At 42.2% G+C, this 72089-nt stretch overlaps 1 protein-coding gene across 1 annotated transcript; it reads right to left on the reverse strand.

The window, feature by feature from the left end:
• Nucleotides 1–9054: 9054 nt before the first annotated feature.
• Nucleotides 9055–14574, reverse strand: LOC131217467 (uncharacterized). Its single transcript, XM_058212405.1, has 2 exons — nucleotides 14179–14574; nucleotides 9055–9168 (listed from the first exon to the last, which is right to left on the reverse strand). The coding sequence occupies exons 1-2, from the start codon at nucleotides 14572–14574 to the stop codon at nucleotides 9055–9057; spliced, it is 510 nt and encodes a 169-aa protein (XP_058068388.1).
• Nucleotides 14575–72089: the final 57515 nt, after the last annotated feature.

A 72089-nucleotide genomic window follows, 5' to 3' on the forward strand; every position in this document is an offset into this window, starting at 1 on the left:
ATGATCATGGGTACTGTGAAAATCAAAGGTAGATGTCTCTCCATCTACTATTCTATTGGTGTGTCCTGCCTAAATCAAAAGTTAGCCTGATATTTTGTCTCTAGATGCAGAATAAGATCACACATCTGATGGTCATAGTGGATCTCACATGCACATCAAGACATTATGGTGGGTCTATTAAAAATAAGGTTAGACATTCCACTTCCACCGTTAGAGGTGGGCAACTTGGGCCCGATCTGGTGGATCCGACCCGACCAGACCCGACTCGGTACCATTCCGAGTAAAACCAACCGTCTAATCGGACCTGATCGATTCTGATCGGCCAGATCCGATTTAATTTCTAGTCGGATTCGGATATCACTATACCCGGACAGATCCGGTCCGAATACCCGGACCGAATGGGTCCGAACCGACCCGAACAGACCCGACCCGGAGCAACGTCGGGTATACCTATAAATACCATTTTTTTCACCCAAAACCTAAAACTCTTTTTACCCTACCCATTTTTTCCCCAAAATTCTCCCGCCCGAGAGAGAGAGAGAGAGAGAGAGAGAGAGAGAGAGAGAGAGAGTGGCAACCAAATGCGGAGAAGGAGAAAATGGATTCTTCATTTCTTCTTCTGTCTACTCCCGTTACTTCTTCTTTGGTATTTGCCTTGTGCTGCCTTTTCTGTATTTTCCCAAATGGTTAGCTGTGAGCTGATGATTTTTAACTTGTTTTCTACTTTTTTGTCTATGATGAATCTAATAGAAGAAAGAATCGTGCTACCAGAAGTTGAGTTTTCTCTTCTTTCCTTGGGGTTGCCCTCCTCAAGAGGAGTTAGTTATAACAGATGGACGCTCCAGCTACACCCAAGGAGAGTGAGGCTGCAACTATGCCAAACGACCCAGAAGCCCCAGCGATGCCTGAGGACACTGATGTTGATTCATCTGGAAATATTGGACTTAAGAGGTAAGAGCCCCTTTCATCTTTTTTTCATGGATGCACGGTTACCATTTCACTCTCTTCTTCAAAATGAAAATTCAAATCTAAAGATATGCAATGAAGTAGATTCATCTACTGCTTGGGGGTTTATCTCTCAGGCTTCTTGATTCATCATCATCATAATCAATTAATTGGAATTGTCTACCAATTGCTTTGGATTCATCATCTAAGCCTTATTTCAGGCTTCTTGATTACTTTAAAATTTTCAGAGTGTGGTTGTAGGTTTGTAAACTAATCCCTATTTCAATAATGAAATTACTGGGAGTATTCCAGAAAATGTTATTACTTTCTTCCAAATAAGCGATGAGTTTGTGTACGTTTTCCACCATGAAAGTAGTATGCTCGGTCTGAGTTCGGGTTGGGTCCTGTAAAATCGGGACCTGGTCGAGTTGGGTCAAATCCGAGCCAACTCGGTCCAATGCCCAGCTCTATCCACCGTTAAGCTTCTTTCGGCTTCCTTACCGAAAAAAAGAGCCATGTTAAGAAAAATCTAAAGAGTGGATTAAGTGCAATTCATTGCTTATGCAACACAGTTTGTCCCTGACCATGTCGCCCACCTTCATGTATGTATTGTATATCCATGCAGTCCATTGGTTTTTTCAGCTCATTTTAGAACATTGATCAAAAAACGAACCCATTATAAATCTAGAGTGATCCACACCAAATAGAAAATAGTGAAAGTTGAACTTTTACCATTAAAATTTCCTAGGGCCCACCGTAATTTTTTACTTGCCAACCAACTTATTGATAAGGTCACAAAGACCTTGACGAAGGAAAAAATAAAATAAAAATAAATTTCAGCTTAATCTAGAACTTTTGGCCCACAAAATTTTTTTAATGGCCAATCACCACTATTTCTGTGGTGTGGTCCGCCTGAAATATGTATCTGTTTCGTTTTTTGAATCCTGTCTTATCATAGCTAAAAATATAGATGTAAAGAATGGATATACAATACCTTTATCAAAGTAAGCCCAGGATGAGGGATGCACGGAACTGCATGTGTGCAGGCTGCACCCAATTTACTCCCACTTTTCCAAGAACAGGCACCTTTTCTCTCTGGGAATATGAAGAACTTTAACCGTGAGAGAGAATGCTTACCTCGATTTTTGATATGGCCCACCTTATCATGTACGCAAGATCCACTCTGACCATTAGATGTGCAATCTCATTATATGTCTGGAAAGAAAATATAAGGCATCACCAATGGAATATTTGAAGGAGAGACATCCACCTTTGATTTTTACAGGACCCCCATCATGACTCATGAGCATGTGAAATCCACTCTAACCATTGGATGCGAAAGTAAAGGCTAGGTGCGGGACTTAAAAATCAAATCCATACGTGATTCAAGTGGGCCTCATCAAACAATCATTTTGGAGGGTGAGCTTTTTTAGCATACTGTTTCCAATTGTGTGTTCCATCTGAACTACCAATGGGGCTTATTAACGGCACAAAAGGTCCCACTCAAGCCAATGCTCATTTTGAAAGCTAACGCCAAACAAAGTCTGATTTCTCTTTCCACATTAACTAGCATTAATTAATTAGAACTAGTTGGACCGACGGTCCAACTAGTTGTGTGTGAGCATCTCTCTCTCTCTCTCTCTCTCTCTCTCTCTCTCTATATATATGGGCAAATTAAATTGGTCCAACTAGTTGTGTAGTAAATAGCAAAAAATTATTATTCTACCGAACAAGTAATATAACACATGTGAGTATTCATAATATCAAGTTTTATATAAGTATGATAGAAATTATATGTCAAAGATCTACCCTATCCATCAAATAGGGCATACTAATGATATTCTATCTGCTAAAAACTAATAAATGATCATCATCACTGAAGCCACACATATAAGTTGAATATGTACAGGTAGAATGGATTTCTAATAGCCCTGTTTTCTTGTAAATAAATATCATACCATTAGTCATTTAAAAAAAGGTATGTCCTTCACTTGTTTTAAAAAAAATTCTATCTTAACAGATCATATTTCTTATACATTTAGTGCACCACATAAATACATCACAAGTGTGCAGCTTAACTGATCCAATTTTCTCGTCATCCCATTTTCTCTTGACATCCCTTGCCTAATTTGCATATCAACTAATGTTAATAAATGTTCTCCTGCATAGAGAAGCTGCTCCATGTTACTTGGCAAAATGAGTACCCAGATTGGGTGGGCCTTACTATGGTGTTAAAGTGAAATCCACCCCAACCATGAAGTGAGTCACCTCATGTTTGAGACAGGGCCAAAAAATCTGCCGATGTTTGTTTCAGTTGGGCCACACACTCTGAATGTGACTCACTTGAATCCCATGTGAGCTTGATTTTTTAGCCTTTAAGGATATCTTTTGGTTTCGCATCTAATGGGTGTAATGGATTTTACATACACATTATAGTGGGCCCTGTAAAAATCAAGGGTGGAAGTCTCTCTCCCAATTATTTTCCTTGTTAGGCCTCAATTGAATAACAAATCATCCTGATTTTTTAGTTACTAGCGTACCATGGGTTAACACATATAATGGTCGGAGTTGATCTCACATAAACGTCAAGGTTTGGCCCAGTAAAATATCACTACTAGCGTGCCTCCCGCACTGGTTCCTAGAAAATAGTCTAGTACCAAGAAAAGATGGATTAGTTCCAAGAAAAGATTGATGTCTTCCTTAACAGACTTAGATTGTGTAGCGTACCACACAGCATGGGCGTGTATAGATGGCAAAGATCTGTGGGCCTCACCATGATGTATGTGTTCTATCTCGTGGTCCATCCATTTTATCATACTACTTAAAGGCATAGCCCCAAAACTGAGGCTGATCCAAAGCTCAAGTGAATCTCACCAAAAGAAATAATGGAAACTGTTTGATGCAAAAATCTGGTTCACCCTCTTCCGACTTCCGAGCACTTGCTCAGGAAGAAGACAAAGGAGACCCTGGCTAGAGCAAGGGACCCTCCGATGCCAAAGTCAGGCTAGGAATCTGGGTCTAGTAGTGTAGAAGGATTTTGGGTGAGAGATTTTACGTACCTTTCCCTGTGGTCAAGCCCTACATTTATAGTGTTAGTGAGATGTTGAGGGTCCATCATCTTGGGCACGATCTCAGCCACTTGGCGGGACATGTGCAAATGGTGTTGTCATCGGTTATCCCATGATTGTGGGTAGGGCAGTTATTCCTATCATGCGTTACTAGAGTAGATTCAGCTCCGTTGGTCGGCAGATGATCACCCGGGCCATGCCTACATGGTCGGTCGGTATTCATCTGAACCGAGCTTATACGGTAAGCCAATAACTGCTCGGCTCAACTTTACTCCTCTGGTCAGCCGAGAGTTATCTTAGCTGAGCCCAAATAGGTTGAGCTTGGGCGATTCTGCTAAGGATGACTTGATTTGGACCGAGGCCAGTGTGGATTTCAACTTGGGCGTGATTCCTTGTTCGGTCTGCTCGGTTCTAGTGACCTTGTTGTTCTGACAAGTCATTCGGTCTATGACTGGTGATACCAAGTAGGAGCTTGCAATAGCATGACATTTATGACTATCATTTCAAGGTCGGACGTCGGTCTTATGTTACTTTTGCCGAGCTGTCTAAGAGGGGTCGAACTACATTTCCCATAACAGAAGCCCCCCTCTCCTTGAGTTTGCAGTGCGAACTCAAGAAATAAATGCTCAAATGAGTAGTTCGTCATGCTTCTCATGACAGTGTTGGCGGCAAGATCAGAGAGGATCTCGCAATTATGGCCTGGCACCACCGAGGCGACATACTCTATGGCGGTAACTTTTCGACTGCAGACCTGTGGTGGACGGACACGTGGCAGAGGTCGAGGATACGTATCGTCAGGGTGGATAGGGTGTTGCCATGTGTAAAGCATTGGGCTGGAGGACAGCTCCTCATTCGCCGCATTAAATGTCATTCATCGAAGATGGTGCGTGGTTACTGAAGACGTATCAGTTGGGCTGATAGTATGCCGCCACATATGAGATGGTGCTTGGTAAGGTGGCCCTTCATCTTCAGTAATTAATGTCCGTCATGATTACATCTAGCCAAGCCTCATTATAAAAGACACTCTCCTCTGTTGATTCTATCATTTGCGCAGAGAGTTTAGTTGCAGACAAACTCCCGGGGCAAACGATTTTTGGTGAGTCTTTCCCATTCCCTGGCTTAGTTTTCCGTTCCATTTCCTTTGCTTTCGCACCATTTTTTGTCAAGATTTCGATGTCGAATGACTCGAAAGACGTTCGCGAAATCTATGCTTTCGGTGGCGATTCCAACCCAGAGAGTGTAAGCTCTAGGGTCGAGGCCTCAGTGGAGTCGCTAACCACAGTGCCCTTGTGGCCTGTTGAGACGACTACTCGTCCTCGAGCTAAGAAGTCCAAGGGCCTAAAACTACAACTCGGCCCAAGAGTACAAAGAAGGCTGCCCAGTCTATGGTCATGAGGGTAATTGTTGAACCACAAGCTGGATGACCTGTTGAACTTGTTCCCGGGGGGGGGGTGGGGGGCAGTCATGACTGAGACCGAAATGGCTAAAGTCCGCTCATAGTTCCAGATCCCAGACTCTGTGGTTGTTCGAGCTCTTACTCTGCTCAACGTCCCCGAGGACCCAGCTGAAGGGGATGTTGTTATCTTCATCTACGCCCTCCAGTGCGAGCTTCAGCTTCTGATCCATCCATTCGTGAGGACGATGACCATGCACCTGAAGTTAGCTCCAAGTCAGCTCGCCCCGAACGCCTGGAGGTTGTTGTTTGGGGCCTATATTATCTGATATCAGCTTAAAAATAAAGAGCTGACACCAGATGAATTCATGTATTTGTACCATGCCAAGCATGATCCAGTGGAGCCATGCTGGTACTATTTCTCGACAAGGGCGCACCGTGGTCCAGGCCTCATTGCCAAGCTTCCATCTTCCAATAAGGATTGGAAGAATAAGTGGTTTTAGGCATCGGGAGAATGGGAAGTGCCCGTCGCCGAGTTTGCTAGTCTTTAGGTCAGAGTGCACACCAAATTCTTCCTCCCAGGTCAGATTTCGAGAGAAGTCTATTTTCTCTTCCTATCTTAGTAGAATATTGAACCGACTTGTATTGCTCCACAGTTTATTCAAAGGGACCACCTTAGCTCTCCTCCTTCCTTCGAGCCCAGGTCAACAAGGTGAGAGTACTAAAGGAGTTTTGCCTTTTGCACAAGCTCATCACTCTAGATCTTCTTCATCGATTCAAGCTCTGTAGATCTATCCCTTCCCTCCTGCTCTTGGTAAGTAATCGTCGGCCACTTAGAATTCCAATGTTGATCTTTTGCTGATTTGGATTGTGCTCTGTAGGTATGGCTGAACCTTCAAGGGTCGGAAAGAGAAAGCAACCTCCTTCTGTCGCGGAGATGCTCCGCACGAATACTACGACTTAAAAGAAGGGGACTCCTGCTGCTCACATGGTTTCTTCTACCGCTGAACCGAGGCCCGACAGTGCTCCTGCCCGTGCTACTGAGGAGCCTCTATCCGCCCCTTCACTCCTGCCCCGGATGCAAAGGGAAGAGGGTCATGAACCTGCCTCTCTCTCCTTGTCAGAGGCTAAGAGGATGTCTAAAAAGGTGGCAGAGGATATGCCTTTCTTTACACCCATGGAATTCGACTACCTGATTGGCAAGGTTAACTCGCTAGTCAAGGATGTTGAGGTGCTTGCGCTAGTGGCATCAGCGGAGCTGGTGAGTCCGCCCCCTCACCTTCAGGCGGAGTAGAGACATTCCCATCAGGCTACCACATGTCCTGCTTAGTTGAATGGGCGGCGAAGCATGCTTCGGAGGTGGAGATAGTGAAGCATCTCATCTTTCATCCCGAGTCTTTCCTGACCGACTTTGTATCAGTCTTCTACAAGGTAAGTTCCTTACATCATTTAAGATGTTCCCATCTGGGGTGTTTCCCTTGTTTGCGAGCCCATTTATCTTTGGCCTCTTGTCTAGGTGGTCCCCATGTTTCTGTCCACTCGAGAGAAAGTGGTACAGAAGACCAGGGAGAGGGAGGCGATTGAAGTGACTCTCCAGGAGAGGGCGGCAGAGATTGAGGCTCTTTGGAAGGAGAAGGCCGTCCGTTGGTGAGGAGTGGGATGCTCTGAGGACCCAAATGGCAGAAGCTCGGGAGAAGGAGAGCTTGGTGATGGCCGAGCTTATTGAGACTAAGCCCCACCTGGACATGGCTAAAACTAAGCTGGCGAGAGTGAAGGCTCACCTTCCCTCCGTTGTTGACGATTCCGCAAGGTTGATGGTGATTTGAAGCAGGTGAAGGTCAATGATGCTGTCGAGGTCGAGAGGGTTTTGGCTGCCCAACAGATTGAATTTGAAGCTTCGACTATGTCAATGAGGGTCGCTGCTGTTGAAGAGTTCAAGTCTTCAGTAAAAAGATCTATTAAGGTCGAGACCCTTCTACAACTGTGGCTAGGACGCTTGGCTCAAGGACGTCAGACACCTTCATTCAGATCTCAACCTGGATGCTCTCACTAGCGAGGAAGCAACAGACAAACCTACCGAGTAAGAACCTCTGCCCGACCAACCTCCTCCTCAAGCTGACTGAGATGTTTCTTATTTTTATTTTTTATTTGGTTATCATGCTGAAATTTTGATATCACCTTTTTGGAGAATACTTTTATTTTATTTTAATATACTCGTTTGTTAGTAATGTTGTGCTATGTGTTCGATCGTAGTTGTGGAATGGTTATTTTCACTATTTTGCTTTTAACATTGTTGCTGATATAATTGATGAGCCAACCTCTTCTTTAATGGTCAGGTCGTCGGTGGATCGTTTCCTTGCACCTGAGGGAAGGTCCTCAGTAAATCGCGTAGTTTTATATTTAATGAGCTGACCACTTCTTTAAGGGTCGTCTCATTAGAGGGGTTTCTCTCTAATATGGGAGGCCCTTTATAGAGTAAGAAATAACATGGTGCATGGGATTGGAGGATTCTATGTCGAGGAACACATCTTATTAAAGAAAGTGGAATCTTTACAAACAGGTGCCGACCTTTATCGCTTTTCCTTACAATCCTTTCTACGCGTAGTAGATTTTCAAGTGCTCGACATTCCACAGGTGCAGTAGGGGTCGACCCTCTAGGTCTTCGAGTCCATATGAGTTGGACTGGTTCATGTTGACTACTCAGTAAGGTCCTTCCCAGGTCGGTCCAAGGGTCCCTGCTCCGGCCTCAGCAGTATTTTGGAATATCCTACGAGGACGAGGTCTCCCTGTCGAAATCTCCTCGTCTTCACTCTAGAGTTGTAGAATCAAGCTACTTGCTGTTGTCGAGCCACAATTCTGAGCTTAGTAGTATCCCTTGTTTCTTCGAGGAGGTCGAGACATATCGTCATCTGCTCGGCGTTTTGGTCCTCCTGGTAGGACCGTACCCACGCTGTAGGGAGCCCTATTTTGACTGGGACGACCGCCTCAGCTCCATAAGAGAGGGAGAATGGAGTTTCTCCTGTTGTGGACTGAGCTGTTGTCCTGTACGTCCATAGTATGAATGAAAGTTTCTCGGCCCAGGCGCCTTTCGCTTTCTCAAGTTTAGTCTTAAGGTGGTTCTTTATTATCTTATTTACTGCCTTAACATGCCCGTTCGACTGAGGTTGCCAAGGTGATGAATAGGCGTTCTGAATGTCGAGCCTTTGGCACATACCTCTGAACCTATAATTGTCAAATTGTCTCCCGTTGTCTGATTCAATGGTATGCAGGATGCCAAACCGACAGGCAATATTCTTCCACACGAAGTTGGTTACCTTTTACTCGGTGATCCTGGAAACAGGCTTAGCTTCCGCCCACTTCATGAATTAGTCAACCACTACAATTGCATATTTAGTTTGCCCTTTGCCTCGAGGTAACGGTTCAATGATGTTGATCCCCTATTGAGCGAACGACCATGGTCCACTTATGGTGGTTAGATAAAAGTGCTCAGAAAACGAACGACCATGGTCCAAATCAAAGTGCGATTAACGGAACCAAGCGTAGTATAGATAAAACCCAAGCAATAATAATATCATGGGCCACTTAGCTGGGGCCCATATACAAAACTTTAATTCTCAAGATGAACTGAAAGGTTAATAAACAAATAGGCTACTGATTCAATCCAAAATAAGCAGCTGCCTCCTGGTACGGTTCCTCATTGTAAGCTTCCTCCTCGGCCTCCGTTGCCTCTGGCTCCTCCGCAACTTCCTCTGTCCCTATGTCCTCTGTACGGTTGAATATTGATGAATGAGTGGCCAACTCAGTGTGATCTCCCGCTAAGATTACACACCGCCGTCCTAAACAAGGAATAGCATAAAAGCATATAGATAATCCAAAACACAGTAGATGCAGTCTTTTTAAATGCATGAATGTATGAATGCAATCGTCGGCCCGGGTAAAACATCCAGACGGCCTATGTCCCGGGAAAAATATCCAGACGGACATTGGGGTCGTCACCCAGGGATAAGATTGGTCATCAGTGCAACATTCAGCGTAATCGCAGGGCATGATAATCCAAGTCAATATCATCCTCGAATGACTGGTCATAAGCACAACATTCAGCGTAATCGCAAGGCAGAGTGATCCAAGTCATCGAAATATGCCATGTATGTATGACTTGTCAGCCCATTATTAGTCCATTTGCAAACAGCCAATTTAAATAAGCTCACGGTCACTACGGGGAGCACATGGCCCAGCGTAGGCCGACGGCTCGGGCATAGTATCCCATTACCACCATCCCCGGCCCATAAGACTACCGTCTTAGGGTGTGTGTAGCACCTACTAACATATGGTCAATCAATTCAACATAAGGGGATACCACCAATGCCGACTAGGGGTGAACGGTTGAAATTACCAAAAGTGGCGATTTAAACATGTCGGCATGAATGATTCAAAAACGAGTAAACATCGGTGTTTAGAAGGGTCACGGAGTCCATCCCAAGTCAGTTAAGGTGAAACCACACATGAATGGTAAACCCCATGGTCAAGCACCACAACCAAAACCTCCATGTTAGGGGCTTACTCATGTCACAACCAATCTAGTTACACCCCAAGCACGGACTCTCCTTTACTAGGACTTCCTATGGAGAGATTTTAGCAGTATGTGTGTCATAGCAACATATCTTGCAATATGAAAGGGAAATAAGGAATGACACATGTATTCCTATCGATATACAACAACTGAATTTACATGACAATAAAGGACTAGATTATTCACTTAAGCAGTTCAGAGAAAATCAAGAATATAAACAATAGTAAGCATGAGAATTATCATGTTTAAACAGATAAATCAAGTGAATATAGTTTATTTCCACACACAATTTATCATTAGTCTAGCTAGCCATTTATTCTAATAAAGCTACTATTTCTGGTCTAGTTAAGGGTGGAAAGCTTAAGGGGAAAGAATCATCACCTGAAGGGGTTGCAGCTCCTTGGTTCAATTTCCTGCTGCTAATTAGTGGTCCAGTGCCAAGCGAGGGGCTTCCTGAATTAATTTCGAGATACAAGTTGCATTTATAAGTTGACAGTTTTGATGACAAACCTTCCTATACGTAGCTTAGGGCCAGACCTGGCCTAATTAGTTAAGGTCTGGACTGAACCTTACCCTAGTCTAGCCTGGCAGTCCCTTGTGCATGATTACACATGAATATGGGAGATCGGCCAGCGCCCATCCGTATTCGAGCAGCCGTGACCATACCGAACACGTATGGGGTGCTTTGACGTGGCCCGCCTGATCATTAGACCAGCCCCACATCTCTGATCAGGCCCCAAGGAGGAGCTCGCCTACTGGGTGGATGGTTTGGATAACCCATAGGCATCAAGGTGGGGTCCACAGAATTCCTGATGTTAGACATATGGTGGACTCTCACTGTACTTCGCTGGCGAGTCCAGCCACTGCTAGTGGTGTGAGGTGTTCCAACCACCTAGCCTCCATCGTCAATCCCCTGGACGGTGGCCACATGATACCTTTATCATGGTAGGCCCCACACCTTATATGTGTGCAATGTGCAGGGTGGGTCCCACCCTACTGACAAACAGGTGGACGGAGTGGATGTGTGTCCAGGCACACCACATTCAGACCCTGGACGGTCTGTATCCAGCGTGCACAAAAGTGGGTCCCACACATGTAGGACTCACTATGCAGATACGAATACATGTGCGCTCCTTCACACTTGTGACATGGGTTCTGAATCCGAACGGTCCATAAGATGTGGAATCCCAAGAAACCTTAGGAGGTAAATTTTCATCCTGATCTAAGATTCTGGTGGGCCATAGCAAAGATAAATGCACTTTCAAGGGAAGAAACTATTTGCATTAATCATGGCCCACCCGAGTTTTGGTTCAACGTAAAAATGGGAACCAGAGGGTTTTATGAGGTTCTGCTCCAAGTGGACCATTCAGATTTTCCAGATTCATCAGCCATGGGGAGATCTCAAAATTTTGTAGTGGCTTACGTGAACTGACATATCTTCACTCCCTGGTGCATGCATGCACCGCCAATTTACTTCACGTGTGGGTCCCGCGTAAACATGGGTGTCAAATCCGAACGGTCCATAAGATGTAGAATCCCAAGAAACCTCAGGGTGTGAGTTTTCACCATGATCCAAGATTCTGGTGGGCCATAACAAGAATAATTTCAATTTAAAGGAAGAAACTGTTTGCATTCCTTGTGGGCCACCGAAGTTTCGGTTTAAAGTAAAATTTGAAACCAAGGGGTTTTATGAGGTGCTGCTTCATGTGGACCATTCGGATTTTCCAGACTCATCATAGCTGATGAGATCTCAACTTTTTGCAATCAGTTTACGTGAACTGATTGGCAGAGGAACGTTCGGCGTCCTCTGTTTCAACGTTCTGGCGCACACACACCACTTATGCACTTCACAGGTGGGTCCCATGTGATTGGTGGGCCCCAACCCTGCTGGGTGGCATGGATGGATGCATATGGTGTGCGGGACCCACCTCTTAGGATACATCACGTGAATGTATACGGACATGTGTAATATGGCAGCCTACGTTAGCTGCCAATCGACCAGCGGTGGGCTTTTTGAGGGACGTCCAGCCCAGGGATCTTTGCAACGCCCTTGATGGACGGTTGGGGTGGATCCCGACCTCAGGGTGGGTCCATGGCCAGTGCAAGCCATCAGTACATTGGTGGGGCCTACAGTCAGCATAGGGCCCCTGGTTGGTGCAGCCCACTGTCATTTTGGGTGAGGCCCACCTGCATTTATGCAGGGCCCACCAACTCTTTACGTGGAGGCAGGCTCCTCTTTGGAGCTGTCTCCTCGCCAGGCTCTACTGCAGCTAGATTCTTGGGACCCATTCATGTCCCAACCGTTCATACGGTGTGGCCCACTGAGACTGTCTGATGGTGCGCCCATTTGCTGCGTACAGTTCACCAAAAAAAAGAGCCTACGTGACTCCATGCACTGCCTTCAGCAAGGCCGACTGAGGCACGTTTTCAGCCGCATGAAGGTCTGTTTGCAGCCTAGTTCGGGGTCATCTTCCCAGCCATGGATTGGCATGGTGTCGACCCATCTTCCTGCCGTCGGAGCTGAGTCAGGTAGCCTTCATGCAGGGCCATGTTTGGCCATCGTTTTAGCTCAGAACACTGGCCATTGTTTGACCCATATTCAGCTTAAAACAGAGCTTCAGTTGGGTTGGTTTTCAGTCCAAATCCCGGCCATTATTTGGCCGTTTATTCTGGCTCAAAACAGAGCTTCATTTCTCTTGATTTTTGGACCGACGCTTGGCCATTGTTTGGCTGGGTCTTAGCCCGAATTAGGTGCTGCAATTGGGTCAGTTTCCAGCTTGGAACAGAGCCACTGATCGACTTAGTTTTAGACCGGAAACAAGGCCATGGGTTGGCTCCGTTCTGGCCTAAAAACAGGGACCTACTTAAATGCTTTGCTTTAGGTGTGAACACAGCCATTACTTGGCTAGCTTTCAACCCATCTATGGCCACATTCAGGCCTGGTGTTTGCCTGAGACCTGACCATCATTTGGTCAGTCCCAGCTCTAAACAGAGGCTTGAAATGGACCGCTTAATCAACACAAGGGTATATGCCGGTCTGCTTTCTATCCGAAGGCATGGCCATTGATTGGCCATCCTTCATCATAATGCAACCATCACTGTGGCCTCAACCTAACTGAAACAGAAAGAAAGAAATGGAAGGAGAAATGGTCACCTGTGGAGGAGAGAACAGCTCTCTGTTTTTCTTTCTCTTACACTCTCTCTTTCTTCCACTCTTGATACGAATTTCTTAGGGCTACAGGGCCCGTCTTATAGAAGGAGTGAGAGAGAGGGAACGGTTGGGATCGTTTCCCCAACGGATGGCTAAGATTCATCCTACTTAAAGAGGAAGGGCAGTTCTTTTTCTCCCTTCTACCACAGGCTCGGGTCGGGTAGTTTTTGGCATGGATTGGACGGTGGCATTCAATCTCCTTCGTCCGTTTACAAGTGATCAAACGGATATACCGTTTTGATCGTGTGGCTCCCATGAAGGATTTGGACAGTTTAGAATGCTCGGAAAACAATCGTGGTGGCCCACTTATAGGTTTGAAGTGGGTCGGTTTGAAACAGAGAGAGGAAGGGCGGGAAGATATTTGCGAAATGCTCGGTCAGAGCTAGTTTGACCGAGCATTGGGTTTAGTACACCTCGTGCCTAAGCACCCTTTGTGTACATGCATTGTGTAGGGGTCTGCTGAAATGTGATTACCATGATCTATTCCGTTCATTTGCATTGGAGGACAGTACCCAGGGATCCTGGTTCACTTTGGGTTGATAGTGAGTCCTGGGTGGCCCGTTACATACATCCTTGGGCCATCATTGGCCCATAAGTCGTGATCCACCAATCAGGTGAGCCTGACAACTTTTTCAACGGTTAGTATAGGGTATTAGTTATGATGAAGGCTTCGTTTGTAGCTAACGAATTCTAAAGTGTTAGTGACAAGTGTGTTGCACCAGAATTAACTAGCATAATGGCTTTAACTTTGAGTGTTCGAGTGGTCTCACATTCCTGATTGTCGTAGGGAGTATTCTGGCTCCTTGAGACCCTGATGGATGGCTCTAATGTCGACGGGAATCCCCATCCTGCGTATGTCAAGTTCACGTTTTGGTTAACCCAAGTAATTTTTAGTTTAGTGTGGGTTTAAAAGGTAACACCCGTGTATTGAAGGTACGGGGTGTTACAGTCTACCCTTCTAAAAAAAAATAAATTTTGCCCTCGAAATTACCTGAGGTGTGTTACTGAATAGGTGAGGGTACTTTTCCTTAACTTTCACTTCTCGTTCCCATGTCGCTTCTTCCTCCCCATGATGTGACCAAAGAACCTTCACTAGAGGTATAGTCTTTGTCTGTAGGACCTGCTTCTTGTGGTCCAAGATACGGATGGGTTCCTCGGTGTAGGAGGCATCATCTGTCAGCTCAATCTGCTCCCAACTAATGATATGTGAATCGTCTGGTGTATACTTCTTCAGCATGGATATGTGGAATACATTGTGAATACTGGCCAGTGTAGTAGGCAGTGCAAGGCGGTATGCGACGGCTCCCACACGATCTAAGATCTCGAAAGGCCCAATGAAATGTGGTGCTAGCTTCCCTTTCTGACCGAACCTCATCAGACCCTTCATAGGTGACACCTTCAGAAATACGTGGTCGCTAACTGTAAACTCCAGGTCGCGATGTCGGTTATCCGCATAGCTCTTCTGTCTACTCTGGGTGGTGCGCAGACATTTTCTGACCACGTCAATGACCTGAGTTGTCACGCCCCGAACTCGGAAACCGGGCTCACAAAATTCCCGATCGCCGAATCCGGCGCCGACAGCCTCCGTAGAACCCCATTCTCGGATCCCGACACCCATTTACCAGGTTCCGATCCTGGGATACTACAAGGAGGGTTTCAAATCATTAATCCGATTCATAATGAGCATAACAAAAGCATAACCCACAAACAATAAGCACAAGAACACCACTACAAAATCCACTATGATCAAAAAACTTTTTAGTACAATGCGACAGAAAGGGGAAATACAATGTAACAAAAGAAGCAAAACTCCAGAAGCTCAGCTGCACGCTCCAACTACAGCAAGACTATGGCTGCGGCTGCGTCCTGGCGTCACCTGCACGCATCAATCGTGCATAAGCTTATGGAAAGCTTAGAGGGTGGTGTAAGTGTGTGCGCAATATAAACGTGCTCAAAATGCAAGGTCAGAGTGATGCGGAAACATGGTAATGAGCACATGAATGCAATCAGCCGTACCAAGGCTATGCGGTGCAAGATATGAATGCTATCGGCCATACACAGCCATGCGATGCGAGATGCAACTCAAGCATGCCAATTCTCAACATGTATCAGTACAGTTTTCATTCTGGATAATCACCGGGGTTCAATACACTCCAAATGGCACTGTCGCTCTCCTAGCCGCACAGTCCAAATGAGCGTAAGAAACCTCACTATCCGCCTGACCAATAGTCTGCCAATACCTATCCGGCACGTCGATAGCGGACCCATTCGCGAGCTGGTCAAACTCAGCCTAGTATTGCCCCCTACCCTCGGGCGAGTAAGGCCACACCCCTTTCCAACCGACCACGACACAGTGGGAGACGCGGCCTCCTGGTATTCGGCCCTCGTGCGCTCATATATCCACTCGGTCTCGACATTAGAGTCATCCTCTGGTACCATCGGGTTTAGGGATTTTCACCCAGGGACATCTATGGTGCCCGTATGCTAGAACCAAATATTTTCGGTCTCCAATCCTGCCATCCACGATGTATCTGGGGAGGCTATGGCCCTGATGTCGCTAGGGCATACAGTAACTACAATCACACAAATGCAAGTGCATGAATCATACTATCAGTCATGCAACAGCCCTGAATATACCATGCACTTATATGAGGCAACCCCGCCTATCAGGGAGCCCATAAACAGTCTATCCAAAGGTAAATGCTATGATCGGTCATTCCTCACATCAGGCATACATATGGTGCGAATGATCATGAATCATGCATCTATATTAAACATGTAATAAGAGATGGGTTCTAGGTATAATGGAGATGGGCATAGACGGCCTACTTACCATAATTTTGGGCATATCAGTGGGCCTTAGGGATAGTTATAATGCGGACATTTAACCAACATTATCCATTCAATGTGGACATCAAACCAACATTGCTCCCAAGGCACTGTCGCTATAAGGGTCAACACATAAACCATGAAATGGGCCTCATGTACATCCCATTGGGCCTCTAATACATCAAATGGGCCTCATGCATGGGTCTCGTATACATATATCAAGGTAGGCCTCAATGACGGGCCACAAATGCATCCACATGGTCCTAGTCACATGGGCCTGCATACATCACAATGGGCCTCATAAAATGGGCCTTAAATTATCTTCAAAACAGTTGGACAGTTGGATGAAACACATACATTATGATGGAGCCCACACTAATAGAGGGTGCGGTTTACAATACTTACCTAAGTGGGGCCCACCAAAATGCTCATTTTCTACCCAACTTAAGGCCCAATATAATGTTTATTTTCCACCCAACTTAAGGTCCAACATAATGTTTATTTTTCACCCAAATTAAGGCCCAACATAATGTTTATTTTTCACCCAAATTAAGGCCCAACATAATGTTTATTTTCATCCAATCTATTCATAAAGTCACGTGGGCCTGGATAGGGCCCACTGTATTGTTTATTTTCCACACACCCCGTTGATAGGGTGGTGTGGACCAAAGGCCCACCGATGATGTTTATTTCCATCCTAACCCGTGGATGGGTTCACGTAGGCAGGGAGCCCACCGTGGCGATATTTGGCGTCCAACCTGTTATAAGGTCATTGGACCTTGGGGCGGATGTGGGGCCCACTGAAATGTGTTTCACAAATCCAGCCCAATCATTGTGTGAGTCCCACCTGACGGACGGTCCATACCAAGTTTCAGTGACATCCAAAACTCAGGTAGGCCCCACCAAGCGATTTTATATGTTTTAGGCATGTCTTCACATGATTTTAAATGATGTGGCCCACCGGAGTTCCATATACAGCCGAATTTTGGCATGGACGGATGAAATGTGGGGACCCATCAAATGTACGGTTTGGATGGGGGATATGCATCAAGGTGGGGCCCACAGCTGGGGCCGTGACCCCCAGCTAATCCGTCCGCTCGTCACTCAGCAGCAGCAGCGCTGCTGCTTTTAAAAAAAATTTATTATTATATATTTTTTTTTTGTTTTGGGGCCCACCGAGATGTGATTCACAATCCAGCCCGTTCATTGTGTGTGTCCCATAATTTTAAGGGTCCAAATCAAGTTTCACTTGCATCCAAAACTCAGGTAGGCCCCACCAAGTGCTTTTATATGTTTAGACATGTCTTCATATGATTTCAGATGGTGTGGCCCACCTAAGTTCCATTTACTGCTGATTTTTGGGGTGGACGGCTGGTTCATGGAGACCCAGCAAATGCACGGTGTCGATCATCGAAAGGAGCCAAGGTGGGGCCCACAGCTGGGGCCGTGAGCCCCAGCACGTCCGTCCGTCAGGCAGCCCAGCGCTGACGGTAGCAGCAGCAGCAGCTTCATTTCTTTTTTCTTTTTTTTTTGAAAAACAGTTTTTTTTGTGGTTTTTCCTAGGTGGGGCCCGCTTTAGTAAGATCCACTCCATCCATTGGTCTCTGTGGCTTGATACCAACCCATAGAGTCCAATATTGAGCTTTTTCAGATGTACAGGAGCATCAGGGAGCAAATCAAGGGTAGGAACACTGTTTCCTATATCACGGCCCACCAGAAAACCAAATCAATCTCATTTTTTTGGTTCAACGCCTTAAGTGACCTGAGGAAGAGAATGGACGGTTTGGATTGTATAGAAACATCAAGGTGGGGCCTGCATGAGTGGCCCACATCTCCCTTCCCTTTTTTTTTTTTTTTTTGACAAGGGGGCTCGCCCGTCCAGCGTCCACTGACGCTGGACGCTGTGGATAAAAACATGCCTCGTGGTGGGTCCCACGTGGACGTGGCCCACCAATATATGTACATATACACATAATATATTTTATATTATATATATATATATATTATATATTATATAAAATATAACATATATATACACATATATATAAAAAAATGCATTGTGCCCATCCAAACAGTGGATGGTGTGGATCATCACCTGTAATAGAGTGGGCCACACCGCCTGATGTAGATGGACGGGTAGATATAACACATATTGGTGGGATCTACACCATCACAAAGAAAGAAAGAGAGAGAGATATACGGTGAGATAGAGGAACCCCGCCATTATGGGCTCTCTAGATTAAATCACATACATCTAATTGGGTCCCACCAACATATGGGGGCCCTAAAGTTTAAAATAATGGCAAATCACCCACCTTATCTTCCTTCTCCTTGCTCCCTTGGACTCCTTAGCTCCTTACCTTTACTTTTAATGGAGGTTGATGAAAGATGAATGGTTGAGATTGGAGATGAGAGGGTGGGCCACACTTGAAGTTGAGAGAGTGTGTGTTGGATGTGTGAAACTTCTCATGGGATTTGGAAAAGTTGTTAGAGAATGAGAGGGAGAGATAGAAATAATGGGTGGAGGGATGGGTGGAGTGATGGTTGTAAGAAAGAAGTGATGAGGGGTATGGTTTAGTTTGAAATTGGTGGAGAAGAGGGATGGTTGAGGTTGAAAATAAGAAAAAGAGGAATGGTGAGGTGGAAAGATGGTGGACTTTTGGAAAAAGAGAGAATGGGTGAAGTACTTTGAGGTATGGTTGCATTTATGGTTAATTAGTGGGACTAATTGTGTAGAGATTCCCTCGAAATCCGCAACGCGCGGTGTTTCTTCGGAATAAACGCTGATCGGCATCTTCTTACCTGGGTATCGGTTCCGTGCGCAAGTCACGGGGTTGGAACCGCGGCGACGACGCGGTCGCTATGATACAACTTTCGGATCAAGCCGACGTCGGTGCGCGGGACCTGGCTTAGGATCATGCGCAAATACCGAATACGGTGCGAAGGTTGCCAGAATTTGACCGGAAGGACCGCGGAAGCTAACGGAACAGTACGGATTATGACACGGGTCTTACATGAGTAGTAGCCTGAACCAACTCTGGACCCAACAAGCTTCTTTCTCCTATTTCTGCCCAACATTGAGGGGCTCGACAAGGGCGACCATAAAGGGCTTCATACGGTGCCATGCCTATGCTGGACTGGAAACTGTTGTTGTATGTGAACTCTGCCAGTGCCAGGTGGTCGTCCCAGTTGCCCTGAAAGTCTAGGACGCATGCTCTCAGCATATCTTCTAAGATCTAGTTCACCCGCTCAGTCTGCCCATCTGTCTGAGGGTGAAACGCCGTATTGAACTTGAGTTCCGTGCCCAATTCTTCCTGCAGTCTCTTCTAGAAGGCAGAAGTAAATCTAGAGTCTCGATCTGAAATAATTTCCCGCGGAACCCCGTATGATCGCACGACTTCCCGAACGTATAACTTTGCCAAGCTTTCAGTGGAGTCTGTCGTGTGGATCGGGAGGAGTCTGGCAGCCTTGGTCAACCGATCAACAATGACCCAGATTGAGTCGTGCTTCCTCTACGTCCTAGGAATCTAGCAGCCTTGGTCAACCGATCAACATCCTTCATTTCTGCTTGACCGGTCTGTAGTTCGGATCCATGTTTAACTTGTGGACCATCACCTCAGGATCAATGCCTGACATATCTTGATGGGACCAATCGAACACGTTCGTGTTTTGTCATAAGAAGCTCATCATTTGGGCACGATGGTCAAGGGTTAAGGATGACTCGACCTGGACTTTTCTTGTGTGGTTGTCCTCATCAAGCGGAATGGTCAAGAGATCTTCCATCAGGGAGCTTCTCTCCGAGGAATCCTCTTTGGGATCAAGTGAATTGATCATTAACGCTTGCTTAGGCATTCCCTTCCTTACTGCATTTGAATAACAATCCGAGCCTCGCGTTGATCTCCTCAGAGGTAGCTAACCCCACCCTCGGTGGGAAACTTCATCATTAGGTGGTATGTAGATACCACGACTCTCATGAAGTTGAGCGAGGGTCGTCCGAGGATGACATTGTAAGTTGACGGGCAGTTCACTACCAGGAAATCTGCCATTAAGGTGACCTAATTCTGCCCTTCTCCGATTGTAATGGGAAGGAGGATGACGCCCTAAAAAATGACCTTGTCCCCTGCAAAGCCATGCAGAGGGGTTTGAATGGGGTCGGAGGCACGATCTGTCGATTCCCATCTTGTCGAAGGCTTTGGGAAAAAGTATATCGGCTGAGCTACCCATATCTACCAAAATGCGGTACACCTTCCGATTGGCTATGGTCATGGCCACGGCCATAGCATCGTCTTGGGGGCGTTGGATACTGTGGGCGTCATCCTCGGAGAATGTTAAGCTGCACAAATTCATTCACTATTCCTTGCACAACCTGTTTGCAAGGTGAACATAGTAGTTTAGATTAGTACTCCGAGCATGTGCCTTTCGAGCACGGTTTGAGTCTCCGCCCCCTACAGGTCCACCGTAGATGGTTCGGATCTTAATGCTGGTGTCGGTAGTTCTACTCAGCTGCTCGTCCTTCCTAGCCGATCATCCATCCTTGACATACTCTCGCAGTTACCCACTACGAATAAGGGTTTCGATTTCCTCCTTGAGGTTAAAACAATCGCTAGTGTTGTAGCTGTGGTCGCAGTGGAAGCGATAATACTTTCGCTTGTCTCGCTGATCCGCATCAGTCTTCATGCAGCTTGGCCATTTTAGCAGTTGTTTGTCTCTGACCTCTAGAAGGACTTGCTCTGGGGAGGCGTTGAGAGGTGTGTATGAGCTGAACCGACTCTCGGACACCTGCTTGGTCGTTGTCCATGGGTAGTATCTTCATTCAACCTCTTTTTGCTAGAGGTCGTCCGAGGTTGTAACACCCTGAAAATTTGGGGGTTGTGCATATACTCAACTCCCAAGTTCCCAGGTATCACTTATAACCAATCTTTATTAATTTGTGTTTAATCATATTCAAATGCACAGCGTGGAATTTCTTGAAACTTGAGGTATAATCACAACACGTCTACTAGAAGGGAAAGAGGTCAAATACATACAAGTCCAAAAGAATATAAATGGGTCGCATTAGGCGTTACCCAACAAAACCACAAAAAAATGATATGTCTAAAAAGAATAGAGCTGAGCCCGCTACTCAGCGATCCAATCCCGCCTATCAAGCCGATGGGGAGCCGCCCATCAACTGAAAGTAGGACAGCTCGTCCTCCTCATCAAGGCTCATACCGCCAGGCTCCTCGTATTCCTCGTCACCTGCAACTACGAGAGAGTCTAGTTGGTATTTTAAAACACCGTCCCAGAGTGGGAGTGAGTGATCAACTTAGTAGGTGCTATTAGTCTTAAGTTGTAACAGACAACAATTATATTACGAACTTAATGAAAGACAATCATTCACAAAGAAATAGCTAATCTCATTACTACTTATACATGATAGATGATATGATGCATGCCCTCGTCACAACATTCCCTCAAGCGACTCCGTCTAACGATCGCATATGAACAACACTCCCTCATTGCGACCTCGACTGCCGAGTCGCCACCCTAGCTAGTGCGATGCGATGATAGTTTTAGCCGAGTTCTTAGTTAATTCCATTCATCTAGCAGGTTGGAAAAACTGATACACCTCACATATTTAATACCCTCAACTGGTTGTGACGCCAAGGTCCCTCAATGTGCAAGGCCAGGGCTCCGCGATTAATGATCCCGTCGGGTTCCCCATCCCCGACTTCCAGCACATGGGGAGTGCTAAGGAAAGGGATCACTCACGGTCGCTACGGGGAGGTTCGTCACCCCAGCGTAGGCCGACGGCCCTGCCACAGTGTCTCATTCCACCATGTCCGGCTCACGAGTCGGTAGATCTACTTAAATTGGTTATCAATGGGCTACAACGGTTGTATGATGTTCCAGGTTTCATATATATATGAGCAAACATGGTTAACAAACATGGTTGGTCAGTGTGTAGACTAGATCGCATGAGTTCAAGCAAGTACACGACAGACGACATCAGGTACGAGCGACCCATGTAGTCTAACTACTGTCGCCTACATGCACCCGCCCAAATCCATGGGTTTAGCCTCAGGATAGTCCTACCAACGGGACCGCCTTTCTTCTTCTCATGTTCCTGACCAACCCAAGGGTTTTGAGGGTGATCCATAACATGACAACTATCAATGTATCAACTAGCATAAAGAACACCATGTTTTCATACTTCTCAACATACGATTCAAATATTTTAACAAGCAAAGCTAACATTATCATGAACAAAGGTGCATGTGTATTGTGTGGGTTAGTGAGGAAGTTAAGCACTTCCTACATCTCGTAGACCAAATGCACAAGAGTTAATGAATTATACATGTTACAAAGCAACACCATATGAGAAAATCATACAAGACATGAACATGTAATCATCCATTGTAACCTAAGCATGTGAGGAGCACGAACAACATCATATGAGAACTTAAACAAACATACAATTCCATACAATCACCAAACAAACGTCCAAACCTTAGGTTTGCTCTAGATTCTCCAAATACATCATCCAAGCAATCAAAATCATTAGACTCATAGTATAGTTGGTACTAAGCTACTGAAGGATAATAGTTTGCACCTATGGATTGTTGAAGACTTGGAAAATGACCTAGGAACGCCGAACTCTGTGTCGATCGGCCGGAATCCTAAGACAATGTACTTGCATATTAGAATCCCATGTGAATCCACCCTTAACATGAGGGATTTCTAAGAGATGAGGGTTTTACCTACTCAATCAGTGGAGAGGGGCTCTTCCGGTTGTGGGTGAAGGATTTGTTGAGGAAGAGGTGAGGAGTTGAAAGAATCGGTCTCCTTTGGGCCCCACTACAGTTATGGCCTACCTTCCCTCTACTTCACTCTCCCTTCCTCTCTTCTTCATTTCTTCTTTGTCCCTTTTCTCTCTTCTCTCTTTCCTTTTTCTAGGGCAAAATCGTATGAGGAGAGAGGTGCCCAAAAGAAGCCCCTTTTATAATGTCAGATTTGGTGCAAATGGCCCAAAGTGTTGGGTTTTTACTATATTAGCCCTATGGGAGGGTGTTTCTAGCCTCTAGGGCCCATTATGGGACGTAGGAGTCAACACCTACCATTGGATAGTTAGCCCTAGCGATGATCTACCCATAGACACAAACGACCTATTATTTAGATGTGTCGATCAATGGGTATGATGAGAAGTCTGTTCAATGGTCGTCGATGGTCGATCGGGGCCGCGACTATACGGATATGAGTAGAAAAATATCTTTACTCCATGTGTGAAGTTTGGTTATAAACCGACGGTTCGAAATCCTCAACTTTACATAAGAGTGGACAACTCAATTCACTTAAGTTTCAGCTTCTTCCTTTAGGATATTTGCACTTCTCATGCACTCGTCCTTCAGCTCAAGTCAAGTGGTTCTGGACACTACCCAGGTCCGGCTCCTGCGACGGATGTCGAGCCTAGCAAGACGAACATTACTCTATAATTTTGGAACTAGTGGCCCACCAACGAGCGGTCTAGAGCTTGTTCGGAAAATCAGGGTATTTTTGGAATGAATTAGGTACTGAGATTTCTCGTGGGCAGTGATTAGGGTTTGAGTTAACTATGTTCATAGCATGGCCTCTTTATAACGAGTGAAAGTGGAGATTTGGTCATGATTACTCTAAGCTATCGGTTTTAGGTTAAAAGAGTAATAGGGTTGATTTGGTCTATTAGCCAAGATTCGAGCCTTATCTGACTCGGCTTCGGTTAGATTTTTAGTTTAGTTATGATTGTCTTGATTGGTTAGCGATGGGTCGGTTAGATTTAGGCTCTCCATGAGTGAATCATGGGGCTAAACTTGATGTTCAAGTGATCGGGCGAATTCGTTGACTTCCTACGGTTGATTAATTGGACTTGTGCGGTCTTTACTGGTTCCACCCATGTATAAACTAACATTGAGTGCTAATGGTCAGTAAGTGACAATATAAGTTAATAATTTTTTTTAAAAAAAAGAAATTTCAAGGATTTTGGAAATCCAAAATAGTGAAAATCTAGGATGTTACAGAGGTGTTGCTTCTTCTTTATGCTTCTTATCCCTTGATGAGTTCTCGGCATTCTTCACAGTCTTCTGAGAACTGAAGAGATCTTCAGCGTTCGAGTACTTCTGAGCTCAGTTCATGAGCTCTCCCAGGGTAGTTGGAAGATTCTTTCCAATCGAGAAGAGGATCCTCCCTTCTTTGAGACCCGATATCATTGCAGTTAGTGCGATCTTGTCCGAGTAGTCGATGACTTGCATGGCTTCCCTATTGAATCGCACAATGTAATCTTTCAAAGATTCTCCCTCTCTTTGCTTGATGGTGAGCAGATGAGTGGACAGTTTTCGCCGTTCCTTCCTGACGATGAATTGTGTCAGGAAGGCTTTGCTCAGGTTGGCGAATGAACTGATTGACCTTAGCTTTAGTTGCCTATACCAACTCCACGCAGTCCTTGTGAGGGTCAGGGAAAAAGTGCGATACATGATCGACCTGGATATTGACTAGAGCTCCATCCATGATCGGTAAGATTGCACATGCTTTGTCGGATTCCCAGAACCCGAATACGGGGTAATAGGTGGCATCCGGAATCTCGAGGGTAGTGTCGAGGTCATGATTTCACTGGTGAATGGGGGTTCCGTCTCCTCCATCATTGCCTCTATCGTCACAGGAGCTTGCGCTTAATAGGCTCGACACATGGTGCCGATCTGACCTTGGAGCTCATCGAGTTAAGCTTCCTAAGGGTCCTTGTTCTCTGTTACGGCCTCGACGACTAGATCTATTTCGGGTGTTTTACCTTGCTTTCGCTTCTCCAACTCATGACGTAAGTCTGAAGGGGCTAGCACTGATGTCCCTGAAACGTGCGATGATGCTCGAGCAGATATAGTTCGGGATGCCACTCTCCTGGAGCCAACGGGTGCAGAGTCTTCAGTAGTAGCCGGGGCCACCGTCCCTTGGTTAGGGAGGGGGAGTTGCCTTTTTAGTACTCACCTCACTTGGGTGAGCTCGCTGACCAGTGTCTCAACCTAGTTTTGTAATAAGTGGTATCGCCCTCCCCGGTTCCAAGATCATTGCGTCGGCCCTGTAGGGGCTGATTCAGCTTGAAGCTGAGAAGAAGAGTGATGCTGCCCGGCCGGCTCGGGGCTGGCAGCGGTGGTCGGAGGGAGTGTTTTCTTTCTTCTTTTCGCCATTGCTATTTTGGTAAAGCAAGAATGACCTTCACATCATTTCCTACAGAAGATGCCAAAATGTTGATGCAAAGTTCACGCTCTTTCGACTTCCGAGCACTCGCGCAGGAAGAAGACAAAGGAGACCCTAGCTAGAGTAGGAGACCCTCCAATGCCAAAGTCAGGTTAGGAATCTAAGTCTAGTAGTGTAGAAGGATTTTGGGTGAGAGATTTTGCGTACCTTTTCCTATGGTTAAGCCCTACATTTATAGTGTCAGTGGGACACTGAGGGTCTGTCATCTTCGGCACGATCTCAACTATTAGGCGGGACATGCACAAATGGTGTTGTCGTCGGTTATCCCATAATCGTGGGTATGGTAGTTATTCCTATCGTGCGTTACTGGAGTAGATTCAGCTTTGTTGGTCGGCAGATGATCACCCGGGCTGTGCCTACCTGGTCTGCTGGTATTCATCCGAACCGAGATTATATGGTTAGTCGATAACTGTTCGGCTCGACCTAGCTTCTCTGGTTGGCCGAGAGTTATCCGAGCTGAGCCCAAATAGGTCGAGCTTGGGGGATTCTGCTGAGGATGACTTGATTTAGACTGAAGCCAGTGTGGATTTCAACTTGGGCGTGATTCCTTGTTCGGTTTGCTCAGTTCTAGTGACCTTATTATTCTGACAAGTCATTCGGTCTATGACAGGCGATATTGAGTAGGAGTTCGGAATTGCATGACATTCACAACTGCCATTTTGGGGTCGGACGTCGGTCTTATGTTACTTTTGTCGAGTTGTTTATGAGGGGTCGGACTACAATGATGCTCAGCGTTGACATCTTCCTAGGGCCCACCATGGTATTTATTTGTCATCCAACCTGTTCATAAGGTCATTCAAACTTGGATAAAGAAGTGACAACACAAATTTCAACTTGATCCAAAACTTATGTGAATCCCAAGAAGTTTTTAAAGGTAGGCCTTCAATCCCCACTATTTCTTGTGGTGTGGTCCACTTGAGCGTTGGATCTGCTTCATTTTTGGGATCATACCCTAAAATGATTTGAAAATATGTATGGATGGCGTGAATCAAACTTATAAATCATGTTGGGGCTGATTTTCAGTCCCTTAATATAACATTGGGTGATCCACTTGATGGGGAAAATGGATTTCAAGTTAACATCGTAGCTGGGCCTGTCACGCCCCAAACTCGGAAACCGGGCTCACAAAATTCCCGATCGCCGAATCTGGCGCCGACAGCCTCCGTAGAACCCCATTCTCGGCTCCCAGCACCCATTCGTCAGGTTCCGATCCTGGGATGCTACAAGGAGGATTTTCAACATCAGTTTGATTCGTAATAAGCATAACCAAAGGCATAACCCACAAACAACAACCAAAAACTCCATCACATTTCCACTATAATAAAAAACTTTACAAGTACAATGAACATAAGGGAAATACAATGAAGATGAACAAAACTCTAAAAATGATCTGCCACGCGTCTAAGCCTCACCGCTGCTGCGATCCAACGTCACCTGCACGCAACAGTCATGCATAAGCTTATAGAAAGCTTAGAGGGTGGTGAAAGTGTATGCTCAAGGTGGTAATGCATTTATGCAGTATCAGAGTAATGCGGAACATGCTGATAAATGCCAAGAATACCATAGCCGTACCAAGGCCATGCGGTGCAAAGGATGATGTCGGCCATACCAAGGCCATGCAATGCGAAATGCAAGTCAAGCATACAAATCCTCATCTAAGTCCACATGTCAATACGACTCAAATCTGGAATATCACCGGGGTCTAGTACACTCCAAACCAGATTGCCGCCCCATCGCGCGCAATAAGGTGAGTGGAAAAGACCTCACTATCCGCCTGCCAATATCGGGCTCGGCTCGTCAATAGCGGACCCATTCCTCGAGCTGGTCAGACTCAGCCTAGCATTGCCCCCTACTCTCGGGCGGGTAAGGCCGCACCCCCTTCCAACCGACCACGACACAGTGGAAAGCGCAACCGTCTGGTAATCGGCACTCAGCGCTCATGCATCCACTCGGTCTAGACGTTGGAGCAACCTCCTGGTACCATAAGGGTTTAGGAACTTTCACCCAGGGATATCTATCGCACCCCATGTAGAACAGTATTTCCGGTATCCAATCTTGCCAACCACGATACGTCTGTGGAGGCTACGGCCCTGATGTCGCTAGGGCGTGTAGTAACCATATCACACAATGCGAATGCATGAATCACACTATCCAGTCATACAGCAATCCTGCGCGTATCATGCGCTCATGTAGGGCAACACCCCCTGTACGGGAGCCCCTAAACAATCTGCCCAAAGGCGTATGCTATGATCAGTCATTTCTCATATCAAGCATACGTATGATGCATATGATCATGAATCATGGAATTAAACATGCTATATAGGATGGATGACATGCATAATGAAGGTGGGCCTAGACGACCTACACATAACACGTACGAGCCTAACAATGGGCCCTAGGAAAAGTCATAATGCGGACATTTAACCAACACTATACTTGCAATGGGGACGTCAAACCACCATTGCTCCCAAGGTACAGCCCGATGTAAACATCATTACATAACCCATGTTGGGATCGTACATTGCAATGGACCTTAAGTACATCCCATTGGGCCTTAAATACATCAAATAGGCCATATCATATGGGCCTTATATTCATCAAGTGGGCCACATCATTGGGCTACACCAATGGGCCTTATGTGCATTGCAATGGACTATAACCCGTGGGCCTTAGAATGCATCAAATGGGCCTAATCTTATGGGCTGTTTGTGTATCAAAAGGGCCTCGCCAATTGGGCCCCATATGTACATCAAATGGGCCTAAACCCATTGGCCCCAAAACATTTTTTAATGGGCCATAACCCATGGGCCCCTAATACATCTATGGGCCTCGACCCATGGGCCTTACATCTATATCAAGGTGGGCCTCAATCACAGGCCACAAACAACTGAGGTGGGCCTCCCACCAATATTATATTAAACATGATATAATATATATATATATATATATATATATATATATATAATACATATGATATTATATATAATATAATATTATATATATATATATATATATAAATATACACACGCACACACCACACACGCACGCACACACACGCATGCACCCACCTGCACACGCACGCACTCCCACACAGTGGGCTCCACATATCACAGTGGGCTCCACGTCCACTGTCCAGGCGGACAGTGAAACACATACATCATTGTGGACTCCATGTGGGGCCCGCCATAATGTTTATGTTCCATCCAACCCGTTGGTAAGGCCACGTGGGCCTGGATGAAGGGTGAAAATAAATTTCACCCTGATCCAAAACTTCTGTGGACCCCAGGAAGATTTCAAAGGTAGAGGTTTAATCCCACTGTTTCCTACAGTGTGGGCCACTTAAGTCTTGGATCAGGCTGATTTTTGGGGTGGGCCCACGTTAGGTAGTGGCCCACCCTATGAACGATTTAGATGGTATATAAACACTAAGGTGGGGCCCACGGCTACAGCCGTGGGTGGCTGTACGACCGTTAACCCACCCGCCCGCTGGCGTGCGCAGGCAGCGTTGCTGCACTTCTGACACAGCAGCAGCAGCTGCTGTGCAGCTTGATTTTTTTTTTTTTTTGATTTCTAATGGTTTGTGGTTTTCGCAGGTGGGGTCCACACTTTGATAATCTACACCTTCCAATGGCCCTCCATGGCCCCCGACAAGCAAAACAAGCCCAATATTGGGCCTGTTTCGGTGTATAGAAACAATATGAGACATTTCAATGGTAAACACACTATTTGCCATGTTATGGCCCGCCCGAAAATCTGATCGGTCCCATCTTTGGGCTCAACGCATAAAAATGGCTTGGGAAAGGAATGGATGGTGTGGATTTAATACATATATCAAGGAGGGGCCTACATGAGTGGACTATCCCATTTAAAAGCAAGCTAACACCCTTCTCTCTCTCTTTTTTTTTTCCAGTGACGTCCAGCGTCCCGGACGTTGCACATACATGGAGGCCTTACTCAAGTGGGCCACCTCATGATGAATGGTGTGTATACAACACCTAAAAGGTGGGCGCCACTTCTAGATATATTGGATAAAATACATACCTCATGGAGGAGTCCATCAAAGTGGGCCACACAACCATACCATAATCTCACAAAGAAAGAGAAATGAAGAGGAAGGGAGAGAGATAGAGAGTGAGACCGTGTGATGGAGGAACCCCGGCACTATGGGCCCTCCCTTGCACTAAATCATACATCAAGTGGGTCCCATTACATGTGGGCCCATTAAAATTAAATCCAACGGTGGAGATCCCTTCTCCACTAAATTAGATGGTCTAGATGACCCTAAACATGCAAAGAAATAAACATCATGATGGGGTCCATGGAGAATGGCCCATCATGGAATGATCATGATGATCCAAGTGGGCCATCGGCCACATCTTAGGGTCCAAAGTGAGATCCAAACCATTGATCGGTTGGCCTCACTTGGCCCATCTTAAAAACCTCAAAATCTACCCTATCAAAACACCCACCACTTAATCTTCTTGCTTCCTTGGCTTCCTTAGCTCCTTGTGCTTCTCTTTGATGGAGGAAGATGAAAAATGGATGGTTGAGATGAGAGATCTAGGGGTAGGAAAGGTGGGCCTCACAAATGCAAATTTCTCACCATGGGAGGGCTTGGAGAAGTTCATACATATGGTGCTCTCTTGCTTGGATTGGATTTTGAAAAAAATGAATAAGAGAGAGAGAGTTGTAAAGGGAGAGAGAGAGGGAGTGATGGGTGATGGAGGGATGGATGGGAGAGAGAGGGATGGGTGTGTAAGAACTTTTGGACTTTTTTGGCTAAAGGTGTAAGAAAAGCATGGGTTGTGTAAGAGCTTTTTGACTTTAGGGGTTGCTTGGGAAAGGGTGAAAGTTGATGTGTACTTGACATGATGGGATTGATGGGATTGATTGATTGATGTGACACCTTGTAGAGATTCTCTCGGGATTCGCACGCGCGGCGTTTCCTCGCACCGAACGCTGGCCCACAACTCCCAACCAGAGCATCGCATCAGCGCGCGAGTCGCGGCATCGGAACCGCGGCGACGACGCGGTCGCTAAGGTATAAGCCCTGGGTTGAGTCGACTCAGGTTGACGGCACGAGAATCCAGGTCACGCGCAAATACCGATTAAGGGTCGAAGGTTGCCGGAATTCGACCGGGAAGACCGCGGAAGCCTATGGAAAGGTACGGTCGAGGATACAGGGCTTACAGGGCCCATCTGAATCTCCAACCATTTGTCACCTGAAATCACTCATCTCTCATCGTATTCATCTCAGGAACTGAATGGTGCCGCCGGCGCAGACAACCATCCTCTTATTTTTACTGGGCCAACGTGTTGTGTAAGCAAGAGTCACTCCCATCATGAGATGCACGATTCCATTCCGGGCCTAGAGTAAAAAAAAATAAAATCATGCTAACCTTTGATTCAACTCAGCCACAGCGATGGAAACATGTTTGGGGCATGGCATTGGGAAGGATTAGGTGGGATGGGATTCAAAAAACATAATTATTAACCATGGCAGGGATTGTCCCCTGTTTCCATGGGATGAGCTTAGGATCTGTTTGGGCAGTGGGATTAGAGGGGATTAGGTGGGATGGGATTCATCTGGTCCTGTGCCAATTCCACTCCATGTTTGGGAAAATGGAAAAGCTTGGAATTATATTAAATAGAATTGCATTGGATCCCACACCAATTTCACTCAATGTTAGCAAGTTGTTGCAGGTCCCATCATAATGTGTGGGCTATATCCACACCGTCCACCCATTTATCAAGATTATTTTAGAGCATGGGCTAAAAAATAAGTAAATCTAATGCTCAAGTGGATCCCACTATAGAAAGTAACGGGGATTGAATACTTACAGTTGAAAACCTCTTTGGGGCCATATAAGTTTTGGATCTACCTCATTTTTAGGCCTCTGCCATAAAATGAGGTTACAAAATAAATGAACAGTTTAGATATAACCTGTGTGTTATTCTCAGTAATTTCAAATGATGGTGGGTATATCCATTCAATGTACCACTGTATTATCAACAAAGCAGGGCATTAATCTTATCCCATGGCAACAGGGGACAATCCCTGCCATGGTTAATAATTATGTTTTTTGAATCCCATCCTACCCAATCCCTTCTAATCCCACCGCCCAAACAGACCCTTAATTCTTTGCTTTGTTTATAATACGGTGGTACATTGAATGGATCTATCCACCATCATTTGAAACTATTGAGAATAATACACATGTGTTATATCTAAATTGTTCATTTATTTTTTAACCTCATTTTATGGCATGAGTCTAAAAATGAGGTAGATCGAAAACTTATGTGGCCTCGAAGAAGTTTTCAATGGTAAGTATTTAATCCTCGTTGCTTTCTATGGTGAGGTCCACTTAAGCTTTAGATCTACCTGATTTTTTGGCCCATGCTCTAAAATGATCTCAAAAAATGGGTGGACGGTGTGGATATGCCCACACATCATGGTGGGGCCTACACAACTTGCTAACATTGAATGAAATTAGCAGGAGACCCAATGCAATTCCATCTCTTCTAATTCCAAGCTTTTCCATTCTTCCCGAATGAAACATGGAATCGAATTGGCACAGACCAGATGTAATTCCATCCCACCTTAGCCCATCTGATACCATGCGCCAAACACCCCAGGAAAAGACTTCCACCTTTGATTTTTACTAGGCTCAACATGACAAGCACGTGAAATCCACTCCAACCATTAATATGACATTAAAAATCTATGGCTTATGTCCAAAATTCAAGGGCACTTGTGATTCAGGTGGGCGAAATCAATGAAAATAGTTTGGAGGGTGAGTTTTCCTTGTAGTCTATTTTCAACCATGTGGTCCACTTGAACCATGGATGAGGCTGATTTTTTATACATGGTTCTAATATGAGGTGACTCACCCGATGGTTGGGGTGGATTTCATATTAACACTATGGTGGGGTCACCATAGCCGGCTACTTTTCATCTTAGAATAACTTTGTCTATGTGTTGTTATTAAATAACATTAATTAATCCTTGAATTAGTCAACTAGTCGGACAAAAATGCAATGTCTAACTTATAAATATATATATATATATATATATATATATATATATATATATATATATATATATAGAGTAATGCTCACACACTGCTTAGTTAGGAGAAATTTACGACTGTATGACCCATTTATGGCCCATTTACGAGACCAAGCCCACCTTATTTTACCTTACAAGAATAAGCCGCAGCTGTACGAACGCCTTCCCAAAGGTCGAAAATGCCTCTGGTATAGTTGACGCACCCTACTGACGCTGCCAGCTGCATCTCCACCGAAAAACCTAGTTTTTTCTTCTTTTCCTCTCCCTGATCCTTCATCCTACCTGTAGATTACCAATTTCTGATCACTTCTCCCCCCTGTGACTGTTCACTGTAGCAGTAAAACCCTTCTTTTACTGCTTTCTTTTTTCCCCTTTATCTGGTCGAGAATACACACCTCACAGACATCCTCTTCGACTTTTTTGAGCCCAAGATAGAACAAAAAATGGTCCCCCCAGCTAAGAAGCCTTGAATGGCAGGTATATTGAAATCCCTGCTTTCGTTTTGTCGACCCCACTATATTTTATACTATATATGCACACGGTCCACAGTCCATTTTCATTTTTTAAATATATTAAGCTCTCTTTGGGTGGACCCCACTGTATATTATACTATATATGCGCACAGTCCCCAATCCATTTTCATTTTTAAAAAATGCTTAATGGTATGGCATGTCCTGATAAATGAGCGAAATCAGGACTCAAATGGCCCACATTGAGAGTTGTTTAAACAAAGAATGAAATTAGATGTGAAACTAAACGAAGACCATGAAAGCGACTGAGCATCAACTGAGTTAACAGACCGAGGACCCACTGAGTTATTGATTCATGAGCCAAAATGACTGTGAACCAAGGTAAAATAATCGTGAACTGAGCTAAAATGATCATGAAGTGAGCTAAAATGACCATGAACTAAGCTAAAATGATTGTGAACTAGGCTAAAATGACTGTGAACTTAGTTAAATTGACCGTGAACTGACTTAACTCCAGCCATTCCACGTCATTTCACGGTTAATTTCCTTCACCTCACGGTCGTTTCCAATCATTTCATGTTCATTTATGGTCAATTCCCTTCACTTCACGGTCAATTTCATGCATTTCACCGTCAATTTGCTTCACTTCACGGTCATTTCCATGTATTTCATTGTCAATTCACCTCACCTCATGGTCATTTGCATGCATTTCACGGTCAATTCGCATCACTTCACGGTCATTTCCATGCATTTCACGGTCAACCTCGGTAATTCCGTTTCGTTTCACGGTCATTTCCATGCATTTCACGTCAATTCCCTTCATTTCACGATCAATACCCTTCACTTCACGGTCATTTCTATGCATTTCACGGTCAATCTCGGTGATTGTGTTTATTCACGGTCATTTCCATGCATTTCACGGTCATTCCCGACGATTCCGCGTTGATTCATGGTCATTTCCACGCATTTCATGGTCAATTTACTTCACTTCATGGTCATTTCCATGCATATCACGGTCATTCCCGGCAATTCCGTGTTGATTCATGGTCATTTACATGCATTTCACGGTCAATTCCCTTCACTTCACGGTCATTTCCATGCATTTCACAATCAATCCCCTTCACTTCACAGTCATTTCCATGCATTTCATGGTCAATCTCGGCAATTCCGTTTCATTTCACGGTCATTTTCATGCATTTCACGGTCAATTCCCTTCACTTCACAGTCAATTCTATGCATTTCACGGTAATTCCCGATCATTCCCCTTCACATCACGGTCAATTCCATACTTTTCATGGACAATACCCTTCACGCCACGTTCAATTCCACTCATTTTATAGACATTTTCCTTCACCTCACGGACAATTCCATGCATTTAACGGTCATTTCGGCTTCACTTAACGGTCAATTATAGTCCTTAGACAAATTCACGCATGGTCAAATTCACGATGTTCTCGGCCAAAATGCAACATGTAACTCTGAAAATTGACCCATATCTTAGTGAAATTGGCCGTGAAGTTGTTGAATGTGACCTATGAGTTGACCATTTTATATGGAATTCTTCAAAATGGCCGATGACTGCTTGATATTGACATTTTTTTACTGCTAACCTTTGTATAAATTTACCAAGAACTATATGAAATATACTGATAAATGAGTGAAAGCGGCCCAAAACTTGTGAAAATTCACTAATAAGTCTTGTTCTTTCATTTGGAATTCGACAAAAACTAACCACTGACTTGGCAGACTCACACTATACTTTATGAATTTTTATCACAATAAGTCAACTTTCACATTATGTGTCGTTAAATACTGAATGTTATCGTTGATTTAATTTCCAATTCATTCTTGCAGATGACAAACCCTTGCATAAGGGATTTGGTGAGTTGGCCCCCACCATCTCATGCAGATGTTCTTTGACATGGTGGTTTGATAGTGTGAAGAGTGGGTTGGAGAAGAATAATACTAAATTAAATATATTTATGCAGACCCCATTCTCAATTTTATTACACATTCCATCAGTTAGGTTTATAAGAGCCATTTTTCACGCACTTATTGACAGATACATAGGCAACCTTGTATTCAAGATACAGGGGAACCATATAAAATTTATCAAGATGGACTTTACCCTAATAACAGGGCTGAAGACTGGTACCTCTATATACCCAATATCCATCATTCAAAGAAGTCATTAAGAGAAAAATACTTCCATGAATATCCTATCCTAAAGAAACATGTACAAGAGGTGTTCAATAGGATAGTTGATAGTAATAAGCACGAAGATGTCGTGAAGTTAGTCCTAATATTATGTGTAGGGTGGTTTGTTAGGGGTACTGACACGAATATTATATGCTGTAAAGAGTTTATTGTCCTTGTCGACCCCTTGGAAGACTTTAATATCTACCCCTGGGGTAGTTTGGCCTTCCAAACGATGATGGAAGGGATCGAGAGTGCCTTCATGGCATCCCAGGGGCCTCATTATAATGTCAACGGTTGCATATTTCCCCTACAGGTAAGGATTCTTTCCTTGTCTAATTTAATTTATAGTTTATAGCAAACTATATTTATTTAACATCATCTTGTTATTTCGTTGTAACAGATATAGGCCGTTGAGAGAGTACCAGCTCTCTAACAATGTATAAATTCATATGTTCCCTTCCAATTTTCACGATTCATACAATATCGGGGATTGAAGGTTTTGAGGTATAAGAAGATTCATAAAATTATTGAGAGTAAAGATGTAAGTCAATTTCTATGAAGCTAAGTGGTCACTCATTTAACTATATATATTTGTGTGTGTGTGTACGTGTGCATGTGTGTTTCTTTAGCATGAAAATGAAGATGTTCTCTTACAGGCTGAGATCATTGTTAACTTAGAGCCTACCACAGAGGAGTTGGAGACGGAGGCCGTTCGATTGGCCCGTGATATATTTGATGAAGATGTCAGAAACATCTTCTTTTATGTTGATATTTTATATTTAATTTAACATATTATATAAATGATACATACATTGCTTCATTCTGTAGGGCACTAAAGATGAAGATGATGAAGATATGGAGGAGAAATCGGGACAGGGAGAGGGAGAAGAGGGTAGAGAGGGAGAAGAAGGGGGAGAGGAAGACAGTACTGGTGAGGGAGAGGGAGAGGGAACGGGATTGCAACTCTCTGGGGAGTAGAGGGAGGATAGGGAGGAGTTAGAGGCGTACAGGCTTCAGTTGGAGAGAGAGAGAGAGAGAGGGAAGAGTTGAAGCTTCTCGAACGCACACTAAAAGAGAGAGAAAAATCGATTGAGAGGGAGAGAAAAGTAGTACTCAAGGAGGTTGAACTAATGCTGAAATTGAAAGAAGCTTTGAGGTTAGAGAATGAGTTGAATAAGAGGGAGGTTTTGAAGAAGGAGAGGGAAATGCTATTGAGGGAGAAGGAAGAATTGAAGAAGGAGAGGGAAGAGTTGGAGGAGGGTAAAATGGAATTGAAGAAGCAGATGGAGGCATTTCGTATAGAGAAGATTCAGTTTTGGAAGGAGGACTTAGAGAATCAGAAGAAAGAGTTTGAGAAGGAGGATGAGGATGCGTTAAACGTTGATATATGTGAGAAATCACTGCATTCCATTCTAGTATATACGAGGAGACCTAAGAGGGTGCTAAGTCATCTGTCTACAAGTGTTCTCCATTCACTTCCATTTCTGTCGTGCAAACCACTCCAAGCAACGCCGCCGATAATGAGAAACAGAGAGAATTTTTGACTTCTCCGATACCCCTTCAGGCCAAGATCAATTCACTTAGGGTAATATCGCAGGACGAACTCCATGAATTGCAAAGCTGGGCCAACATAAACAAAGAATCACCCAAATTTCTTTGGTTCAAGACTATTTGGGAGAAGAATGCTTGGGTTGATAGCGTAGTAAGTAAATCACACACATACATACATGGTTTTATTTAGAATTTATATATAATAGAGTATCAGTTAATTTTCCTTCTTTATTGATTAGGCTATCGACAAGTACGTAGATTTCTTAGAGAGAAGGCACCGATCATTTCCTCTATTATATACAAAGGACTGTAAGTTCTGTCCTACATTTTTCCTGATAACTGTATGATTTGGATCATGGTTATTATGATATTTCATTATATGATATATGTTCTAATTTACTATGTTGTTTGTAATAGCTATGTATCGGCATGTAAATGTCGACATTGCGAATATATCGAGATGTTGGTAGTGACGAATTGTGTTTATTATTTGAAGGGTTAGAAAAACTCTCTCCGATCAGCATTGTCAAGCCTCATGAGAGGCAAAAGGCCATGTGGCAACATGAAGAGGTAATGGTGTCGTTACAAGTTATCAACGCTAGGTATATCCAAATCTATAATTTCTGGATATTGATATCTTATCTTGCCAAACATGAACAGACATATGTACCAGTCAATCACGCCAATAGTCATTGGTACCTGATGGTCATCCACCCTCGAGACCGAGAAATCATTATACTTGACAGTTTATACTCGATGACACTCAGTTGATACAGGCAACATATTAATCTGATGAAAGAGGCCTTGTCTATATTATTTTACGCCACTAGAGATAGGGCTGCACTGGAAGGAAATGCTTAGATGGTCAAAGAAGATACCTCTATACCAAAGCAGATGAACGGATATGACTGTGGCATTTTTGTCATGAAATATATCGACATTTTGTGCAGTGATCAAATTTTGATAGGGAGAGACTTGCAGCAATTCACTTCCAGCTTTAGGGAGTCAATAGCTTATGATTGCATGAGTGACCGCAAAATATGATATATTTGTCTTAGGTATGAGAGGAATTGAGAAATTTTTTGAAATGTTGTAAATTGTTGTAAATGATGTACTGTAAAACATTCATGGTGAAAGGATGTAAATGATGTGTTGTATATTTTGTCATAATTTTGAAAGAAATGATGTATTCGTAATATTGATTTCATTATGAATGGTGAAGACAATATTTTGCAGTAAATGATATCTTTTCTTCACGGTCGTTTCGACGCATATCACGGTCATTTTCACCTATTCTATATTGATTCACGGTCATTTTGGCGCATTTCACGGTCATGCCCCTTCACTTCACGATCATTTTCACACATTTCACGGTCCAATGGCTGCACTTCACGGTCATTTCCATGCATATCACGGTCATTCCCGCCAATTCCATATTGATTCACGGTCATTTCGGCGCATTTCACGGTCATGCCCCTTCACTTCACGGTCATTTCCGCTCATTTCGCTGTATAATTGCCTCATTTCACGGTTATTTCAGCGCATTTCATGGTCATGCCCCTTCACTTCACGGTCATTTTTGCGCATTTTGCGGTCCAATCGCTTCACTTCACGGTCATTTCCATGCATATCACGGTCATTCCTGCCTATTCCGTGTTGATTCACGGTCATTTCGGCGCATTTTACGGTCATGCCCCTTCACTTCACGGTCATTTTCACGCATTTTATGGTCCAATCACTGCACTTCACGGTCATTTCCATACATATCACGGTCATTCTCATGCATATCACGGTCATTCCCGCCTATTCCGTGTTGATTCACGGTCATTTCGGCGCATTTCACAATCATGCCCCTTCACTTCACCGTCATTTCCGCACATTTCGTGATATAATCGCATCACTTCACGGTCATTTCCATGCATATCATGGTCATTCCCGCCTATTTCGTGTTAATTCACGGTCATTTTGGCACATTTCACGGTCATGCCCCTTCACTTCATAGTCATTTCCACGCATTTTGCCATCCAATCGCTTTACTTCATGGTCATTTTCATGCATATCACGGTTATTCCCACCTATTCCGTGTTGATTCACGGTCATTTCGGCGCATTTCATGGTCATGCCCCTTCACTTCACGGTCATTTCCGTGCATTTCGCAGTACAATCGCCTCACTTCACGGTCATTCCCGGCGATTTCGTGTTGATTCACGGTCATTTCGGCGCATTTCACGGTCATGCCCCTTCACTTCACGGTCATTTTCGTGCATTTTGCTATCCAATTGCCTAACTTCATGGTCATTTCGATGCATATCACAGTCATTCCCGCCTATTCCATGTTGATTCACGGTCATTTCGGCGCATTTCACGGTCATTCCCACCTATTCCATGTTGATTCACGGTCATTTTGGTGCATTTCACGGTCATGCCCCTTCACTTCACGGTCATTTCCGCGCATTTCGCGGTACAATCACCTCACTTCACGGTCATTTTCATGCATATCACGGTCATTTTCGCCTATTCCGTGTTGATTCACGATCATTTCAGCGCATTTCAAGGTCATGCCCCTTCACTTCATGATCATTTCCGCGCATTTCGCGGTCCAATCGCCTAACTTCACGGTCATTTCCATGCATGTCACGGTCATTCCCGCCTATTCCGTGTTGATTCACAGTCATTTCGGTGCATTTCACGGTCATGCCCCTTCACTTCACGGTCATTTCCACGAATTTTGCGGTACAATCGCCTCACTTCATAGTCATTTCCATGCATATCACGGTCATTCCCGGCGATTCCGTGTTAATTAACGGTCATTTCCGCGCATTTCGCGGTCCAATCGCTATACTTCACGGTCATTTCCATGCATATCACGGTCATTCTTGCCTATTCCGTGTTTATTCACGGTCATTTCGCGGTCCAATGTACTTTTTTCATAAAAATCATTTCTGTTGTTATTTGTGATTTGTTTATGTTATATGTAATACAGACATGGTACAAGGAGTTAATATAGATATGTTATGAATATTTTTTTCTTCCTTTTCTTTTTATTATTTGTGATTTGTTTATGTTATATAGATATGTTCTATGTAATACAAACATGATACAAGGAGTTAATTGTAGTTATTTCATATGTGTATCATGCAGAGGGACTGCATTTGTTTTAGCACGAAAGCATAGAACTTGAGCAGGATCCATTGGACTCGAAGTCTGCCCCTCTCCTCGCTGTTCCCATTCCCACAAACAAGTTGAGATTGGGCCTGCACTAGCATTCTAGTTTGTTGTCTTGCCCACCACCACAATCATCGTTTCATTCGGCCATGTATTTGACGATTTCCTGGAGAAAAACACACAAATAAATCTTTAATTGCAGGAGATCCTTGTCGGACTTGGAGTTGGAAGGATTTATTAGGCTTTTGGAGCTTTTGTGGTAGAGTCTGTCCTTCTCTGAGAGTCGTTAATTAAGGCTAGGTGATAGAATGCAGCAGAAAATTGAGCCTAAATTAGGATTTAGATCTTGGGTGGATGAATTTAAGGTTTAACTGAAGTTATGGCCCTTTTAGGGGTCACCGAAGTTTTGGATCATTATGAAATTTGTTTTTCACATGATTCACGGTCTTTGTGACCTTATGAATAGATTGGATGGAAAATAAATGCATTTTAATTGCCCTCTAAGGGCCTGTTTGGTCAGCCGCATTAGATGGGGTTAAGGTGACTGAAATTGTAAAACTTGTAATAAATGCATGTAAAAGGTATTGTCCCTGAATTGAGTGCATCCCATGTTTTTGAACACCAAGTTTGGAATGTATACATTAAAAAGTAAATCCTATGATTTACTTTTACATTGCATTTGGATTGAACATGGATGAAGTCAACAATTCATCATTTGTGAATATGCATGGAACTGACCGTGAAGTGCAGCGATTGGACCATGAAATGCATGGAAATGACAGTGAAGTGAAGGGGCTTGACCGTGAAATGTGCTGAAATGACCGTGAATCAACACGGAATAGGCGGGAATGACCATGGTATGCATAGAAATGACTGTGAAGTGAGGTGATTGGATCTTGAAATGCGTGGAAATGACCGTGAAGTGAAGGGTCATGATTATGAAATGCGTCGAAATGACCGTGAATCAACACGGAATAGGTGGGAATGACCGTGATATACATGGAAATGATCGTGAAGTGCAACGATTGGACCTTGAAATAAGTGAAAATGACCGTGAAGTGAAGGGGCATGACCGTGAAATGCGCAGAAATGACCGTGAATCAACACGGAATAGGCGGGAAAGACCATGGTATGCATGGAAATGACCGTGAAGTGAGGCGATTGGACCTTGAAATGCGCGGAAATGACCATGAATCAACATGGAATAGGCTGGAGTGACGGTGATATGCATGAAAATGACCATGAAGTGAAGCAATTGGACCGCGAAATGCACGAAAATCAACACGGAATAGGCAGATGGAGGCGTTTCGTATATAAAAGATTCAGTTTTGGAAGGAGAAGGAATTAGAGAATGAGAAAGAGGATGAGGATGCGTTAGGCGTTGATATTTGCGAGAAATCACTGCATTCCATTCCGGTATACAAGAGGAGACCTAAGAGGGTGATGAAGCCATCTGTCTATAAGTGTTCTCCATTCACTTCCATCTCTACCGTGCAAACCACTCCAAGCAACATCGCTGACACTGAGAAATGGGGAGAATTTCCTACTTCTCCGATACCCTTCGAGGCTAAGATCGATCCATGTAAGGTATTTTCGGAGGAAGAACTCAATGAATTAGAAAGTCGGCTAATGCAAACAAAGAATCACCAGAAAATGGTTGGTTCAAGTCCATATGGGAGAAAAATGCATGGGTTGATGGCGTGGTAAGTAAACCACACACATGCATACATGGTTATTGAACAACTATATTAGAGTAGAGCTTAATTTTCTTTCTTTCTTGATTAGGTAATCGACAAGTACGTCGATTACTTGGAGAGAAGACACCGATTATTTCCTACTTTATACACAAAGGATTGCAAGTTTTGTCCCACATTTTTTCAGGTATCTGTATGAATTGAATCATGGTTAATATTTTATTTCATTGTGTGATTTATGTTCTAATTTGGTATGTTGTTTGTAATAGCCATGTATCGGCATGCAAATGTCAACATTGAGAATGTATCAGGATGTTGGCAATGACGAAGCGCGTTTATTATTCGAAGGGCTAGAAAAATTGACTGTGATCAGCATTGTCATGCCTCATGACGGGTAGAAGGCCATGTGGTAGCATGAAGAGGTAATGGTGTCGTTACAAGTTATCAATGCTAGGTATACCCATTTTTATAAGTCTGGATATTGATATCTTATCTTGCCAAACATGGATAGGCATACGTACTAGTCAATCACGCCAACAGTCATTGGTACCTGATGGTCATCCACCCTCGAGATTGAGAAATTATTATACTTGACAGTTTATATTCGAGGGCACTCAGTCGATACAGGGAACATATCAAGGTGATGAAGGAGGCCTTGCCCATATTATTTTATGCCGCAGGAGATGTCTACGTTGGAATGAAATGCTTGGACGGTCATATTGAAGTATATTCGCTGTTATCGAACATAACATATCGATAACATTGAACACATGGATCTGTAATCGTAACTAAAAGATACAGCTCACCATGATAGATCGAAGTCAATTCGATATACTCTTCTTCGGTGTATCGCATGGGATTAGATATATTGATTAAGGTCCACAAGTCTCCAGAGAATTTATGTTCATTTTCAACGAATTTTTAATGATATCAATTAGCATTCGATATATTGACGGACTATTCGATATGTATCGACGTATCTAAGATTACAAAGATTGACATCAAAGGTAAGAGAAAAAATTACTCTTCAATATATCGAACTGTAAACGATATATCAAAACTTGCTGCATTTCAATATATCGAACAGTATACGATATATCAAAACAGGTCCAAAATTGTCCAAAGACTAAATGTTGTTTTAAGACAATTTTTCGATTATATCGAGCGAGTTACGATATAATGAAGTAATTTTGATATCAATTGAAAGACACTCCATTACAAAAACAAAAGCTCGTGAAGGAAAAGTACAAGTACACTTCGATGTTATCAAACTATAATCGATGGGATTGGGATTAAGTTACTGATACCATCAAACAGTATTCGATGTTATCGAACTAAGCCATCATTGCTACGATTCGATATATCGACTAGACTTCGATATTTCATGTGTCGATAAATCAATTAGATATAGATATATCGAAAATGATCAAAAAATGTCCATAAACAAAATGCTCTTTTAAAAGTAATTATCAATAAGATCGATATAACTTCGACATATTGAAGGTGACTAAATGTAGATATATCGACTAACTGTCGATATATCGAAAATGTTCCAATAGAAATAAGTTGTTCTTTTAAATGATTTATCGATAATATTGATTAATATTCGATATATTGAAGTAGACTAAATGACGATATATCAACTAACTGTCGATATATCGAAAATGATCCAATAATGTCCAGAGATGAGCTATTCTTTTAAATGATTTATCGATAATATCGAAAAGAATTCGATATATTGAAGGAGACTAAATGACGATATATCGACTAACGGTCGATATATCGAAAATGATCCCACAATGTCCAAAGATCAGCTGTTCTTTTAAACGATTTATCGATAATATTGATAAGACTTCGATATATCGAAAGAGACTAAATGACGATATATCGACTAACTGTCGATATATCGAAAATGATCCAAAAATATCCAGAGACAAGCTGTTCTTTTAAACGAATTATCGATAATATCGATACTATTTCGATATATCGAAGGAGATTTCGATAGCACTCGAAATGTACTCGATTACAAAAGCTGATAAATTTTTTCTCAATTGGAAGTTGGCAATGGCAGTTGCTTTTCGATATATCGATTAAACGTCAATATATATTACCATAGGTATACGATATATCGAAGACAACCCAAAACTATCTAAGGGTAAATGCTCGTTTAAAACGAAAATTTGAGGTTATCGATTAATATTCGATATATCGAAGTACTATCCGATATATATCGAAGTGGACTCGATTGAAAAAAATTTGAAAAACCCCTAAACCTAACGGACTTCTTTCGATATATCTATAAACATTTAATATATCAAATATATGCATTTATTTAAACCACGCCGCATCCATTCCATTTCATTCCTTCCATTTTCTTCTTCCTCTGTGACGCATCCTCTCCCATAAGTCGGTGGCGGTGAATTTGAGCCATTTTCCAGAGCTATTAAGGTTGGTAAATCACTTTATTAGTCAATCATTCAAAACCCTAGATTTTCTTATATTTTCCTTTTGCTGTTCATCCCTACTTGCTCTCCTCACGGTCAATCTCCTTGATTTTCCATTTCTTTTCTTTCAGAATATCCTCTGAAAGTTTTCAGCTGCATGGGAAAAGAGAGGAGTAAATCAGTTCATTGGGGAGAATCCTTCAATCTTAGGCCAAAACGTGCTAAAACAGTTACGAGGAGAAAAAATGCTCAACCAACGACCCAAAATATTTCTCCACCACCTACAAACGATCCGCCACCCGAACTTCTAATCCCTAATGTGCCACCACCTCCCGAGGATGTGTATCAAAAGTTTATGGGAAAGAAGATGGACTATGAAAGACAAGTTGATAGGTCTTGTCTAGCTCCATATGGGATTGTACCTCGAGGCCATTAATTGGTCTCATTTGCTTGAATTTGGTGGAGTGACACAGAATGAACAAATATACAGGTTTTTAGCTTGCTGTCATTCCCCAGTATCTGACCCCCAGGCCATAGACGTCACCATTGGCCAAACCACAACTCACATCACTCCTGCCATAATCAGTCAATTAATTGGAATTCCATGTAAATCCAGAGGCTTTGCAGACTACGACTTCAACTCACTTGAAGTTCGTTCAGAAATTACAAAACATGTATGCAATGGCTAAGACATTCCTTGGCATGATGGTAACTCTCTGCGTGCCACCCACATGTTTGTACAATTCCGCAATCTTCACACAATTTTTTGTACAAATGTCTATCGCAGGAGCACCAACAGGTTTGATCTTACCCCATTCATGTTGGGGATTCTTTATGCCATCAGCTAAAAAGTGGAACTGTGTCTGCCTACTCTCATGTTGCATCAACTGGCCGTGGCAATTCAAGCCACTAGAGATGTGTACATTCCATTCCCTCATCTTATTTGTCTATTATCTCGACATGTGAGATTGCTTCCCACCACTGACCATCCCCGAGAGCCTCGCGAATTTACCAAAACAAACATAAAAAGAATGGGATTACTTAACACACCAGCTTCCTCTTCCGCTCCACTTGATACTATGGCCGAAACCGAAGCTGAAGGAGCTGAGACTGATGCGATAGACAACGAGGCAACAGACACTAGAGATGAGAGGCCCCAAAACAGTGACACGACATTCTCGCCAGTCCCACATACTCGTCGTCATGCTGGCCACCGAGACCATCGAACATTGATTATATATTGTCTTTGCCAGCAAGATGAACAACTTTGCCAACACGATCAACGATTGTCGCAGATCAAGAAGATCGCAATTGCGATGAAAGAAGTTGTCGAGCGAGTGGAGAAGAAGCTGCAGGACCTGATGTCGATGATCACATGCAGACGAGATGACACCATGCCACATGGGGCCGGTCCTTCAGCTCAGCCTGATGCGTAGTTGTAAAATTTTGTTAATTGTAAATTTTTTGATATTGTATGCCCATAAAGGGCTTTTTATTCCTTTTTTGGATGATGATTATACTACTCAAACTTGGGATAGTACTTTTGATTATTTCATGGTGAATCAATGAATGAATGGTGATAATTTTGGTTTTCAACTATTTGAGAATTTTGAGATTCACTCCTAATTTGCCTGCATTGCCTGGACCCCACCTATGATATGGGTTTTCCATTTTGTATGGCCCGCATTGGATATGGGCCTGCGTATCATCCGTCACACATAAGTAATGCTTATCCCTGTCCGAAAGGGAAATGTAAAGAAGCATAAGCTGCACTATGTTGTTCTGTGCCTTGTAATGCTGTTCTATAGCTTCTAATGCTGATATTTCACTTGCATTGAGCAGGTGAAAATGATGGTTGGACCAAGTAATGGATTGGGTCTCAGTACTAGACGCATTGCGTTTATCTGTCACTGTAATGCAGTGGATGCCTCCTCATAAGACAATCATTTTTACATGATGACGTGAGGAACTTCATCGAATTAGGAGGTGGTGTCACTGGTTGTCGAGGGTTTCGCTCTAATTTCTGCACCACCCAAGGTGGTTTGTCAATGAATATAGGAATGACTTTTCTCTGTAGCAGTTTTATAGTCTTTATTTGTCGTTCATTTACGCAGCAATCTATAATTTCACCATGCTCATGAATTATAGATGACAATTCCAGCGGTTCTTTCTGCAGATATCTCGACTACGATGATCCTGACCCCTGGTCCAGTTATAGACTTTTTAACTGTCAACCAGAATCTCATTGCCTGGGGAAGGGTTTCAAGTGGAGGAGGTGGGCCACCATTCGCTGATCGAGAAGCTCGATTTAAATGAAGAAGGGGGAGGAGATGGTGATAGGATGGAGGGCGTGTTGTTGTATGGGTCAATTGAGAATGACTGTCCATCATCATCTAGTAAAGAATATCTATTGATCGAAGGGCTCGAAGAAGGATATGATAATGGACTGGAGGATGTGATATTGCAGCGGTCAATAGAGAAAGGGTCTCTGTCATCATCAGGTGAAGGATTTGAAGTGGAGGTGGACCACCATCCACCGTTCGAAAGGCTTAATCTGCATGAACAAGGGGTAGGAGATGATGACAGACGTGAGGATATGTCATTTGATGAGTCAATAAAGAGAGGGCCAGTTTCATCATCTAGTGGAGGATCTGAATTGGAGGAGGTGGGCCACCATCTTAAAATTAAGAATATCTATTTTCATGAAGGGGGAGAAGGAGATGGTAGTGATTTAGAGGGTGTGTTATTCCATGTGTCGATAGAGAACGAACCGCTATCATCATCTCGAAAAGTATTTGAAGTGGAGGTGGGCCACCATCCACCAATCAAGGGTCTTGATTTACATGAAGGGGCAGAAGGAAATGGTAATGCACTGGAGGGTATGTTACTCCATGGATTCACAGATACTTCTAGTGAAGGATTCCCAACCATCTGCCTAGCAAGGAGCCCGGTTTACATATAGATGGGGCTGCAGGAGATGTTAATGGATGAGAGAGTGCAACATTCAATACATTAAATGGGAAAGAATCCCAACCGTTGCCTAGTACAGGAAGTGAAGTTGACAAGGTGGGCCATCATCAGTAGATCGAAGAACTTGGGTCACATTTGGCAACCACAAACGGTGTGGTAGCACAGCCAAGGAAATGTTCCCAATCTGGCCAACAAAGGCATTGGATGACAGGGGGTAATCGATCATGGACAATTTCGATTTGTTTCAAGTGTGTGAAGGTTGGACACTTGAAGTGCACGGAATCGTCGGAATTGACCGTGAGATGCATGGAATTGTCCGTGAAGTGAAGGGAATTGACCGTGAAATGCATGGAATTGTCCGTGAAGTGGAGGGAATTAACCGTGATATGCATGGAAATGACCGTGAAGTGAAGGGAATTGACCGTGAAATGCATGGAAATGACCGTGAAGTGAAGCGGAAGGTCCTTCATTGACCGTGAAAAGCATGGAATTGTCCGTGAAGTGAAGGTTATTGACCGTGAAGTGAATGGAAATGACCGTGAAGTGAAGCGGAATTGTCGGAATTGACCGTGAAGTGCATGGAAATGACTGTGAAGTGAAGGGACTTGACCGTGAAATGCATGGAATTGTCCGCATGGAAATGACCATGAAGTGGAGGGAAATGACCGTGAAATACATGGAAATGACCATGAAGTGAAGCGGAATCGCCTTCATTGACCGTGAAATGCATGGAAATGACTGTGGAGTGAAGGGAATTAATGGTGAAATGCATGGAAATGACCGTGAAGTGAAGCGAAATCGCCTTCATTGATCGTGAAATGCATGGAAATGACTATGGAGTGAAGGGAATTGATGGTGAAATGCATGGAATTGTCTGTGAAGTGAAGGGAATTGATCGTGAAATGCATGGAAATGATCGTGAAGTGAAGCGGAATCGTCGAAATTGACCATACATTGCATAGAAATGACCGTGAAATGAAGGGAATTGACCGTGAAATGCATGGAAATAACCGTGAAGTGAAGCCGAATCGATCGTCGTAATTTCAAAGAAAACAATATATGTATTACATGAAATATATAACATTAATAATGTATTACAAGAAATGTGTAACATTCACAGTCGTGTTACAAAAAATGTATAACATTCACAGTCGTATTACAAAAAATGTATAATATTCACAGTCGTATTATAAGAAATGTATAATATTTACAGTCGTATTACAAAATATGGATAACATTCACAGTCGTATTATAAAAAATGCACTACAACAGACATTATTCTGGAGGTATTGGAAATTTGCAACTCCGACGATTATGCCCTGTTTGTTTGTAACGTCCGCATATTTTTATTGTTCTTTCCTCTCCACGGGAAAGGATCCATGCCTTCTTTGGGCTTCCAGCTGACCTCATCTGTAGCGGGGGCCGGATTCTTGAACAATACTCCTTGAATGCAGGAGAAATTTCCCATTAACTTTTGTCCTGTACTGGGTACACGATATTTTCATACATGATTTGATAATTCCTCGCCGTGTACAACAGGGAGCGATACGAGTAATGAGGAAGATTATAGTTTATACATGCTGAAAGAACATGAAAACAAGGCAAGCTCTTTACTTCAAACTCGTGACATGTACATGAAAGCTCATTGAGCTTGACGATATCATTGTAGTTTCCCACAATATAGTATTCATCCTGGGAAATTGCGTGGCAATGAACATCTCGTGCCTTCGATATGAGATCCTTTATTTATTTCTCGGCCCACGGTGTCAACGGTCCAATGAATGATGAGGCTGATTCTCTTCTTTTATAAAACATCTCTTGAATTTTCAATCTGACTGTCTCTATTAATATAGTCACCAGATATTCTCGTGCTTCTTTGAATAGAGCGTTAACACACTCAACTATGTTTGTAGTCACCAAATTGAATCTTTTTCCTAGAAAACGTGAAGATGTCCACTTTTCATAACCTATTTCCCTCAGCCATGCATGTACCGGGGGGTTGGCAAGTTCGATATCATGTACTAATTTATCGAACTCAGCCTTCCTACTAGTCTTTACAGCCTGCCAGTAGTAGATTTCTAATGACTTGTCTTTGAACGTATCCATCAAGTTTCGATATATATGGTACGTGCAGTACTCATGGATTGCTACCTGGAAGACCTATGGAACTTCTTTCATTAGACCTTTATGATGGTCTAATATGATAACAAGACCAGGTAAATTTCCTAACGAATCGCTGAGGTATGTAAGGAACCAGTTCCAACTACTACTATTCTCTGATTCTCCGATACCAAAAGCGACTGGAAAGATATGATTGTCACCATCCAATGTCGTAGCAACAAACATAACATCCTTGTACTTACCTTTTAAATGCATCCCATCAACGGCCAAGACCCTTCACAGAGATGTTTGAAAACTTCTGACACACTGTCCGAGCGCAACAAAACATCTCTCAAACCTCATCGTCTGTTGATTCACAAGCAGAGAAGTCAAAGTCCTCGGGTTCACCATCCTCAACTCATGCAAGTACATTGGGAGTTCTTTGAAAGAGTTTTCATAAGACCCCATTATGCGATCGATTGCAATCTCTTTAGCGTGCCATGCCTTACTATAGCTAATAAGAATATTATACTTCTCTTGCATTGCGAATATTATGTCCTTCGGCCTTAACCCCATGCGCTGCTCAATGCGATTGACAACCAGTTCACTGGCCAGCTTACTGCTTGCTTGCCGATAATCATTCTTCATCCATGACATTCCACAAGTATGTATGGACTTATATGTCTGAATATCCCCACATCATTCACCCTAGATGCATGTACCCTCCATTCACACTTATCTTCCATACACGCCACGGTGAATTTCTTGGATGTGGAATATAACACCTTGTATTGAAAGTTGTTGCAGATTGCAAATTGGCTCAAAATATACTTACACTGGCTCTTGTCCTTGAACGTTTGGCCAACGGCTATATCAATCAAGTCATCAAGAGGACATGAATATAGTGACAGTTCTGCATTAGTGAAACCAGCATCCTCGAAAGGCACGATGGGAAGCCTGGTGGTGAAGTCCAATGATCGACCCTGCTCAGGCAATGGAATGTCACTTTCACTCACATTTTCGATGTTGGATGTTGAGGGCAAATCTACTCTTGTAAATGAAGGTGTTGCTGTATATTCAGGTTTGAAGTTCACGTCAGCCGACACTCTCACTGGACTTGTCATGAAGTTTGATGTATGACCTTGACTTGTCATCAAGTTTAATGTATGAGCTGGCATGGGTACCGAAGTGTTTCTTAGAAGAACCTGTGAAGGTGAACACTTATATTCATAATTGAAGATATGTTCCTCACCCAAACTTCCTAGTACTGGGGCGTTATGTTGGAACCCACTGTAATCGACCGAGTCCTCGAGTACTGGTTCATTAACGTGCTGCATTATCTCGATGAATAAAGGAATGTAGTGATCCGGGTGCTTCAGCTGTGCTATCAAGAACAATCTCACATCGTCATCGTCTTCAATTACAGCTGGAGGGAATGATTGGTTTGTGCAAGGATACAATACTCTCAACCTTATATCGTAATCCTCAGGTCTACTCTTCGCAATTTTGTACATTTTCGATAGAAGTTGTTCATATGGAATGTCAACACATATAGCTGTAGTTTTCAATTCTCCACCCTTATATGTATAACGGTCATTTTCGCAAACTAACTCCCCACCATATGAGCATAGGATGATTACCGAAGCCATTTCCTGAAAACAAACACAATAATATAACTCGTTTAGTATTCACATGTATACGATGGATTTGACCGAGTGGTAGGAAATCCACCATTGTACCAGCTCAAAAATGACAGGCTTATCGGTCAGATTTCCAAAGTTTTAAATTATAGGGTTGTATGTCACTCAGTTCACAATGATTTTTACTCACTTCACAGTCAATTTTACTCACATCCAGGGAAGGTTGGCATTTTTCGCGATGAATTTCACTTCACTTCTCGGTCCTGAAGTGATTGAAAATGACTGCAAAGTAAGTGAACTTAAGGGCCTGTTTGATTTTTGGGCTCACTTGTAATTACCATGTAATTACAAGTAATAATTATTTACCTATGTAATTACCACATCTTTCCCAATGTAGATGTGACAACGTACTTTTTAAACACTTAAATTGATATATTTATAAAATTAATGTGGGGCACACCGTGATGTATGTGATTTACATGTATGATGGAAAATCAAACAGGCCTTAAGGGAATTGAATTGACCATGAAGTGAAGGGGAACTGGCGGAATTGACCGTGAAATGCATAAAAATGATGGTGAAGTGAAGGGGGAATTGACCGTGAAGTTAAGGGGATTGACCGTGAAATGAGGAAAATGACCATGAAATGAAGGGAAATGATCATGAAGTGCATCGAATTGACCGTGAAATGAATAGAATTGATCGTGAAATGCATGGATTTGACCATGAAGTGAAGGGGATTGACCTTGAAATGAATTGGATTGACTGTGAAGTGAAGGGAATTGACCATGAATTGCATGAAAATGGCCATGAAGTGAAGGGGGAGTTGACTGTAAAGGGAAGGGAATTGACCATGAAATGCATGGAAATGACCGTGAAGTGAAGGGAATTGACCATGAAATGCATGGAAATGACCGTGAAATGAAATGGAATCACCATAATTGACCGTGAAGTGAAGGGAATTTACGGTGATTGAAGGGAATTGACCGTGAAATGCATGAAAATGACCGTGAAATGAAACAGAATCGCCGGAATTGGCTATGAAATGCAGGGAAATGATTGTGAAGTAAAGGGAAATGACCGTGAAGTGAAGCGAATTGACCGTGAAATGCACGGAAATGACCGTGAGGTGAAGTGAATTGACCGTGAAATGAATGGAAATGACCGTGAGGTGAAGGGAATTGACTGTGAAATGCATGGAATTGACTGTGAAGTGAAAGGAATTGACCTTGAAATGCATTGAATTAAACATGAAGTGAAGGGAAATGACAGTGAAATGCATGGAATTGACTGTAAAGTGAAGGGAATTGATCGTGAAGTTAGGGGGATTCGCATGGAATTAACCGTACATATCCGTGGAATTGATCGTGGTGTGAAGGGGATTGACCGTGAAATGAATGGAATTGACCGTGAAATGAATGTTTTATTGGTAATTTGAATCGTAATGATAACAATTCGCAATTTCAGGGCCTATTTGGTTTTCTGGCTCAATTGTAATTATCTAGTAAATGAGTAATCATTATTTACCAAGGTAATTACCTGCATCTTTCCCAATGCTGACTTCACCAGTTACTTTTTAAGCACATAAATCGAGGAATTTGTAAGATAAATATGGGGCCCACCATAATGTGTGTGGCTTATCCACACCGCCCATACATTATGCCAAATGAATTTAAGGCATGAGCCCAAAAATTAGGCAAATCAAAACGTCGAGTGGACCACACCACGCGAAATCATGAGAATTGAATGCCTACCATTAAAAAATTGTTGAGGCCCTTAGAAATTTTTGATCAGGCTTATATTTATACTTTTCACTTATCCATGTCTATGTGACCCTATGAACGGGTTAGATGGTGAATAAACCTCAATGTGGGCCCAGTAAAAGAATCAACTTTCAACAGTGGACAAATTAAATCAATTGTTTCCTTTCATGTGGGCCAATTGAACATTAGATCTTCTGAAGTTTTTCGGATCAAGCCTCAAAATATTCTAAAAGAAATAGATGGACGACATGGATATATTATATACATTATGGTGGGCCCATGGATTTAAGTCAACATTTTTGGACCGATTTTCTAGATAAAATTACTCACTCATTTCCAAACAAGTGAAAAAATGTAATAATTACTTCTTCAGGGCGATTTACCTGGATTATGGAAAACCAAACAGGCTTAAAGAAAGCAACAGATGTATTCAATATATAACATTCACAAACATATTACAATAAATGCACTACAGATTCACTGTCGTATTACAGCAATGCACTACAATTTGACAGTAAATTGCATGAAAATCACCAAGTAGTGCATGAAGTTGACCGATCAATTCAGTATATTGACCGGGAAGTGAGTGAAATTGACCACGATACTTCATCTAATTGGATAGTCATATAAAATTGACTCAGCAATGCATGATATTGACCACGTGAAATTGATCATGGTCTTCTAGGTAAACACTTAAGAATTTACCTAGAATTTAAACTTCAAAGTAGTTGATTACGAACTCTAATCACTCCCTAACACTCGGTGAAATCCGTATTCGAGAAAAAGAATAAGAGTGTATTGATCTGAAACACGTTCTTTGGAGAAAGGTCTTCAAGATTTCACATTCATCAATGCATTCGCGTCCTCTTGTAAAAAGAATGCACTTGGGCTTGAGGAGAATGTAATAGGGAAGATATAATGTGATAGTATGATGAAGATTATATGGTGATTCAGTGAAGAAAATATGTGAAAATAAGAAATAGGGTTGATAGAGACGAGTCTGGACGTGTTTTTGGGTGTAAATGAAAGGATGGACTGAAATTGAAAAAGGAGGGGCATTTTCGACCTTTAGGAAGGCGTCCGTACAGCTGGGGCTTATTCTTGCGAGGTAAAATAAGGTGGGCTTGGTCTCATAAATGGGCCATAAATGGGTCGTATAGTCACAAATTTCTCGCTTAGTTAGACCATTCAATCTGGTCCAAGTAGCTGTATTAAATAACACGAATTCCTTTTTCAAATCACTGTAATATACGATGAAATTTACATGTTAAAGATCTAATCTGTTCATCAAATAGAGTTCATTAATTAAAATTTATCTAATAAAAATTATTAAATGGTTCTCATCACTATAGCCACACTTGTAAGTTGAATATGGATAGTTGGAATGGATTTCTAACTGTCTAATTTTTTCAGAAGAATATTATATTATTGATCACCATAAAAATTATCTTCAACTGCTTGCAAGGGATGTTACCTAATCAATAGATTGGATGTCTTACATATGGCGTGCTTAGTCCAAAGACATGACACGTGTACATTTTTTTTTAGTCATCCCATTTTCTTTGCACAATTTACGACTGTACGGCCCATTTATGGCCCATTTACGAAACCAAGCCCACCTTATTTTACTTTGCAAAAAAGCCCCAGCTGTACGGATGGCTTACCAAAGGTCAAAAATGCCCCTGCTTTTTTCCTTTAAGCGGATCGGTGGTGCTCGAAGACGAGCGCTGACACTCCTCGAACTCCCAGTTGTACAAACGGTTCAACAGATATCAAAGTTACATGGGCCCCACAGTTACGTATTTATTTTATCCACAACGTTCATCCATATTTCGAGATCATTTGGGAGCATTATCAAAAAAAAAAATCATATCCAAAGATCAACTGGACCACACCACAAAGAGCAATGGGAAAATTGATTTTCACCATTAAAAATTTTGTATGGCCCACTATAACATTTATTTTTCATCCAATCTATTCATAAGGTTACAAAGACCTGGACGAAGAGGAAAGACAAATTTCATAATAATCCAAAACTTCTGTGACCCCTAAAAGGGTTTCAATGGTAGACGTTCAATCCTCCACAGTCTTTTACAGTGTGGTACACTTGATAGCTAGATCTGTCTTATTTTTTGTCTCAAGCCTTAATACGAGTTCGTCGAATATATGGACGGCTTGGATATAACACATACTTTATAATAGAACCCACAAAAAGCAGTGGGGATTACAACAGTAAAAAATAAAATAATAATAAATAAATAGGCCAGGAACATATAGCTACGGTGTTGTCTATAGCTATGGATTATAACCGTAGCCATAGCTGTAGCCCCCGCCATTTCGATATGTCCTTTTATATGTATCGAAGGTCTTTCGATTAATTGAAAAAGGTCCAAAACTGTCTAGTGAGTTTGCCTCAAAAACCATGCAATTTTCGATATGACCAATAGCTACGGATTATAACCGTAGCCATAACTGTAGTCTATACCAGTTTATGAAATATTTTTTATTTTTTTATTTTTTTATTTTTTTACATGGATAAATTTATTCTACGTACAATTTTCTCTAATACATATTTATATAAATATGTATATATAAGCATATAAAAAAATTTTCTCTCTTTTTTTCATTTATTTCTTTATTCATTTAACAAGAATATCTTCTAAACCAAAATTAGTTACTTGACGTACCCTATATGATTTTGGTATAGGAGAAACTACTTTAGCCAACCAACCTGGTTATTTTTCAAGATTCCATCAGATCTATGGTCGAAAATCCATTTCATTCACTTCGCGGTCAATTTCAATCAGTTCGCAATCAATTTCATTCATTTCATTTACTTCGCGATCAATTCCATGCATTTCACGGTCAATCCCAGCGATTTCGTTTTGATTCACGGTCATTTTCATGCATTTCACGGTCAATTCCCTTCACTTCACGGTCATTTCCATGCATTTCATGGTCAATTGCTTCACTTCACGGTCATTTCCATGCATACCACGGTCATTCCCGCCTATTCCGTGTTGATTCACGGTCATTTCGGCGCATTTCACGGTCATGCCCCTTCACTTCACAGTCATTTCGACGCATTTCACGGTCCAATCGCCTCACTTCACGGTCATTTCTATTCATATCACGGTCATTCCCGCCTATTCCGTGTTGATTCATGGTCATTTTGGTGCATTTCACGGTCATGCCCCTTCACTTCACGGTCATTTCCATGCATTTCACGATTTAATCGCTTCACTTCACGGTCATTTCCATGTATATCACGGTCATTCTCGCCTATTCCGTGTTGATCCACGGTCCTTTCGGCGCATTTCATGGTCATGCCCCTTCACTTCACGGTCATTTCTGCGCATTTCGCGGTACAATAGCCTCACTTTATGGTCATTTCCATGCATATCACGGTCATTCCCGCCTATTCCATGTTGATTCACAGTTAATTCGGCACATTTCACGGTCATGCCCCTTCACTTCACGGTTATTTTCGCACATTTTGTAGTACAATTGCCTCACTTCACGGTCATTTCCATGCATATCACGGTCATTCCCGCCTATTTCGTGTTGATTCACGGTCATGCCCCTTCACTTCACGGTCATTTTCACGCATTTCACGGTCCAATCGCTTCACTTCACGGTCATTTCCATGCATATCACGGTCATTCCCGCTTATTCTGTGTTGATTCACGGTCATTTCGACGCATTTCACGGTCATGCCCCTTCACTTCACGGTCATTTCCGCACATTTCACGGTCCAATCGCTTCACTTCATGGTCATTTCCATGCATACCACGGTCATTCCCACCTATTCCGTGTTGATTCACGGTCCTTTCGGTGCATTTCATGGTCATGCCCCTTCACGGTCATTTTCGCCCATTTCACGGTACAATCGCCTCACTTCATGGTCATTTCCATGCATATCACGGTCATTCCCGCCTATTCTGTGTTGATTCACGGTCATTTCGGTGCATTTTACGGTCATACCCCTTCACTTCACGGACATTTCCGTGCATTTCACGGTCCAATCGCCTCACTTCACGGTCATTTCCATGCATACCATGGTCATTCCCGCCTATTCCGTGTTTATTCACGGTCATTTCAGCGCATTTCACGGTCATGCCCCTTCACTTCACGGACATTTTCGCGCATTTCACGGTCCAATCACCTCACTTCACGATCATTTCCATGCATACCATGGTCATTCTCGCCTATTTTGTGTTGATTCACGGCCATTTCAGCGCATTTCATGGTCATGCCCCTTCACTTCACGGTCATTTCTGCGCATTTCATGATCCAATCGCCTCACTTCACGGTCATTTCCATGCATACCACGGTCATTCCCGCCTATTCCGTGTTGATTCACGGTCATTTCGGCACATTTCATGGTCATGCCCGTTCACTTCACGGTCATTTCCGCACACTTCACGATCCATTCACTTCACTTCACGGTCATTTCCAAGCATATCACGGTCATTCCCGCCTGTTCCGTGTTGATTCACGGTCATTTCGGTGCATTTCACGGTAATGCCCCTTCACGGTCATTTCCGCGCATTTCACGGTCCATTCGCCTCACTTCACGATCATTTCCATGCATACCACGGTCATTCCCGCCTATTCCGTATTGATTTACGGTCATTTCACGGTCCAATTTCTTCACTTCACGGTCATTTCCATGCATTTCACGGTCATTCCAAACAATTTCGTGTTGATTCACGGTCATTTCCATGCATTTCACGGTCAATTCCCTTCACTTCACGGTCATTTCCATGCATTTCACGGTCATTTCCATGCATTTCATGGTCATTCCAAACAAGTCCGTGTTGATTCATGGTCATTTCTATGCATTTCACGGTCAGTTCCCTTCACTTCACGGTCAATTTAGACTATTTCAAGTCATGGAATGGTAACTTGTCAAGTTTCCAAATGGGACCAGAATTGCCTAATTCAGAGACCGTTCGATATCTTAAAAGCACGATGGAACTCATCGATTGTCATTTTTCAATATCATCTGGTGGAGGATCTGAAGTGGAGGAGGTGGGCCACCATCTTCTAACTGAGAATCTCTATTTGCATGAAGGGGGAGGAGACGATAGTGATTTAGAAGGTATGTTATTCCATCAATCAAGAGTCTTGATTTTCGTGAAGGGGCAGAAAGAAATGGTAATGTACTGGAGGATATGTTACTCATCGATTCAAAGATAAAGGGTCGCCATCATGTTCTGGTGAAAGATTCCAGGTGGAGGAGGTGGGCCACCATCTGCCTAGAAAGGAGCCCGGTTTACATACAAATAGGGGTGCAGGAGATGTTAATGGACAAGAGAGTGCGACAAGGTAGGATATATATCAAAAAAGGTCCACAAGTCTCTAAAGAACTTATGTTCATTTACATGATTTGAGGTCTTCGTATCAATCCGTAGTGGGGGTGGATAACATGGAGTGTGTACTGACATGGGTGTGTACTAACAAGCTAACCTTTTAAAAAAAAAAAAAAAGAGAGTAAAAATTACCCTTCGATATATCGAACAATATAAGATATATCGACATTTGTTGCATTTCGATATATCAAATGTCAGACGATATATCGAAATTAGTCCAAAACTGTTCAGAGACGAAATGATGTTTTAAAACAATTTTCCGATTATTTCGAGATAGTTTCGATAAATCGAAGGAAGAAATTTCGATATCAATTGAAAGTCACTTGATTATAAAAACAGAATCCACTGAATTTTTGTAAGGAAAAAATAAAAGTACGCTTCGATATTATCGAACTCTAATCGATGACATCAGACTTAAGTTGTCGATAACATCGAACTCTGGTCGATGCTATCGAACTAAGTCATCGTTACAATGGAACGATACATCGCCTTGAAATCAATGTTATATGTCGATATATCGACTATATTTCGATTTATCAAAAATGGTCAGAAAATGTCCAGAGACAAAATATTTTTTTAAAAGGAATTATCGATAATATCGAGAACATTTCGATATATCGAAGAGACGATATATCGACTAAATTTCGATATATCGAAAATGTTCCTCAATTGTCCATAGACACACTGCTCTTCTGAAACGAATTATCGATAATATCGATACTTCTTCGATATATCGATTAAACTTTAATTTGTATATGCATATATATCTTTCATAATCTCCTGGTGAAAGGAGTGAATGGGAACAATGTACAATCTCAGATTATAAATGAAATTGTTTCCACTTTAGTTTACCTTATGTAGTATTGCATTATGTGTGTTGGATTAATTATGTCCTCATCATAACTGCACCAAAAGTGCAGCTTCTTACAGGTTATGAACTTTTCTATCTGTTTTTTATTTGCATTTGTATGAATATTTTTGAAACTTGATATGATTGATATGCTTGAGATGCGATATGAGTTATCAAAATTATGACTTAATGGGGTTGCATGTTTTTGAGATGTGATTTGTTCCCTGCTTAAAAGAAGTCATGTATATGATTTGTTCCCTGCTCACTCTATTGGAGTTGTTTACTTGAAATAGAGTTCAATGCTAATTTTGATTGTTGATGATGGCTGAATGTATTATTTGATTTCCTTGCTGCAATGTTTTTCTGCTTATTTCACAAGAATAACAGTGGAAACAAACTATTTTATTTTTTCCTGATTTAATTGTACTAACAAGATTCTAGAACCACCTTTGAGTTCACTGGTTTTCATCCAATCCACACACAAACAATATAAAAGCAACTAAAGAGAAGGGACTTCTCTATGAGTACCTCTATACATAGCCACATGCCCAATCTTGCACGTATGTGGGACATACAAGTTGTTCACTAAGACTGCATGAATGATGATGATCATCATCATCTAAACTTAATCCCAATTAATTGAGGTTGGCTACTCTAATCATGTTCTACCATTCTACTCTATCAAGGACCATGTCCTCGGACACTAGAGATAATCATATTCTATCCAATGTTAATCTTGAAATATCATATTCTTTTCTATTCAATAGCAATTTGTCGATTTCACTTGTAGAAGTAGCATTACAGCCCAAAAAGGGGGAGTGTATAGTCTTTCCTTAACATGCATCACCAACATACAAATCCTCCTTGCATTTGGATTGAATATGATATGCGCCGAAATGACCGTGAATCAACACGGAATAGGTGGGAATGACCGTGATATGCATGGAAATGACCGTGAAGTGAGGCGAATGGACCGTGAAATGCGCGGAAATGACCGTGAAGTGAAGGTGCATGACCGTGTATCAACACGGAATACGTGGGAATGACCATGATATGCATGGAACTGACCGTGAAGTGAAGCGAATGGAACGTGAAATGTGCAGAAATGACCGTAAAGTGAAGGGGCATGACCGTGTATCAACACGGAATAGGCAGGAATGACCGTGACATGCATGGAACTGACCGTGAAGTCAAGTGAATGGACCATAAAATGCGCGGAAATGACCATGAAGTGAAGGGGCATGACCGTGTATCAACACGGAATAGGCGGTAATGATCGTGATATGCATGGAACTGACTATGAAGTGAAGCGATTGGACCACAAAATGCGTGGAAATGATTGTGAAGTGAAGGGGCATGACTGTGAAATGCACCGAAATGACCGTGAATCAACATGGAATAGGCGGGAATGACTGTGATATGCATGGAAATGACCGTGAAGTGAGGCGATTGGACCGCGAAATGCACGAAAATGACTGTGAAGTGAAGGGGCATGACCATGAAATGCGCCGAAATGACCGTGAATCAACACGGAATTGCCAGGAATGACCGTGATATGCATGGAAATGACCGTGAAGTGAGGCGATTATACCGTGAAATGCGCGGAAATGACCGTGAAGTGAAGCGGCATGACCGTGAAATGCCCCGAAATGACCATGAATCAACACAGAATAGGTGGGAATGACCGTAGTATGCATGGAAATGACTGTGAAGTGAGGCGATTGGACCGTGAAATGCGCAGAAATGTCCGTGAAGTGAAGGGGCATGACCGTGAAATGCGCCGAAAGGACCGTGAATCAATATGGAATAGGAGGGAATGACCGTGATATGTATGGAAATGACCGTGAAGTGAGGCGATTGTACCGCGAAATGTGCGGAAATGACCGTGAAGTGAAGGGGCATGACCGTGAAATGCGCCGAAAGGACTGTGAATCAACACGGAATATGCGGGAATGACCGTGATATTCATGGAAATGACTGTGAAGTGAGGCGATTGTACCACGAAATGCGCGGAAATGATCGTGAAGTGAAGGGGCATGACCGTGAAATGCGTCGAAAGGATCGTGAATCAACACGGAATAGGCGAGAATGACCGTGGTATGCATAGAAATGACCATGAAGTGAGGCAATTGTACCGTGAAATGTGCAAAAATGACAGTGAAGTGAAGGGGCATGGCCGTGAAATGCGCCGAAAGGACCATGAATCAACACGGAATACGTGGGAATGACCGTGGTATGCATGGAAATGACTGAGAAGTGAAGCGATTGGACTGTGAAATGCGCGAAAATGACCGTGAAGTGAAGGGGCATGACCGTGAAATGCGCCCAAATGACCGTGAATCAACACGAAATAGGCAGGAATGACCGTGATATGCATGGAAATGACCGTGAAGTGAAGCGATTGGACCGTGAAATGTGCGGAAATGACCGTGAAGTGAAGGGGCATGACCGTGAAATGCGCCGAAATGACCGTGAATCAACACAGAATAGGCGTGAATGACCGTGATATGCATGGAAATGACCGTGATGTGAGGCGATTGTACCGCGAAATGCACGGAAATGACCATGAAGTGAAGGGGCATGACCGTGAAATGCGTCGAAATGACCGTGAATCAACACGGAATAGGCAAGAATGACAGTGATATGCATGGAAATGACCGTGAAGTGAGGCGATTGTACCGCGAAATGCGAGAAATTGACTGTGAAGTGAAGGGGCATGACCGTGAAATGCGCTAAAAGGACCATGAATCAACACGGAATAGGCGGGAATGACCGTGATATGCATGGAAATGACCGTGAAGTGAAGCAATTGGACTGTGAAATGCACGGAAATGACCGTGAAGTGAAGCGGCATGACCGTGAAGTGTGCAGAAATGACCGTGAATCAACACAAAATAGGCGGGAATGACCGTGATATGAATGAAAATGACCGTGAAGTGAGGCGATTGGACCGTGAAATGCGCGAAAATGATCATGAAGTGAAGGGGCATGACCGTGAAATGTGCCAAAATGACCATGAATCAACATAGAATAGGCGAGAATGACCGTGGTATGCATGGAAATGACCATGAAGTGAAGCGATTGATGGTGAAATGCATGGAAATGACCGTGAAGTGAAGGGAATTGACCATGAAATGCATGGAAATTACCGTGAATCAAAACGGAATCGCTGGGATTGACCGTGAAATGCATGGAATTGATCGCGAAGTAAATGAAATGAATGAAATTGACCGCGAACTGAATGAAATGGATTTTTGACCATAGATCTGATGGAATCTTGAAAAATAACTAGGTTGGTTGGCTAAAGTAGCTTTTCCTACCCCAAAATCATATAGGGTACGTCAAGTAACTAATTTTGGTTTAGAAGATATTCTTGTTAAATGAATAAAGAAATAAATGAAAAAAAGAGAGAATTTTTTTTTTTTTTTTTTTTTTTTATATATGCTTATATATACATATTTATATAAATATGTATTAGAGAATATTGTAGGTAGAATAAAATTATCCATGTAAAATTTTTTTTTCATAAATTGGCACAGACTACAGTTATGGCTACGGTTATAATCCATGGCTATTGGTCATATCACCTTTGATACATATCGAATACTCTTCGATATGTATCGAAAATTGCAGGTTTTTTAAGGCAAACTCGTTGGACAGTTCTGGACCTTTTTCGATTAATCGAAAGACCTTCAATACATATAAAAGGACATATTGAAATGGCAGGGGCTACGGTTATAATCCGTAGCTATAGAAAACACTGTAGACATGAGTTCCTGTCCTATTTATTTATTATTATTTTATTTTTTATTGTTGTAATCCCCACCACTTTTTGTGGGTCCTATTATGAGGTATGTGTTATATCCAAACCATCCATATATTCGACTAATTGGTATTAAGGCTTGAGACAAAAAATAAGATAGATCTAGCTATCAAGTGGACCACACTGTAAAAGGTTGTGGAGTATTGAACGTCTACCATTGAAACCCTTTTAGGGGTCACATAAGTTTTGGATTATTATGAAATTTGTTTTCCTCTTCATCTAGGTCTTTGTGACCTTATGAATAGATTGGATGGAAAATAAATGTTATGGTGTGCCCTACAAAATTTTTAACGGTGAAAATCAATTTTCATCGTTGCTCTGTGTTGTGGTCTAGTTGATATTTGGATATGATTTTTTTTTTTTGCTAATGCTCCCAAATGATCTTGAAATATGGATGAACGTTGTGGATATAATAAATACGTAATTGTGGGCCCATGTAACTTTGATATCTTTTGAACCGTTCGTACAACTCGGAGTTCGAGAGTGTCAGCGTTAGTCTTCGAGCACCACCGATCCGCTTGAAGGAAAAAGCAGGGCCATTTTCAACCTTTGGCAAGCCATCCGTATAGCTGGGGCTTATTTTTGCATGGTAAAATAAGGTGGGCTTGGCCTCGTAAATGGGCCATAAATGGGTCGTACAGTCGCAAATTTCTCTTTCCATATCTTCATTAAATGCTTTATCTCCTCCAGTACAATAACGGAAACGAACATACTCCTTTGGTAATTAGAGAAGTCTACATGAGCTCTGCCATGTTGTATGAGTTTTATGCAGGCTGACCATCCATTTTGCTGATCATTTTAGAGTAGTAACCTAAAAAATGAGACAGATCCAACTCTTAAGTTAACCAAAAACAATGGGGATTGAACGCCCACCATTAAAGACTTCTTAAGAGCTAGAAGTTTTGGATCAAGCTGATATTATCGTTTTCCCTTCATTCATGTCTATGTGACCTTATGAACAGGTAAGATGTCAAATAAACATCATGGTCAGCCCTAGGAAGATTTGAACGGTGGGGTCATTGAGGCAACTGCTTTTTGTTGTGTGGTCCAATTGAGTTTTGTATCTGACTGATTTTTGGCCTCATGCATTAAAATAATTTGAGAAAATGGATGAACAGTGTAGATATAACACATTCATCATGGTTAGCTTGCAGAATTTGCCACGTCAACACTGCACCAGCTTGGGGAGAAAATGACCACTGTAGACAAAACCTTTTACCCAGCGGTTTTTATGAAGGAAGACAAACTTAAGTTACCAACTTAGACTAGCACGTGCGGACAGCAACTTTGAGGACGAAACTACCCCTCCTTTATACTGCCGTTGCTTTTCCCTACGTTCCATTGCAACGAAAAACCGACGCACGGCCGTTTTGCTTATCATTTTCCTTGCTAAAATTCGAACTTTATCATCTCCATATTATCACTCTACATTTGGCATTTTCTATCTTGGTGAGGGTTACGTGGAATCCTTCAAAGTGGTTGCACCTCCAATCTCCGGAAAGGTACCAATTAATCCCTCATTTGAAAGCATTCGTCCTCAACTTGCAATCAGCGAGGCTACGCTTGCTGGAGGTACAGATATTAAAAAAAAAAAAAAAAAACCCTAGTGTGGTTTATAGATTCTTTCCTTTGTAGTATTGAACAACGATTAACTAAGTACATGTGGAAATTCAGCTTGTAATTCAGCAAAGGTACTTGGTCAAACTTAGCCATCGCATACTTTAATTTGAAGAAAGAACTCACGGAAATTGAGATGGGCAGAAGTCAACGACAATTGATCGACTACTCATCGAATTTTATGTGAAGTTCGGTGAATTTCATGTCAGGCTCTTACAATTTCATTTGTTAAGCTTAGTCAATTTTATGCATTGATCGTTCAAATTCATGTGAAACTTGTTTAATTCCATTTGAAGCTCACTCAATTTCATTTTAGGGCTCACTCAATTTCATTTTAGAGTCGCTCAATTTCATGTTTGCCCAGCTTAATTTAATGCTATGCTTGCTCAATTCAATGTTTGCCTAGTTCAATTTCATGGTAGGCTCGATCAATTCAATGTTTGCCCAACTCAATTTCATGCTAGGCTCGCTCAATTCAATGTTCGCTTAACTCAATTTCATGGTAGAATTGCTCAAGTTAATGTTTGCCCAGCTCGATGTCATGCTAGGCTCGCTTAATTTAATGTTTGCATTAATAAATTTCATGTTTGCCTCAATGAATTTCATTCTTGTCTCACTCAATTTCATGTTTGCGTTGCTCAATTTCTAGTTTGCCACGCTCAATTTTCAGTTTGCCATGCTCAATTTCAGCTTTCCTCGATCAAATGTCAGTTTGCCTCACTCAATATATACTTTACCTCGCTCAATTTTCCCTCTTCCCTCGCTGAATTTCTAGTTTGCCTCGTTCAAAATCTAGGTTGCGTCGCTAAATTTCCAGGCTTCCCTTGCTCAATTATTTCTTTTGCGTCGCTCAAATTCGAACTTCCCTCGATCGATTTCATTTTTCCCTCATTCAATTTGTAGTTTGCCTCGCCCAATTTCTAGCCTGTCTTGCCGAACTTTCGCTTTTCCCTCATTGAATATCTAGTTTGCCTCGTTTAATTTATAGGCTACGTCGCTGAATTTCTAGTTTGCCTCGTTCAATTTATAGGTTGCGTCGCTGAATTTTCATGTTTGCGTTAATCATTTCCATGTTTGCCGTGCTTAATTCTAGTTGAGGTTTATTCCATTTTATCCGAACCTCGCTCAAATTTATCAAGTGCTTGATATTTAGTATTAATGTTTATGATGTAATGCTTAAATTCTTATTACTCTAATTCTAATTAACCATGTGTAGAGAATTTAGCCTTGTATCCCCTTATGGTACATTTGTGATTACTTAAATATAGGTATATTTCTAGTAGATATAACATGAACCGTTAAATTACATTTTATTTTGTCTTATACACCATACAATGTGGAATATTTGTTGAATGTTGAATGAACTTTTAAATATTCCAAATTGCTTAACCATACTTGAGATTGATATGACACATTTGTGGGCCGTCATTTGAGCTTAGAGGAATTATAAGAATCCATCTTAAATTCATGTGTTGATGTTTAATATCATGATTTGATAATATGTACAATTTAAAGAGCAATCTGGCCAAAATTTTAGGGATGTATGTGGGTACTATGATGCCATGATGCATAACATCCACCCATGACATATGAGCTTTACCGGGTGCTCAATGTAAGCCACATGCTGCTCCAGTTACTAGAATAGCTAATTGAACCTATATAGAATTCCCTCAGAAGAAGTAAAATTGCAAACCTAGAGACATAAAAGTTTAGGACCTTAGGAAATTTCAGATTTAGTTGTTTGAACATAGAAATGAAACTTAGGTTCCCTTAAAATCATTAGAATAGCCATTCAAACTTGGTTGGAATCACTTTGGAATTATGACATCTGAGAAGATAGAGACTCAATATTTTAAGTTCTCTAGGAAATTGACTGCATAACCATGAAACCTAAGAACAAAACCTAGGTCCCCATTAAAAACTTTTAGAATGATTGTTTGAACTTAGAACTAAACTTAGGAATTATGGGAGAACAAACAATCTGTTATGATGTATATTAGACTAAACAAGAACATTCCTTGAACTTGACCTCCAATGAACTTTTTAGCAACTTAGGATTTGAATTTTACCATAATTTTTCTTAGTTGAAATGACATTGCGAAGACACTCAGTAGATAGTAGGTGAAATGAGTTTAGGCATTGTAAGCGGTTCCTTACCCATTACATTGTACATTAGATCAAATTTAAGCACTCCCTACACTTAAAACCCGCACTAGGAGTTAACAATGAAAATTCACTAAGAAATCTCATTAGTTAGAGATGATATTTCTCATAACTTTTAGCAATTAGCACTAACTAGAAGTGAATGTATAAAGGTTTGAAAAAAAATTTCAGCACTAAATGGAGCATATTGAGATTAGGATTTTGTATTTCGAATCCTCAAATACATCTCGTTGATCAGAAACAACATCTCTCGTATGCTCTAACAATTAGAAATAATTAATAGTGAAATTTTAGGTGAAATTTCAACCCTAGACTCTGCTTGTTGAGATTATCTTGGAAAATATATATAAGTTTAACATATTTTAAACCCAAATCCTCATGTAGAAATGTTAGGTTTGTATATTTTTTTTGAAAGTGTACTAGGCCATCATAGAATTGTCCCTTGTTAAAATAGAAGACTATATGGATATTCCATGATAGATAGCATCACTGAATTTAACAAGCACCACATGAAATCATTCTTATCTCTGAATTTGTAATCCATATAAGCTCTTCTTGTTTATTTAAAAAAATTTAACACATTGCTTACATTTTATTTTCTTAAGCTATGTATCATCGTCATCTATTATGGAACGTGTGTACTCGCTCCTCTATTATTTAATCGAGTTTTGTCTTATGGCAAACTTCCATTGCTCAATGATTCACTAATATAATGTCATTGTATCGGTTTTCAGATAATGTCTACTACGAGAATCATCTGCTATCATGGCGGGAAGATTGAATATGAGAACAAGTGATACTCGTACACTGGTGGGGATTCGAAAATTTTTTCACTACGTGTCAAGACTACGTATGAGGAGCTTCTATCTAGAATTTACAGGATTATTAAGAGTCAACCAACAGATTGTGATATTAGGATGAATGTAATGTATCCTTGCACAAATGAATCAATCCCTCCAACCGTAATCGCAGACGACGATGACGTGCGAGAGTTCCTGGCAACACAGTTGGAGCATTCGGATAAATTCATTCCTTTAGTTATCGAGACAACGCAACACATTAATAGGACAACACACATAGATAGCTTGCCTGAGGAGCATGGCGTGGAATTTGAATACAGGGCATCTCCATTACAAGTGGTAGTGAGCAACGATCAACTGCCTGAGCCGCCTCAAACATCAAACTTTGTGAGTAGCTAAGTCAGCTGGGCACGTGACCTTAACCTCACTTATGAGTATTTGGCACCGCCTTTAGCAACAATAGCATATCTGCCATCATCTCCACCACCCGAGCTGTACGTGTAAGCGACATTCTGCTTTCAGACCTTGTTAAAAGCGGAAACTTCATCACTCGTCAAGTTCCCGTGCCATTTGATGATGCTGCATTCACCAATGCAGCACTGCTAGAATATACAGATTCGTTGGGTGAACCGATCGATATAGCTGTTGGACAAACATTTAAGGACAAGAGTCGATGCCAGTATATTCTAAGCCAATTTGCAATTCGCAATAAATGCCAGTATAAGGTACTGTACTCAAATTCTAGTAGATTTAGCGTGGTGTGCTTTGAAGATAAATGCGACTGGAGGGTTGACGCAAGTTGGTTGAATGATACCAGGATATTCAAGATAAGGAATTATACGTCAGAACACACATGCGGCATGTCGTGGATGAAGAGTGATCACCAGTAAGCAAGCAGTAAGTTAGCGTGTGATCTGGTTGTTAGCCGCATTGAGCAACGGTTAGGTTTGAGGCCACATGATATTATCTTCGCTGTGCAAGAGAAATATAATATTCTTATCAGTTATAGGAAGGCATAAAAAGCTAAGGAGCTTGCAATTAAACAGGTGATGGGGTCTTACGAAGACTCTTACAATCAACTCCTCCTGTATTTGCATGAGTTGAGGATGGTCAACTCGGGGACGGTGACTGCCGTGCTTGTTAACCAAGAGACTTGGAGGTTCGAGAGGTGTTTTGTAGTGCTCGGACAATGCGTTCAAAGTTTTCAAAATTCTATGCAGAGGGTATTAGCCATTGATGGGACACACTTAAAGGGTAAATACAAGGGTATTCTATTCATCGCCACGGCCTTAGATGAGGACAATCGTATATTTCCAATTGCCTTTGGCATCGGGGAATCGGAGAAAAACATGAGTTGGAATTGGTTCCTTACCTACCTTAACGATGCGTTAGGGTATCTGGAGGGTCTTGTGATTATTTTCGATCGACATAAAGGTTTAATGAAAGAGGTTCCCCAAGTATTCCCACATGCAATTCATGGGTATTGTGCGTACCATATTTATAGAAACTTGGTGGACACCTTTAAAGACAAGTCGTTAGAGATATACTACTGGCGGGCAGTTAAGACTTGCAGGAGGGCTGAATTTAAAAATTTAATGCATGATATTGAAATGGCCAACCCCCCAGTACATGCATGGCTGACAGAAATCGGCTACGAAAGATGGGCATTGTCGCACTTTCTAGGTAAAAGATTCAACTTGGTCACCACAAATATATCTGAGTGTGTTAACGCCCTCTTCAAAGAAGCACGGGAATACCCTGTTACTAAATTGATAGAGGCCCTAAGATGTAAGATACAAGAATTGTTTTACAAGAGAAGGAAATCTGCAGCCTCATTTGTCGGTCCGTTGACACCATGGGCGGAGCAACAGTTGAAGGATCTTATACAGAAGGCGCGAGATGTTTGCTGTCATCCGATTTCTCGAGATGAGTACTACGTTGTGGGAGATTATAATGATACAGTCAAGCTCAACTCGCTTTCATGTACATGTCGGGAGTTTGACATGAAGGGGTACCCTTGTATACATGCCCTGTCCTCATGTATAAATTACAATCTTCCTCATTACTCGTATTGCTCCCCATTCTACACAATGCAAATTTACTTGAGCACATATAACGAATCGGTGTACCCAGTACGTGATATGAGCGAATGGGAGATTACAGATGGCTTCAAGGAGTATTATGCAAAAATTAAACCCCCGGGACAGAAGAGGCCATCTGGAAGACCAAAAAAGTTAAGAATTCCCTCACGTGGAGAAGAATCAAAAACATTAAAGTGCGGTCGATGCAAATAATCCGAACATAATCGCCGGACGTGCAAGTTTCCCATACCTGATGTGTAGGATACTTTGTAATTTATTTAGTGTTTTGTATGATATATGTTGTAATATATTTCCTCTCATGCAATAATCTTTTGGTTGTCTTGCTCAATTTCTAAGTAACCTCGCTTATTTTCAGTTTGTCGTACTGAATTTCTTATGCTGCCTCATTTAATTTCTTATGTTGTAATATATTGGCACTGATATGATAGTCTGAGTATTTGACACAAGCATAAGGAGCCTTATTCAAAATCTATTGTGTAAAACCAAGTTGCTAGGAGCACCTGAGCATTAAACTAAGGCTGGACAATTACACGATGATACAAATATGACAATGGAACAAAGGAAATTAAGAAGAATGTTAGAAAACAAAAAAATTGAGCAGAAAAGAAAAGAAACACAAAAGAAAAGGTACATTTGGTTAAGAAAGTCAAGTGAAGCCAACATATGTGGGAAAATGGCAAAAGAACATTCCAATCAACCACGTGACAGTACCGAGGAAAAGTTACAAAAGATTAAGGCATGATAATTTAAGATATAAATGGCCTGTACAGCAACTGCTTTCTTTGGTAGAATCTGCACCTATATAAGAAAAAAGAAAAGTGTAACAAGAAAAAGGATGAATTAGTGGATATGGGAAGCATACTAGAACAATCACATTACTACACTGCCTGTTACCCATTGACTACAACTCAGCACTGTAACCTAGTTGCTGTTAGTACCTCACTGGTTTCAAATGACTGATTTGAATTTAAAAGTATACCCAGGGCAATTTGACAATGAGCAAGTTGCAACTTCCACAATTTTCAGTTTGGCCCGCTCAATTTCCAGTTTGATCCACTCAATTTCTAATTTGGCCCGCTAAAATTCATTCAATGTCCCGCTCAATTTCATGTTTGGCCCGCTCATTTTTCAGTTTATCCTGCTCAATTTCTAGTTTGGCCCGCTTAATTTCCAGTTTGGCCTGCTAAATTTCCAATTTGGCCCGCTGAAATTCTAGTTTGTCCCGCTCATTTCCATGTTTGCCCGCTCAATTTCTAATTTAGCCCATTGAAATTCTAGTTTGTCCCGCTCATTTCCATGTTTGCCCGCTTAATTTCCAATTTGGCCCGCTCAATTTCCAGTTTGTCCCGCTCAATTTTGGCCCGCTCAATTTCCAGTTTGGCCTGCTCAATTTTCAGTTTGGCCCACTCAATTTCCAATTTGGCCCACTCAATTTCCTGTTTGTCCCGCTCAATTTCCAGTTTGGCCCGCTCAATTTCCAGTTTGTCCCGCTCATTTCTATGTTTGCCCGCTCAATTTCCAGTCATTTTCCAGTTTGTCTTGCTCATTTTCCAATTTGTCCCGCTCAATTTCCAATTTCGCCCGCTCAATTTCCAGTTTGGCCCGCTCATTTTCCAGTTTGGCCCGCTCATTTTCCAGTTTGTCCCTCTCAATTTCCAGTTTGGCCCGCTAAATTTCCAGTTTGTCCCGCTCAAATGAATATTCCAAGGACTACTAGTTGAGCACTAAAATAAATCCCCAACTAAAAGGAGTAATATGCATATGAAAGAATCTATTTCTTACAAGGGAAAATAAACCATGCCTACATAAAGAAAACATAGCAACTTAAAGTTTCCCGATCAGTTATGGTAACAGACCCACTGGCTTGTCTTCCAATAAGACCTGTCTCAACCACTATCTGCAATAATGAATAGGCTTCGCGTTTACATGCTTGGAATGCGCATCTGATAGTGATATGGACCAGCAGTAACGATTGAGGAATTCTAGGAATTATATACTTTCATGATTTTCCAGCAACAAAAACATAAGATAAGCTTACCAGAAATAGATAAAGGTTTCCAGAAAGTCAATCAAGTTTCATGGCAATTGCCACAAGACACCCAACTCTAGACTCTTTTGATTAGTGCTTTTTTGCAATTTTCAGATATCTTGAGGAAATAAAACCAACTTTTCATAGGAATCCATGATGAAGAGATTGAGGACCCCACTTTTCAGATATCATGAGGAAATAAAACCAACTTTACTTAGGTGTATTTTATGTAAATTGCATATCTTGTTTGATAAACACAGTAGGGTTGGACATCTAACCCCACTAGTCTTTCCTTTCTTTCAAAGCTTTTCTACTTACACAGAAAATAGGAGCTTTTAATGAACATCCAATCCCGCTCAATTTCCAGTTTGGCCCGCTCATTTTCCAGTTTGTCCCGCTCATTTTCCAGTTTGGCCAGCTCAATTCCCATTTTGGCCCGCTCAATTTACAGTTTGTCCCACTCAATTTCCAGTTTGGCCCGCTCATTTTTCAGTTTAGCCCACTCAATTCTCATTTTGGCCCACTTGTAGAATTGTCATAAGGTACAGGTTGTTTACCTCAATATCGAGACTGAATCCAGCACATACAATACACTAAACAAAATATGCTTACACCCAACTCCATAGCCCAACTGACAGACTGAGTGGAGATACCTCGTTTCAACAATTGAGGTCCTGGTATCGATCCCTAGTGGGGGTGGCTAACATGGAGGGTGTGTACTGACATGGGTGTTTGCTAGCAAGCTAACCCACATTTCCATGCATTTCACGGTCAATTCGATTCACTTCATGGTCATTTCCATGCATTTCACTGTCAATTCACTTCACTTCATGGTCATTTCCATGCATTTCACGATCAATTCGCTTCACTTCATGGTCATTTCCATGCATTTCACTGTCAATTCACTTCACTTCATGGTCATTTCCATGCATTTCATGGTCATTCCAGTGATTCCGTGTTGATTCATGGTCATTTCCACGCATTTCAC

The sequence above is a fragment of the Magnolia sinica genome, chromosome 10 (genome assembly GCF_029962835.1).
Source record: "Magnolia sinica isolate HGM2019 chromosome 10, MsV1, whole genome shotgun sequence".
NCBI lineage: Eukaryota > Viridiplantae > Streptophyta > Magnoliopsida > Magnoliales > Magnoliaceae > Magnolia > Magnolia sinica.

Coding starts and splice junctions, on each gene's coding strand:
- LOC131217467 (XM_058212405.1), bottom strand. CDS start 14,574: ATGAAGGGTCTGATGAGGTTCGGTCAGAAAGGGAAGCTAGCACCACAT. Junction 9,169..14,178: donor TATTCAGTAACACACCTCAG/GTAATTTCGAGG, acceptor AACCGTACAGAG/GACATAGGGACAGAGGAAGT.